At 48.2% G+C, this 70,460-nt stretch overlaps 1 protein-coding gene across 6 annotated transcripts; it reads left to right on the forward strand.

Annotated features, from left to right (window-relative positions):
- Nucleotides 1-17,872: 17,872 nt before the first annotated feature.
- On the forward strand, nt 17,873-52,231 carry DISP3 (dispatched RND transporter family member 3). 6 transcript variants are annotated; one of them, XM_065038014.1, is made up of 21 exons: nt 17,873-18,111; nt 31,578-32,514; nt 33,642-33,861; nt 35,438-35,574; nt 35,994-36,128; nt 36,351-36,511; nt 36,852-36,991; nt 37,712-37,905; nt 38,893-39,054; nt 39,465-39,626; nt 40,063-40,185; nt 40,790-40,926; nt 41,601-41,782; nt 42,235-42,365; nt 42,473-42,648; nt 43,600-43,726; nt 44,400-44,545; nt 44,911-45,070; nt 45,314-45,427; nt 46,192-46,358; nt 47,055-52,231. In XM_065038014.1, exons 2-21 carry the CDS (start codon nt 31,587-31,589, stop codon nt 47,415-47,417), a joined length of 4,065 nt encoding a protein of 1,354 aa, XP_064894086.1. In that variant the 5' UTR covers nt 17,873-18,111; nt 31,578-31,586; the 3' UTR covers nt 47,418-52,231. The 6 variants fall into 6 exon arrangements, with proteins under 6 accessions (XP_064894086.1, XP_064894089.1, XP_064894090.1 ...); XM_065038017.1 differs by having other exon boundaries at nt 42,476-42,648; XM_065038018.1 differs by having other exon boundaries at nt 37,760-37,905.
- Nucleotides 52,232-70,460: the final 18,229 nt, after the last annotated feature.

A 70,460-nucleotide genomic window follows, 5' to 3' on the forward strand; every position in this document is an offset into this window, starting at 1 on the left:
GGAGGCTGGTGCTGAGTGTCCAGTCCCCTCTAGCTTACTGATACAAACACCCGTGTAATCACTTTGAAAGCAGAGTTGCGTAGGAAAAATGCCAGGACAGCCAAACAGATGAAGGCCAGTTTAGGGCAGTGTCTGCTGGCTGACAGTGCCTTGAGCTTGGAATTAAAGCCCAGCATGACATTTGGTTATGCAGAATGCACATGTGCAGGACAAACACCCTCTCTGTCATGACCAGCTGTTGAAAAGTCATAGCACTGTTTTTCATCAGTGGCAGAGATCCGTCCAGCTGCAGTGTGTGTAATTCCACCCCGCCTGGCCGTGCTTTCCTGTTCTCCCCATTGCATTCCTGGCTCTGGCAGTGAGGGTCTGGCACAGGTGAGCTGCTGCTTTATTCCCCAGGGTGAAGAATGGTGCTGGGTATTTACAGGCATCTTTTCAATAGGAACAGGAGGCTGTTCAGGGCACTGCTGAATTTCCAGATAGGGAAGTTGGTGGTGATCACAGCAAATCAATCTCTTGAGCATGAAATATCACTATAAACAAGGAATACATTTCTCGTCCAGTCACTCTTTTTTTCTGGGACAAACAGGCAGATCAGAAGTTCTAGGAAAATGAAAAACATCTTGCAGAGCTTAGATCGATGTTCTCGTTTATGGGGAAGAGCACAGTGCGGATTGTGTGCAGGTGTAAAGGGCTGACAGCTGCTATCAAATGCTTTCCAAATCCTATTAAAAATGTTGCACTGAAGCATTTGTGGGGAAGGCTCTGTGAGAAGAGGGATGAGGGAGCCAGAGAAAGGGAGGAATGCAGGTTTCATTGAGCAAGTTTTTTTATTATCACTCCTGAGAGCAGTGTGTGATATGTAGGAAGATGTGGTAGATTGGTGTGCTAGTGAATATTAAGTGGGAAAAAACACTTTTGTAGGAACTGCTTTTAAGACAGGATTTCGATCACCGTGAGCATGGAGAGCACAGGCTTTGCAGAGTGCTGGTAACTAGTTAAATATGCAGGGGAAGGAAAGTTGATCAGTCAGGACAATAATCTGTAAACTGGGCAAACTCACTTTAAGAGTGCCATGGGAAAATCATTTAGAAGACCCCTCAGAATGATTAGGCACCATCCCTCTTCTTCACTCCTAAATCTGTCGGTTTGTCTCTTTTTCAATCTGAATCTCCTTTTCCCATACATGTAATAGGGAATATAAGCAGAGAGCCTTTGGAGACTAAGTGTATCAGCCATTAACACCAGATATAAGCATTCTGGCTGGAAGGACTGACAGCACTTGGTGGACAAATAAGTAAGTAGGTAGTGGTGGACAGACAAACAGAAAGGCAAACAAATCGCTGTGTGCTGTACAGTTTGCTTTTATAGCTTATCTAAGACTCCCTGTTGCGCGTCGCTTTCTGAATTTCTGCTCTCATCAGGAAATGAGCTTGTGGTTTGGGGCGCAGCCGTGGGCACACCGACATTGAAAGCTTGAGTGAAAACAGGTATTTGCCTCTTTGTGCTTGGCTGGAAATTCCTTCCAAACTTGGTGACCCTCTCAAGTTAAATGGAGAATTGCAGCGATTGTTGCCATCAACTGATAGCAACATAGCACACCTCAGGTGGAAAAATAAGGGCTAAGGTCTGTTTCTAGGCCTTGAAGCAAGATCGAAGTATATGGGATGGAAGAGAAAGGTATAGTTCCTGCAAATAATTTTGCAGGCCCTGACTAGCACATATCCACAGTCTAGAACATGTTCCTAATCGTCCCTTATCTGAGCAGTTGCAGCCCCAAATTGAATCGCCTAGTTAGGTCATTTCTGCATCTCCTAATCATATGTGACATTAAACACTTATTCAATGAAACTCTTTTCTCCAGCACTAATTATTAAGCATGAAAAGTTGATATTGAGCGAGGCCATTGAGCCAAGACAATTCAATAACTAGCAGGGAGGAGAGATTATTTCAATAAAATAAGTTCGCTTGAGCCAGATGGAGTTCCCAGGATGCACTGGGACAATATGACACATGAAATTGTCCTCTGGCTTGTGTTGACAACTATGCTATTAAAAAGCTATCAACGAACTGGAGTGAGGAGTTGCAAGAAAGGACACAATGAGGGGGAAATTGAGGGCATTTTAGACAAAACGTGGGTAAGTGGTGAATATAAAATGCAGCAAGGCATGGCTGGGAGACTCCAAATTCCTCAGCAATCCTTGGTGATAGAGACCAAAGAAAACTGCTATATTTCTACAGGATTAACAGGCAGCTGTTGTGTGACCTGCCCCTGCACAGTGGGACAGGCTTGTCCACCCAATGAATTTCTAGCTAAAAGAGCGCTGCATCCCACCCCCCAGTTTCAGAAGGAAATGCTTTGTGTTTGTGCTGGGAACAACCTCCAAGTAAATCAGTCCTCCCTTTAGATGTAGAGGCTGTTCTGGAGCTGTAGCTGGAAGACCAGTGCCAATATCTACCATTTGAGACCCTCACACCGGTCCTGCTGGGTCTGTAGAGAGACACCCGGGGTTGTTCATGCACTAACAGACATGTTCATAAAAACAGAAAGTGCATTTGGAAACCAAACTCCTGCTACTTTCTCGTCCTCCTTTTCTCTCCTCTCTTAGATTTGCTTCTTTCCCTTTCATTTTCTTCATATCTTTCTTGTTCATTATGCTTTGCCTTGTCCCGTTTTTCCCCCTCTCCATTACCAACCTGACCCCGAGAGGTCCGGTTTATAACCAGGAGTGCTCAGAGCCAGCACCTCCGTGTCCTTACTTTTTTCTCCATACTTCATGGGACCTGTGCCTTGTGTTCTCTGTCTGGGGATGCTGCTAACGGCCTCTTCAGAGAAGGAAATGCCATCCTATAACAAGTCGGGTGGTATATGACATCCAATTATCCAAACAGAATATAATGTAATTTCACCCATGGGCAGCGCTGAAAGAATTGAATTTCCTTGGAGTGTGATGTATGAAGCCGCTTCTGCTATCTCTGTTTGCTGAGCCTCTTGCTTCATTCCTAGCTCCCCGGCAAATCTCTAAAGCTCAGAAGACGCTGGAGCACAGTATGTTTCACAGCTGAGGAACCAAGATAAACCAGAGACATAGCAGCTTGTTGTTTAAATCCCAGGGCAAACAGAGGCAAATTAATGGGTCTATCTATATCCCTCCCTTTCACGCTCCTGTTTGTCTTTTCCTTTCTTGTTTTCTCTCCTCTTTCCCTTTTCCTTTGTTCTCTTCCTTCTTTGTTTCTTGTTATGATAAACATGATTCAGGCCACAGTGGCATTCAGCCTGAGAGGCTTTACTTTACATTGGGGGAATGGCTTAGGACAAGATAGGACAGTTCAGGGGATTTAGCAACTTCTATTTAACCCGCTTTTCCCAGGGATGAGGTGCTGGTCAGGAATGAGAATGGAGCTGTGCTGAGAAGGGAAGGGCCAGCAAAGGTGCTGGGACTTTTCCAGTCTTACATCTCACAGATTTTTGATAATACCCTTAAATAACTTCATACCTACCTCCAGAGAGGAAATCTATAGCATTCCTGCCCGACCCTAGTTTGGGACTGAAGTTCAAAGATATGGAGGCATCTATAGAAAGAGGAGCACATCTTGCAAAATGTACAAAGCACCGTGACTAGGAAGGAGTGGCTCAGCCCTTTGGATGCTTAGTGGGGTCTTGCAGCATGAGTGTCTGCATCAGCAGGTGCCAACAGCCCACAGTCACTCTGGCCTCGTGTTTTAGCTCTGGCTGGTGGATGCAGGAGCCTGTTGTGCAACCTCTGAGCACTTGCCCCATGTTCCTGCCTGCACTCAGCATCACATTGCTGCTCCCAGCAGCACCCAGCGCTGCCCGGCACAGGCAGGAAACATGAAAGGAAAAGTTGTGTTAATCCTCCTGGGCTGGACTGTGGTGCAGCCTTTAATTGTAGGATCACACACAATCTCCTGCATCATGCAACACATCAAACAGCACGCTCCGCCAGCTCCAGCTGTGTTCTCCTGAGCTGCTGCCTTCATGTTTGTTTAGAAGAGCTGACTGTGAACTTGTTTAAAAGCACGTCCAATGGAGAATGACAGCAAATGGTGCTGAGAGCAACTGTGCGGATCCCAAAGGCCTGAACGTAAGGGAAACCCCTTTTCTATGGGAACAGCATGGGCAGGATTGAGGAGAGCCAGGCCTGCCAGCCCTTTTTGTCTTTCTCCTCTCCTATCCTCCTCTGCCTTTCTCCTTGCTATTTAAGGTAAATACCAACCAGTTGCTGGAGGCATCTTCGGCTCTCTGAAGTGGTGGTGCCTATTTGATCTGCCATTTGAAAGGATGCTGTAGTGGTTTGGCACCTGTATGTCTTTGTTGCTTCCTTGCTGTGTCTTTGTCAGGAGTATAATTTAGGACTAATTAGTTCTCAGCTCTCAGGCCTCACAAAGGAGCATCAGCACCTGGTGGACTCTATTTGCTAAAGCCTTTATGAAATGGGAACACATCGCTCTTTCATCTTATTGTACAAATAATTAGAATATCTTAAGCCAAAGTCCCCTGGGATGCAGTTTGTGCTTAGAACTCTTATCTTCAGTGACCAGCTACTTTGGCATCCAGAGTACAGAAGAGCTGGAGGGGGCAAGACCTCTTGTCTGTCGATACCCTCAGCTTTTCCTCTGTATCCCCATGGGTTCCAACCCTTTCTAAGAAGCTGTATTCAGAATTGTGCCCCTCCTGGAGAGCAGCTGAAATGAAGGGTGACATACAGGCTTGGAAGAGCTGGGATGCTCAGTGCCACTATCTTTGGCTCTGCGGTGCCTCAGCAGCTTTGAAGCCAGTGGAGATCACAAGAAAGGTAACAGCACCTCAGTCAAGTGGTTTTGTGTGTTGCAAGGTTGAGTCTCATTTACATCCATAAAGATCAAGATCTCCGAGGTCTTTTATTTTTCATGTCTGTGACACTTTGTTACAGACAGACCTGAAATGCTTCACATCCTTGGGATTTCAACCTTCTGCAGTCCATCAGCTGTCAGTAATGTGATCCCCTCACACATATTCAATTGCTACCTTGGGTGATAATTTCCCTGCTTTTAATGTATTTGTACATTGAGCTTGAGTTACAGTTGCTGTGGGAACTATAACTCTGAGTTTTATGATTCAGAAAGAAGAAAGGGAGTATATTTATATACTTTCTTTATTTTGCTTATGATGCAACGGAAGAAGAAAGAGAAACAAACTTCTAAAGAGAAAGCATAACATCAGATACTGATCTATTTATTTTCCCTTTTGCGAAGTTCCCCTAACAGGCGGAATCCTTGCAATAAAAAGTGAAAAATGATGAACTAGGAAGCAGACAAAGAAAGCAGCAATAGGTGTGAGGTTAAATTAAGTTGTTGAGAGATAAAATGTTTGCATTTACCAGTCACAGATTGCAACACGCTGGGAACCTTTGTATAAAACCAGCCAGTAACTTGGGGCACAGGGATGGGCAGAGTCCAGGACTTACTGTGGGCAATTTGAATAATTCTGCTGTTGTTGTTCAGGGGAGTATGTAGGGAAACAAAGCAGGCACTGAAAAGCACATGGGGGAGACTTAAAATCTGTTTATGGTGTCTTTCCCACTATGCTGAGAAGCACATGAGCTTGTGAATTTAAGGCAGAAAGGTTTGTTCCTCACACACTCAGAGGAACTAGAAATGTTTGTAGGAGGCTCGAGCAGAACTCTGCATTACACTCTCTTTTTCCACCTTGCAGAATGAGGAGTCTGGTTTTGATCTTCTACTGGTGTTGAGTCAGAAGGAGTTTTCTTCAAGTTAATGGCCTTAGATGGCATAAACGAGGAGTAATGGGGGAGAAGCAGGTTGTGCAGTGTACTACACGGCGTTTCACTTCCCAGCAACAGCCAACACTGCGTCCTAGTCACAAGCTAATCCGATGTAGGATGCTAAAGTACATTCTGTATATACCAGTACCTTTCTAACATGGCTGCTTCTGAGGAAGCCACAAAGTTAGCTTTTTTTCAATTTATCTCTAATTGAAAAAAATAGGAGCCCTTTCCCTCTCGCAGCCCACAGCCGCTCTTTCCCCGGTCACACTGCCTACTCTGGTTTAATTTGTTATTGATTTTTACTGAGGTTGTGCCCATAACGGAAGTGAAGCGGCCCAAATCACAAATCACTTTTGAAAATTGCGACCAGCCTCTGACCAGCCTGCAAAGAGGATCATTAAAAATGACTGAAAAAGGAAAATCAATCAAGCACCTTCAGAAAGTGTTTGGGTGCACAAAAACAAAAAGCAAACATTAGCGATACTAAAATCAGATTCTTTCAAAAGCTTCAGTTGGTCTCCTCTGTAACAGAAATAGCTTTGTTTCCTAAACACAGAGCAAGGATTTATCTCCAGAGCAGACAGTGATGGCTGAGGTGGAGTCACTCTAGTGTGTCAGAAAAATAACGTGTGTTTCTAACATTGTTTTGCACTCCGAAGCTCACAGAAGTCTGAATGGCCTTCAGAACGATAAATCTAGAGAGCAAGTTATGGATTTAACATTTTGGCTCCTGGATAGCTGCTATGAGAGGGATATTAAATGAGCATTCTGGTGGATCAATGGCTTCTCAAGACACATGTGTCCCTGCTGGCTTAGGCTCTGACCCCGCTGGGGTCACTGGCAGCCCCATGCACTCGCTCCAGGACCAGCTCCAGCCCCTCTTGGGTCAAGTATCGTTTGGGTGATGGATTCCCAGGGCTGCTATTTTCCAGGGAGCACAGCACGTGGGTATTTACAGCTGTAACCTCAGAGCAGCCTCGGGAAGCAGTGAAGCGTTAGCACAGCCGTGGGAATCAGACACACGCAGGCACTAAGTGACTTACCTGGTACAGCCCAATGTCTCACTCAGCACTTACTGTCAAAGTCCTCAGTGGGTATAAACTGCTCTAAATCCATCAGATTCGCTGGCAACAGACTGACTGCACTGATATACACCATAAGAGCTGGTATTTTGGAAACAGTGGTCTCAGATGGGGTCAAAGCCAATGATGTATGATGACAGAGCAGTTGCTCCAGGGACAGAAGTCCAGCAAGATCTCTCCATCTCCTCTTGTAAGGCATGAGCAAGGTTTGGCCAGGCCATTTCTGTTCCTGCCTGTTGAAATGCTAGTTCTGCACTTCCCTTAAATCAGTTAAGGCCACAACTAATATTTGATTTCAATGAAACGTGAAAGGAAAGGAATCTACTTCTCCTCCGTGGCTCAGGGTGGGCTGGCTGCGAGTTGGAGTAAAGGAGATGGGGAGAGACCTGGGGAAGCAACTCTCACATTTTGTGGATGAAGTGGCATGAATATGTATGAGACTGTAATTGGCTCCCACACATAACCAAGGTGCCTGAAGGCCCAGGCATCCTGGCTAATTGTTGTAGACAATTAATAACTTAGATTCTGCTAATTCCATATCGTGCTGTGCAACTCATTACAGGGGCAGCGAATGAGATTCTCTGCAAAAGCTGGTTGGAGACTGGGAGCGTTTGGGGATCCAGGCTCAGGGGCGGAGAAGGTCACAACTGGCCTGGCACCATCCTTGGCTCAAACACCAATGAAGAATCATCATAAATCACAACCAGCAGGAGACAGTGACGCTCGGTCTGTCAGCCTTTGGCTGAGTTCTGGAGTCGCAGGGAGGGAGAGCTGCTCCCTGGAAAAAGGAGCTGGATAATGAGTGTAACAAAGCACGGAGCAGATCAAACTACATCCCTGTCCTGTGACCTGGCTTACACACAGACCCTTCTTGTGATGATCTGTATCCCATAAGTCACAAATGTAAGTACACTCCATCATGTCCCATACATAGGGATATACTGCAAACTGAATGACTCGTGGTGGTTTGCGACATCTGAAGCCCACTTGAGGCTTTCATGATAAGCTGCCACTAAAACCAAATCTCCTTGAGAGGAAACACTAGTAATTGTAGGAGGGGGATGTGGCAGCTTCCCAGTTTGCTCTCTGTTGTAGGGCCTGGAATAGATGCTGGCAGTGTACAGGGCATAAGCAAAATCTCCCTGTGCGCCCTGGGGAATGCTGGTATCGCTCTCAAGCCAGACTGTTTTATAAGTAGTCTGAGCAGTGATGGACCCTGGTTTTCAGAGCCTAATAAAGCTCTCTTTCGCTGGGCTTAATGCACTTGTCACAGCAGCATTCATCAAAAGCAAACACCTGAGAGAGTGCGGCTCCCTGGTGCTTGAGCGCCCAGGAAATGGATGGTGCTCCAAGCCGAGGCTTTGCAGGCAGCATGGAGCACATTATGTCTGGAAACAACTGAATTTTTTATGGCGTTCAAACAAGCTCCTCCATTAGCCACCTCTCCCTTGCCCTTTCTCCAGCATTCGTGTACTTGGGCTTGCTGGGGTTTTAGCTGCAGAACTTCAGTGACTTTCTGTCTCCTGTTCCTATTTTCACTTTCTTCTTTTTCTTTCCATTAAAATTTTCCCTTGAGTTTCATGCTAGACATAAGAAAGTTCCTCCTCTGCAACTTTGCTATCCATGTTGCAAAAATTCTGTAGCAGCAATTATAGGTACCAGCCCCATGCTGTAGTTTCCCTCTTCTGTTGTACCATTTTTAATCCCCTTGCCTCTTTCCTTCACTCTTTTTCTCTTTTGTGTATTCTCCTTCCTGTACCCTCATATTTCCCTGCTTTTTCACTTCCCTTCCTGCCCTTTTGGACAGCCTGACCACAGCAGAAGAGATTCTACAAGACCACAGTCTTGTCTCTGGGGGCTGAAAGGGGCTCAGCATCCCATGGATTGATGCCTGAGCTTGGATTACAAAGGGGAGCCCAGGAGGGATCCTGGATGTCTTGGATCATGTGAGCTACATTGGGTGGTTATAGAGATCTAAATAACTCCAATTCTAAAATATAACTGCAGGGAAAAATGGGAAATAATCATAAATGAATGAATGTAACTGCTGATGGGCACTGGTGGAACTTTAATCTCTGGTCCTTATTAAAGTAAACATGTCCACGCCACCCACCAGCTCTGGCCATTCTCAGTGCTTTGCCATCTGTTGCAGGATGGCTGGATGGACAAAATTTCCATAATTTGCAGCATGTCCTCATGCAAAGCACAGTAAGAAACTGCTGATAGTTTCTGGTCTTCTGGCTCTGAGGAGACAAAGCTGGGCTTTCGCTGTAGGGAGGACATCCAGACTGCTTCACGTGTAACCCTTTCTCTTTTGAGTCTCAGAATCTGCAGAACTTTTCTAGAATTTTATGAAACTCTCCTCATTTTTCCTCAGGGACAATGAATTTCCAAAACATCCCATGAACTGCAGCTTCAACAAAATAATTCTCTGCCAGCACCTGAGGCAAGTCTGGGAAGCAAAATAAACAAGTAAAATCCAAGCCACACACACTGCTAGAGCTAAATGCAAATAAATCACAGAACTATTCAGTTCTAAATCTCTCTCTTCACCTTCCTGTCTTTCATGCTGCCTGTTTCTTGACTAAGAATATTTTATCAATCTGCCAATCTGGGTTTATGTACAGTTTAGATTTTTCCTATGGCTATGTTTTGTCTGTCTGTCTGCCCGTTTATACTTCTCACTTCACCTTTATACTAATAACTCTGTGTTAGTAAACAGGGGCATACCAGGAAAAGCAACTGCAAAAGCTATGTCTCCAGCCCCACCTCCCAAAGGACACTCCTCTTTTTGAAAGACCAGGGGCTCTTTCGCAGCAATGGTTCTGGTTCTCAGCTATAGCCTGCTCTGGAGGCCACACTGACTTCCACACTGGAGGCAGCACAGCTGGATCTGTCCCTGCTGCAGTCACACAAACCCAGTGACACTGGTACAAAGGGCTCTAGTGAATGATCTGGAGCCACCACAACAGGCAGAACTGGCCTGTTGGAACCTGAAGCCGTCCTCTTTGGCAAAATTAACCCACATCTCCTGTCTGTTGGGGTGCAGTGCTCAGACACACATGTGGACCCTTTTCTTGCTCTCTCAGAACCACACCAGTCGTTGGCTTCCTCACCCATGGGGTGGAACAGCCGTTCTTCCCCACCAGCAGTTCAAGCAGGCTGTTGCTCAGATGGAAATGTCTGCACAAAGCCAAATACAAAGCTTCACTGAGAATAGGTTTAGATTGTGCTTCCTGTTTGCTCGGGGTATGAAAACAGCACAAGCTTTTATTCTGTTTCATCATTTAAGGCAGGATGCTTTTCTTGGCTGGAAAAGGTGGAAGGACCCAGACATGAAAGGGACACTTAGCTGCTTAGCTTCCCGATATATAAGTAGCTGTTACTGAGGTAACTCTCTGTGTGCTATTTTATAGGGAGGACAAAAGATTTATTTGCCAAGTAGATACCATATAGAACTCCCTACTAGTGGGTATTTGAATGACAGGGGATGACTCATATGCTCCACTGCTAGGAACTGCCCAGCCTTTCTGGGATTGATTTAGAGCAGCTATGAATTTGCTCTGTGTTTCCCCCCCCCAGTCTTTTTTTTTTTCCACAGTGGTAACATTAACAGGAAAAATACCTGATATATGATAAATGTGTGGAATTGGAATGACATCTTCTCTTGCATGAATCATTAGGCCAGAATGTGCCCTGCATTTGTTACGTGCACACCGCAACCTTTCCCACATACTGTTCACAACGATTCACACCAGGAGGGGAAGGAATCCGTTTGTTTGCTGGGAATTTCTGACCTAGAACCTTCCTAGGAATTTGCTGGTTTGTTGGAATTTTTTGCTTTCTGGTAATGTATCTTCTGCAAGCTTTCCTGGTTCTCCGGTAGTTGAAGGGATTGGTAGCACTTGCTGGTGTTCCCAAAGCAGTAGTAGGTACGCACCTTGTTCCAGTGTGTGAATGGGTTCATTTGATTTCTTGTCCTCCTCCTCTTCTTTCTGATTCTTACTCTGTTCTGGCTTCCTGGAGCAGACATTTCTCCCACCTGATTCTCAGAAGCACTTTTATACTGCCACTGTCAATGTGCAAAACCTTCTGATTGTCCCCGCTGCATAGCTGGTGGGGAACGAGTTAGAAAGGATGCTTTGCTTAAGCATATTTTATTTTTATTACTTTGAAAAGGAGTATGTGAAACCCCAAATATTTCAGCTTAAACTAACATGTTTTGGTTCCAGACAGTGCCTCTTAAAGATTTGTGTTTCCAGTGAAGAGCTGAAATTTTCTGCTGGTACAGTAGAGTATTTTTTGAGAAGCTCTTTATTCCTGTTTATGTATTTGGAAACAAATGGCCAGCTGTAAAGAGCTTTGAGCACTCACAAATTCTGTTACAGGTAATGGGAGCTTCAGGTCTGATGCTTAGGGGTTTAAATATGGATTTTAAAACCTACCCTTTGGCACCTGGATTTGAACATCTTGGCCTTTTATTACTGGAATGCCCTGATTTTTCCCCTGTGTGACTGCTTCTCCTTGCGGTGTATTCCTGCTTTGGGATGTTTCCTTCATCAGAGCGATAATGTCTGAAATGCATGAGGACACAGGACGCTCCGAGTGATTTCCGTCTGTGACACAGAGCAGCTGAGGGGACCCGAGGCCTCTGCTACATGAAGGTCAGGCAGCTGCTGGGGCATTGCTGGCAGGGAAAATGCAGCTGAAGAGCTCAATTAACAGCTCTTCCTCCATGATGTCGGGGGGGCTCAGGGGACTGGTAATGGAATATGGCACTCTCTGCCTCTGCTTTACCAGTTAATATTCTCCCTGGTGAGTAATAAGTGAAGGCTAGTGCCAGCTGACTGTGGTGTTTGGCCTCTGATGTGACCTTGTGGAGTGAACTTAGCTGTAAATGCCAGATTCAGCAGCCTTCCTTCAGTGCTGCACATGGGAGGGAGCGTGGCTGGATGCGGAGGGAGGAGGGACACGCAGGTGGAGAGGGCAGCTTTGAAGGGGCCAGTTTAGAAACCACCAATTTACCCTTCTGAGTTCACTAACACTGTGGTCTGAGTGAGGTGGAAGCAGACGAAAAGGACAAATAAACAGCACCCCAAAGCCTTTGTGCCAGCAGGGTGGGCAGATGCAGCAATAGGCTGGAGGAAAGCCAAGGCAGAGAGAACCGGAGTGACTTATTCAAGATCCCAGAGTGGATGCTGGGGGTCCAGGAATAGAGGAATAGAGGGATCCTCTGGGCTGCGATGGCCTCAGACCATCCACCCTTTATAGGTGGTTATTATTTATATCATTAATAACTTGAAGAAAATCTATCTATAGTAAAAGCTCACTTATTATGTTCCACCTTCTATGTTCAACTAACTCCTACTATGGTCTGTGTGCTAGAATCTATTTAGGGACAGCTCTTTAACTAGACGGCAGGTAAAATAGAATTAGATGCTCCACAGGTGGACATGAAAAAGAAGAGTTGAACAATCGCAGAAAAGTTTCTACAGACTCTGAGGCTCAAGGAGGGAACCAGCTCTATGAAAAAACACAAGGGAGACACTGGGTCAAAGATGACTATGGAATAGGAATAGGAATAGGAATAGGAATAGGAATAGGAATAGGAATAGGAATAGGAATAGGAATAGGAATAGGAAAGGCTGAGCAGCCTCTGCTAGAGGAAGACCGTTGAGAGCAGGGTAACCATCCCAGTTCATCGGTCCCTGCAGGGAGGCAGCTGCTGCATTTGTTCTGCTGACGTCCACCTCAGAGTGGCCTGTAATGTATAACCTCACCAGGAGAACACTGAAATAGAGGAAAGGATGTCCTGTTCAAGGTCACATAGTGAGGCAGTGGCAAAGGTGGCTGGGGACAAGCCTCAGGGCTCCTCGGGTCCCTGGACTGCATCCACTGTGCATTCACTGGCACCAAGCAGCTCTGCAAATCCCACATTCATTACAATACAATAAAGCTACAAAGCTTTGCTACATGAGTCCTTTTTTTTTTCTTTACAATGTCTCAAAAACCCAAGACTGATTTGCATTTTAAAACCACCAGTTACCGCTCAGAAAAAATGCTATTCCATAGTTACTGGAGCTCAGGAGTAAAGATTCTCTCAGTTGTTCTCTTCCAGTTCTTTTGCCTGAAATATATTTTTGTCCAAATTGCACCATACTTATTGCTAATGTTTATGTCATGAATATTCATGACACCCTGGGGCTTCATGACTCGGGTGCAAAGGTGAGCACAGGAGGCATGGCAGCCCTGATGCTCCTATGCCCCACCCAGAGCAGGCAGAGCTATCGGGGCGAGCAGGCTTGTTTGGGTAGGATGTGAGCTGTGGGATACTAATGCCGCCTGGAAGCCTTTGGGGAACGCTGGTGAAACTCCATTAAACAGCACACTGAGGCCTTTTGAACAAACAACTTCCATAAAACCATTAGCTTCACTTAATTGCAAGGAAAAGGCCCCACACGCAGCAGGGGTTTAAAATACGCTCTCTCTTTTTCATCTGTTTCTTTTTTTCATGCAATCTGCAGATACAGCTCCCTTTCCCAGAGAGCTTCAGGACTGCAGAGATTCCTGCCCTCAGAAGCGTAGGATTGTACCTGTCAGCAGTGGCAATTTAGGCTTCCACATGCAAATTTATGCTGTTGGTTGAATGCAAAAAAGCTTCCTACCCATCCCGTGCTGCCCCGTGCCCCTGTGCCAGGGCAGAGGCAGCTGCCCGCAGGCAGCATCTGCCCACAGATGGGGCTCCAGGGTCACGCATCCCTTCCGCGGAGGTGGCCAGCGGCTTCCAGCCTCACTGCTGTTCAAATGGTGCCATCTGGCTCTCGTGAAATATATGAGAAATGTAATCCAATAAAAGAAGGGGCTGGCTGGCTGCGTGCCTTCACCTCCACGCTCTTTGGGGACGGGATTGTTTCTGCATCTGGGAAATGTTTAACATAATTTTTAAGTGCTAGTGGTGCCTGAGTAAGAAATAATAAGCTGGTGGTTTGAACTCAGGCCTGAGTCAGTGGTAGCTGGAAGCTGTTTTGCTTGATCAGGTCAGGGCTGAGGTTTATAAATACACACCACATAGAAACAGCTTGTGATGTGGCTTTGTTAGTTTTGTGGACAGATAGGAAATACCCCTTTCCTTGATGTGCTGTCTAGCAGGATGTCTGGCTTAGGAAAGACAAGGAGGTAAGGTCTGAGTTCTCTGACAGGAAAACAGTAGGAAACAAAAAGTACAACTTCAAAAAGGCTGAGAGGGATGTTTCTAAACAGAGTATTTTGTCAGCACTCCCCATTCTCATGAAAATAAGCTTTATCTGCAGCTCAATATCCTTTAGGGATTGCCCTTTCTTCCGGGTTTCTCCATTATTTTCTCTCCACATGATTAAGCTTACTGGTGTATTCCAACAGCCTTGCTTTGAGCCCTGGCTCACAGCAAACATTGGAGAAAGCTGCTCAAATAGGAAGGGTCTGAACTCACAGAGCCTGCTTCTGTTCTCAGCTGTGTCACCATAAAGCCCAGCGACTCCGAAGCAGTTACTCTGCAGTGACATTTGTGTGGCTGAGATCATGTTCACTCCTTTTTCATGCATCCACAATCTTGTGCTCACTCACGCAGTGTCACCCTTCCATCCAGACACTTCTAACAGCCAAGCACACACATTCATTTACACAAACTCCAGCAGCCCCTTATGTTCTCCAGGGACGCGCTGGCAGACTCTGCCTGCACTCATGCGTACATGCTCACATGTATGCATTTCACCTTCCCGAGCCCGGCTCCCAAGCCGGCGATGGTGCTTAATAAAAGTTCAGTGCTCAGTGGTTACTCAGCCCTCTCCGCTGTACGGCTTGCTGGCTGGTACAAACTTGAAAGCCTTGCAGGCAATCAGGCAGTAATAGACCTTGTGGAAGCTGAATGTCCCCCAGCTAAAATTTACAAGTCTTAAGAGAGCCTGCCTGGAATTATTTAACGCTTTAGTAATGAGCACCTGAACAGGAAAGATTGCTTGGGTAGTTTTATTCTGCATAGATGAGCAGTCAGAATTTCAAAGAGGGGCCATAAATATAAGCAAGCGGAATGGCCGATGGTACCCGATTTTGGCATGGGAGGCAGCCGTGCTGAGACTGTGAGAAGGTTAGAGAGCATGAATAAAGGGGAAGATGTTTTCCTTCAGCTTCCCAACTCCAAAAGCCATCTTTTAGCCCGGAATGGCTTCAGGTGCAGCAGCAACCCTTTTGCTGCCTGTTTGTGACTGTGCCTCTGTGTGTGTGGCCAGGCATTTGTGAATAGGCAGCTCACTAATGAAGACTGCAGTACTGTGCTAATGTCTCTTGGTGTCACGCGTGTGTTTGTGTACCGGTGTGGTTAATGAGGACAACAGCAGTGTGCAGCACATCAGGCTGTGTGCTGTTTGTCTGTGTACGTGTGGGGTTAATAAAAGCCACAAATAACGCTAGTCTGCAGTAAAGCGCTGAAACCTTTCTGTACAGGTACATGCAAGTGATGCAGGTACAGCTTGACGTAGTTTGTGCTTAGCTGCATGGATATTGCTGCTCATGTAGACAGTTCTAACCTGCACCTGAGTAGAACTTGTTCAGTGTTGCTGGTTCAAACTAGTAATCAACTATTTATTCATTTTGGCAACACACATGCTGTGTTGTTGAACACTTCTGTGGGGCCTGAGGGAAGGCGATGACAGCAGTCAGAGGCTGATGCTCTCTGAGCACAGAGGGGCACAGAAGGAAATGTTAAGCCAGGTATGAAGATTTCCACTGTGCACCATCCTGCCCCATTCATCCCCAAACATTTGAAATGTTTTATTTCCTTCCAATGCAGAATGAAAAGAGACTGAAATCACAGAAGTTGCCACAGAGCAGGACCATCAACCGCCCAGTCACCCCTTTTCATCCAGGTGACCATCCCATTATGAGGCTTTTTGCGTGCTGTGCAGACCCCTGTGTGTTCATGAAGTGATATTTAACAAACCAGTGTGGCAGTCTGAGTGTCTCTGTATTGACAGGGAAAGGCACATTCTTCATGGGTATACTGTAGGTGCTAACACAGCAAGAGAAACTTCTAGTTCAACTGAGGGCTAGCGTAGCTCTGGGGAGTGTGTGTGGCAAAGGAAGGTGCCATGTGTGCTAATGCTGTCAGAAAAACATGCACAAGTTTTAAAATCTAAAGCTGTCAAGTTGATGGACTTCTGCATGTACTTCACAGTTCATCCGTGAGCAGGTGCATCAGCATCATTTTGTGTCTGTTTGCCCATATGTGCATCGCAGGACTCAGTGCACGGCATGCACGTACACAGAGGGGAGCTGGGGGCTGATAATGGACTCACACGTGTGTGCCTGTCTGTGAGCTGTTGGAAACGCTGCTGAGAACCACGATATTGTCTGAGTGCTCGTACGCAGCACTGACTGATCACTCCCTGCAGTTTGCTGGGCTCTGCTGTGTGATGGATTGAGCGCTGTCCTTCACATCAGTGTGGGCTCCGCTTACATCACTGGCAAAGTCAGAAAATGCCATTTTTCTCTTTACTGTACACTTGCAGTTTTCAACAAAATTGCTGACCCCTCATCATCACCTTCTCTTCAGAAACCTCCATCACTGGCAGAAATGCACAAAGCTGGTGGAATGCAATTTTACTTCAGCAGCCTCATTAAATTTGCATTCCTTGGAGCCCCACAAGGAAGGTGATGGTCTGGCTTTGTCTGCCCGGCTTCCTGTTCACTTTGGGTGATGCATCAGACAGAACGCAATGCCTCTGACACAGCTGCCTGCTTGGAGACAGACTCCGGTGATGGGCCTGTTTTACTGTGCTGCTCTCTACTTGTTGTTGACTTGACAAATCTGTCTAAAAACTGGGGTGGGGGATATTTTTCCTAGGCAGCACCAACACACGAATAAACAAGAATACTGAGAAAAACATGCTTAGGTCACCTCTAAAATGCAGCCTGATTAACAGCCATTCTCATCAGGTAGTTGTTCAGCAATTTACCGTCATAATCCCGCTCATGCAGGAGTCCATATTGCAGTAACAGGTCACCCCAGTAAACAGGCTAAGGATGGGGGAAAAGTTTTCTCCCTGCCTCCAAAAGCAGAGTGAGTCACAGAAGAGCACACAATAAATAAATGCAAGACTGCTGTAACCAGCAGTCGTTGGAGACCTTCTGTCAACACTAGGCAAAGCCCCTGTGCTCAGGGATGTCTTTATCATAAACAGGACTCCTTCCACTCTCAAAAAGCCAAGGCAAGGGTCCGTGGTCAGGTTAGGTGACCAGTTGTGCAGAATGCCCAGCTGCATAGGAACCCAGCATGAAAATAAAGAATATTTTCTCTACCACCGTAGTAAACAGCCTTGCCACCTCCCATTTAATGACTCCTACTTAATTGAGGGATAGTTGGTGCATAGCTCTACCACTGAATGCATGTAGGTATCTTCTATAAGGAGCATTTATCTAGTGGTGAGAGTACCAGCAAGGAAACCAGATGAGTCCTTCCCAGAGCCCTGGCTCTTAAGCCGCGGTGGACCTGCAGCAGCGGCCGGTTGCTGCAAAAGTTTCTGGCAGTTTCTGCTCCAAGATCCGCTTGGTCCCGGGGTGGCTGTGGCCCCTGCCCTGGGAGGGCCGGATTCCCACCCACCCCTACTCCGGAGCTCGTTCCACAGGGCAATCTCGTTGGGGTCCAAGTGCACCCTGAGCTCCCGTTACCTGCCCTCTCCGGCACAGGGGAAGGACAGGCACCGCGGACCGCTCCCAAACGCCTCCTTGCTGCTCCCGTACGCCCGGTAGAAGCAGCGCCTCCTTCCCCGGGGCCGGGCCGCCTTCCCAGCGCCGCCGCACCGGGGGCCGGCGCGGGCGGGGGCCGCGCACGGGGCAGGGTTTATAGCGCGGCCGCAGCGCCGCCCGCAGCCCGGCGGCAGCGGGCAGCGGCCGCGCCCGGGTGCGGAGCTCCGCACCGGCGCAGCGGCGGAGCCGGCGGCCGCTCACACTCCCACCCACCCACCCGTCCGTCCGTCCGTCCCCGGGGGCCGGCGGGCCGAGCTAGTAGTCGGCCGCCGAGCACGGGTGAGCGGCATTAAAAGGCGGAGGCGGCGGCTCGGCGGGCTGGCACCGGGCTGCGGGGAGGGGGACCGGCCGGTGCTGGGCGGGGGAACGCGGCGCTGCAGGGCGAGTATCGGAACCGCGGTACCCGGCTTTGCCCCGGCATCGCTGCGAGCTCACGGCTGCTGCCACCCGGTCGAGCGGAGGTGAGTGCTGCGCTCCGGGAGCGGGTGTGGGGCTGCAGGGCACAGCCATGTCCTGGGGTACCGGCCCCCGGGCGCTCGGCTCTGCCTGGAAGGTGCCCTGGGAGGGTAGGTCGGGCTCCCGGGTCCTGCTGTGCCAGGCAGCGGGTAGAGCAGAGCACAGCTCGAAATCGCCCCCTTTCTCCCCGCTTCTCAGTTTACTTTTTTTTTTAAAGCCCTCCAGCTCTTCCACTCTCCCAGCTCTCCCCCTTTTGTTTTTTTTTTTTGCTGCGAATCCAACAGATAGATCTCTCAGTTGTGTGTTTAGCCAACTCTCCCTGGAAGCTCTGGAGAGTTCATGAATATGCACGGAGGAGAGCGTTTCCCGGGGAGGCTGCCGCTATAATAAGCTGATTGAGCTGTGCCTGCAGCAGGGCTGTTCTCCTGAGGGAAAAGTTGGGCGCCAGAACTGAGGAGCTTTGTGTCCCCGGCTTCACGGAGGGTTGGCCTTCCTCCCTGAGGAGGAGGAGAGCCAGTGGAGGCCTTCTCCATGCTCAGGGATGACAGCAGGTCCAGCCAGGCAGGATCCTCATCTCTGAAAACAGCTGATATCAGATGCTTGTCTGGAAGATGTAAAGAGAATCAAGCACCTGGCATATTAACCATCCTGGTTTATACTGGCTTGTGTAGAAAATGACTTTTCCTGGCTAAAAAACCCAGGTAGCTTAGTAAGGGTATTACATTGCTTAGCAACAGTCCTAATTGCAGCCCAGTCCTGGGCCCTTAATGTTTGAGGTGGTCTCCAGAGATGTGCCAGCAAAACAGCCTGTATCCCGGAGAAAACGAACTCTTTAATGTTCTTTCCTGTTTGCTGATGTGACAACCAAACCAAAAGAGTGGGGCTGGTTGCCACTGCCCAGGTATTTGAAAGTCCTTGAGAAGGGTGGGAGCTGAGCGTAACTGAAAATCTCTGGGACAGGCGGAGTAAGGTGGAAGTGGTAGGTTCCTCGGGCATGTATAGGACCTTGCATTTGTCTTGCTGCTGCATCCTGTGTCGCTTGCACTTTGTGCGCAGGCACAGCAGAGTCCTGGTTAGCAACCAGAGCTTATGCAATTATTAGGATGGTATTTTGACAGCTGTGCTGAGACTGTTAGGGTTTAATGCAGTATGCAAGTAAATAAGTTCCTTTAAAACCAGGCTGATGCATACCCTGTTCTGCAGCTGCAAGGCATGGCTCAAGTTAAGTGGGATGAAGACTTGTGTATTGGAAGAGAAGTACTTTTACAATTCAAATGACAGAATAAAGGCACATACTTTTTGCTCACAAAGCTGTGTGCTGATACACGTAAAATCTGCCACCCTTAAAGCTCAATTTTTTAAAAGCAGTTTTCACATGAAAATGTGGGTGAGCTTTTGAAACTAGCTTTCTATTCTCACCAGTAAAACTTTGACCAGGGACAATATTTTTCCCCTCTTCCTCCCCAACAACCTTGTGAGGTGTTGGTAAAGATATTATCCACAGCATCAGCTTCTCTTGATTGCTCTTTTAGGCTGTGTGTCTAGATGGAAACCTAGCAACACAATAACTGTATTGAAGGGGGGTGTTTCAATAGCTACACTTCTTGTATCACACTGGGTGCATCTTCAGAGGTTAGACTCATCAAGCCAGGCTCCTCACCCCTTTGGAGCCTTGTCGTTTGATTCCCTAAGCTTGGATAAAACAGACCTGAGCTAGTGAGAGAGACAACAAGGACTGAATGGAAATGCTTAATATGATAAAAGATCCATTCCTCCTTTCTTCCTGCTGCCCCTGTGAACACCTACTGTATTCCCATGAGGAAAATATTCCACTACAGAGGGAGAATGTATGTCTAATAGAAAAATTATTCAAGGGGAAACTGCTATCAGCATTTGTGACCCTTTCACCAAGACATACATGGGGAAAAGCTAAGAAACAAATGGCCCAGAGCAATATGTGACAGTGTAATATGTGAGAAGTAGCATCAGCATCTTCCCAATCACCCACTGTGGTGAAGATTGTGATTCAGTTTCTGCAATGTACAGGGCCAATAAAAACTCTACCTGACATCACCGATACTCTCTAGATTTACCTCACTGGCTATATTCTGGTGTTCTTAGCTGTAGTTGTGCATGCTGTGTGGAGAAAGGCACTTACAGGGAGTCAGGGTGGCACAGAAATGAGGCATTTCACACTGGTTAAATCTCAGTGTTCAGGTATTTGGGGAGAATGCCTTTGCTAGATGCTAAAAATTATCTCAGTACCAACTATGTCCTTGGCCACGCCGCTCAAGATCTTGTACTTTTTCAACATTAATCAATTAAACATCACAAATGCCTTTGTCAGGCCAATAGAAACAGTGTGTAAGTTACAGGAGAACTTTGGCCACATTTGTATCTGTCATTTCTGAACTGTCAAGGACAAGTGTTTTTAACAAGCTGTGTTGTGCAGGAGTTTCAGGGGGTAGCTGTGGTGTATGTAACTATATAGCTTGGGAGTGATAGGTTGTGTGTATTTCAGCATGACCCTGGGGAGGGTATAAATACGGTGTTAACATTTTGCATCCGAAAAACCACAGCACATCCGAAATCCTCTTGTGATGCCAGCGCGCTGAGATAAGTGCTGCTCATACCAAGACTTGCCTGTTGGGTACAAGTACTTAATAAAGAAGCTTGACTGAAACTGGAGAGGGATAAGGGTTCATATACTGACAGCACAAAGAAAATCTGGTTAAGCTGCAATTTTTATTTCTGAAGTTTAAACAGGTCCTACTGATTCCCAGGGTCTCTGGGTGATGCTACCGTGGTCTCTGCATGCGAACATGCAGTAAATCCTGGCAAGACTCTCTTTAGCACGAAGCATTTAGCATACATTTGGTTTAATCCTCTAATCTTATCAAGCACTGACATGAGAACTGAACAGATTAATTCATTCTAAAAATCAAACCCTGTTGTATTTCTCAATGTAGTGTATGAGATTTATCCTTTCACTTACCGGATTGGTTTATTTTTTTATCTAGTTGTTTAAAAGTATCTGGCTGTAGATTTGGGTTCGGTGGTGACAGGTACTTTGTAATTGCCTCTCCCGTGATGCGAGTTTGTCTGTTGTTGAAGTTGCCTCAGGAGATTTCAGGATCAGAGCCAGTGAAGTGGGCTGGGAGACCTGGTCACTGGAGTGGCAAGGTTGGCAGAGGAAGGAGTTGCTGGTAAGTGTGTTGTTACCTCCATGATGACAAGCAGACAAGCAGTCCTGCTGATTTTTTATTATTATTATTTTAAAATCATTGTTGTTCCTTTTGTGCCAGGTAAGAGGAGTGGAGCATGATCTTTGCCTTCTTCTTTTCCACACACTTCCCTATTTCTCTCTCTATAGATAAAACAGCCCGCAGGAGGTGTGTGTGCAAGCTGCCGTTCGGCTCTGTGAATGTGTGGCCAGGGGCAGGAGAATGTGTTTCCAGATGTCGTGATGAAGTTGAACAATGAAATATTAGTTTCTAGCACTCCCTTATATCTCCCCTGTGATACCGCAGAACAGGCTGTCTCTTTAAATGATTGATTTCACACAGATTTACTTGAGTTCATTCATCTTGATGCAGCTTTACCAGGGTGAATTTTCTCTGAGCTGTAGCCTTACTGGTGTCTTTTCCAAGGGCTGGATCCTGCCTCCTTTCCTCTTGCAGGAGAGTCCTTATTTCGTGAATAGCTCTGCTGCATTCAGTGAGACTGTTTAAAGAGTAAGGTGCTGTGGTGCCTGTGACTCAGGATAGTGCAAGTCAATTTAAAGGACAAATTAAGCACAGTGTGAGTATGGATTGCAGTGTCTGGCCCTTAATGAATAATTCAGAGATATGGAGGAGACAATGTAAGAGTTAAGTGCTTGATCCAGCTCAAGGTGAAGTCAGCAAGAGACTCTCCATTGACCCCAGTCCAGAATATGTTTCAGCATGGGTTTAACTGGGAGTTTGTAAGTTATCTCATTGATGCTTCAGGCGTGAGCTCCAACAACTGTCTGAACTAACACCTAGTAGAATATTATCTGTGACCCTCTTGCCTGTCATACTGTCATTAACTGACCTCTGTGGCATGTGAGAGAAGTTTTCTGAGGTCTGAATGCTGCTACTGAGTAATGCTTTTACAGTATTGAAAACCAGAAGGTATTAATAACTGGAGTGCTGCACCATTAATGGGAGAAAATACAGACACACAAAAAATTGGCAAAACAAAGGCTTTCAAATTTCAAAGGTTTAATTTTGGCTGCTTGGAACTGTGGTTGATGCTGTCCTTTTGCAAGAACAAGGCACTTGCCTGTCACATGGATTTCAGCAGAACTGGGCGCTCAGCCCTGCACAGCTCAGGAGGCCACTTGTGTTTGTTCCTGCGGGTGACTGAGTGTAACGACGAACTCCCCAGCACTGGAACTGCCCCTGGAACACCCATTGTGGTGGGGATGGCAGAGCAGCTGTCTCCTGATGGGAAGCAGAGGATGCTCTGCAACAGCAGCTCATGTTTTATGCTGTGGGAATCCTGTCCTTGCAGCTGCTCCAGAGGGATTTGCTTTCCCATAAAGGCACAGTTCAGCACTCGTCATAAGCAGTGCTGATTTTTTTTATGATGGCAACATCACTGACTTGGAGGAGCAGGGCATCTCCTCTTTCATGTTCCAGTGAAACCCGTGCCCTTGCTCTCGGCCAGTGGATCCTGGCGGTGCATCGGGCTCTGCTCCTCGGTGGGGAGGCAAGTGTGCCCATTGCAGAGCAGGGCACCGCAGGGACAGGCTGTCTCCTGCGCTGGAATTAGGGCTCCACAGATGCCTGACCCTTTTTTCCTGTTTTTAGTTCTCTGCTTGCTGGGAGAAGAGGTTTGGGGAACAAGGCTGGGATACTTTTCCTGCCATCTGCCTTAAGGCAGCAGGCTTGAAAGCTGGCACAGTTAATTCCTGATCTTTGCCAAGCTCTGTTAATAGAGAACGACTCCTCCTGAATAGAAGGCAGTTCATGTCACATAAATAGTGGAGAAGGGGGAGAGGCCAATGTGTTTGCAGGGGGTGAAAGGCATACTGGCAGTCGTCTGATTCTTAAACTGCTGCTGGTCTTGACTCTCTGCTGCTTTATGGGGAGAGTCAGAGGTGACAGTCATTTATTTTCTGCCTGGACTTCAGGTGCGGATGCTATTGGTCCTGGGGTCTGGTTCTGCAGCTGCGATCTCACTCTGTAAATGCAGCATGTCAGTGCAGTCACTTTGGATTTGTTAGTGGGAGTGTGAGCTCAGGATCTACCTGCTAAGATGACTACATGGACGAGCTTCTAGGGGCTCCAGGGCATCCTGTCTGGTGCTGCCACAGATTTTCTTCCCATGTTGCTTTTGCATAGCAGAAATTTCTTTGACTTGAACACAGAGTAGGTTCTAGGAGGTCTCTGGTTTTACTCTGAGCTCGCTTGGCTGTCTGATGTTAGAATCATAGAATAGTTCGGGTTGAAAGGAACCTTAAAAGGTCACCTAATCCAACCACATCATCCACATGTGGTGATGTATATTTAATAAATAATAATAATGCCCTGCATCAAACTGGCACTTTGATTTCCAGAATCATTTGGCTCAGTACATTGTTTCTTTCACAGTCTGTCTCCAGAAATGTATCATAGGAGCCCTGTTTCCCCCTGCATTCCTATGTTCTTAAAGGATCTGTGTGTTTGAAAACCAGTAGCAGAGAAGGAAATGTGTGTGTTAGCATCACAGGTCTCTGCTAGGTGTTATTCTTTATGATACTGAGCATGGGAGGAGCTGGGGCATCTGGTAATCAAAGCAGAGTTGGGAAGAGTTGTGTCCTGTTGTCGTTCTGCCACGAATCTTGTGATTTTTGATCAGATCTGGAAGGCAAAGATGCCTCAGTTTTTGGGCATCCAGTTTGTGTCACTGTTAATGGGATTGTAGGTACTATTGCTGCTCCACAATGGCAATTAAAACCAGGGTCCGCTTAATACTAGTTGTAACTTTCCTGGTCTGTACTTAGCTTCTGTTAAAGTTAGCAAAATTCATGGCTGAATTCCAGCAGAGTTGGAGTTAGGCTGTGGAGCCTTGCTTAATTCACTTGTAAACTTGTGTGTAATCTGACCTATTTCCCAAGAGGAATAAGGGAATTGGATCTGATAGGTGTTCATAACAGGTTTATGGAGCCTCTGATAGAAGCTGATATGATGCACAAATGCAAAGTGCTCTTTGCTCCTAGGGGGATGTGCTATCTGTTGACTTGTTTCTTGGCTTTGTTTTACACCCAGGAGCTGAGAATGAATTGCTTTTGAGCGCCATATTAAGGTCTGTGGAGACAATTTGGGGAAAAAAACCCAAACCAACACCTAATCCTTTCTCTTGCTTGGGGTACTGCTGAACATGCAGCACACTTGATTCTAAGAATAAAATAATTTGTCTTTTTGTTCTTCCTTTTAACAAGGCAAATGAATTCCTGAAGAAGATGAGGCTGCAAACTTGGATTTAAACTAGAGCCCAACAGAGCATTTTAAATGAGTCTGAGGAAAAACCCACAGCAACCCTGGCTCCTGCTTGTAAATCAAACCTGGTCAAAATCCTCCGTCTTCACATTTCCTCTGCTCCTCCTTTCCCTCCACCTCCCCCCTCGCACACCCTCCCACTTGCTCTCCAGCTAACAACTCATGCGCCAAGTTTAATCTCCAAGCCAATTTTTGTGGCTGAGTTGAAATGGAAAGGTGGACAGGCCCACAAGAGCATGAAAGTGACTCAATAAAACAGCGGGCTCCATTTAAACTGAGAGCCATGAGTCTGGACAATAGAGACAACAGCTTGTTTTGAAAACTAAATCTATTTTGCTGGAAAGCTTGGGCTGGTTCTTGAACGATGCAGAAAGCTGCTTCTTCTGGTGCTTCCTGCCAACAGTTGCGATTTCCAGACTCCGGAGCCAGGCTTTGCAAGCTGTGGTTCTTCAGTGCCTTGGGCTCGCCCCAGTGTCAAATCTATAGGCATGCTTTTAAATGGAGTGTCTCAGAATCCAATGTATGTGCCCCGAGCCATGTTTTTCTGCATCCAAACTCAAGTTTGCTTTCAAAGCCAGTCCTTCTCTTTCTCCCAGTCCGAACTCTTACATCTCAGCTCTGTCACTGCACACGGGCTCTTTGAGACAGGTAGCAACTGAGCTGTGGGCTTCGGTGTTCTATGGTCCCTTTAGTTTTCATCACTGATGTCAATACTTGTGCACAGAGCATGGCAGAACTGCTGCAGCATCATAGGGAGCTATAAAACACCAGCCTGTAACAACCGGAAACAAGATAAATCAGCAGGTAAGTGTTTTATCCACTGTGGCATTGCTTAAGTTGAAGAAAAGAAGCTTCATTCCTTTAAATCTGCTGCATGGAACCGATTTTGTGGTACAAGTTAGCTCACACTGACTGCAGGTTTCGTAGCACAGGTTTCTGTGTAAGTGGTACAGGAAAGCATTTGACCTTATTTAGATTCCAGTAACAGAGAGCTGTACTGTAAGTAGCAGAGGCAGATTAAGTTAAGACTGTGATGACATTTCCTTTACAGACCGCTTGCTGTTTCTTGTATTTATCTTGTATTTCTGATGCGTTGTGGGGCAGAGCATTCCTTCTGCATCCAAATCTTCACACACATGCGGCCAAATTCATTCCTGCACATATACCTCCTGCCTACATTCCCATATACTCAGTTATGTTGCAGATCCTGGTAGCGTTTGCATTTTATTCCCTCCCTTGCACAGGGACTAACCAGGAACCAGTTCTTAGTGGCTCTTGTCTGTATTAGAAAGCATCCTGGACTCTCCCTGAGATTAGTGTGTCATTAAAGCCTGTTTGCTTATTCTGAGACCCTACCCCCTCCTCTGCTAACAGTCTGCAGGACTCTGCTTATTGAGCTGTGGTAACATTTAATGTGAGTTTCTGCATGGTTGGTGCAGCTGGCAGTGAGCTTTAAGTCCTTGTACTGGCAGGGGATCTGCTGACGTGCTGTTTAGGCACTGAGGCGTCTTGTCTCCACATCCTTCCCTTCCCCTCAGGAAGTTTTCCTTCTGTTCTGAAAACCCTTCTGTTCGCCCAGGTCCCACTCTGGAGCAGTCAGCTGTGGCTCTAGCAGCTCTCCAGCCTCTGGGTTTCAGACCTCTGCTTCCAGGTGTCCCACTGGTGCTGGTGCTAATTAATTTAATTCCAGAAGCACCAGGTTTTCATGGGCGGAGAGCAGCTGGCTGCATGAGTTTCGGGGAGAGAGGAGTGTGGGAGCTAAGAAACACATACCTGCTCGGATCCCACTTCACAGGCTGCTGGGAGCCTTATGGGGAGACTCGCCTTTCAGAGATGGTGTTTGGGTTAGTCCCAGCACAATCTGCACACAAGCAGCTATTGCTGGGCAGCTGTGGATGGAGGAGAGAGCACAGCCAGCCCTTGTCTTCAAACTGCCTCCTGCAGCACAGAGCAGGTGTGGGGAGCAGGGTCAGAGCTGGTGTCAGTGCCCGTGGTGATGTGAACTGAGCAGCCTCAGCATGGGATGGAATAATAACTGACTGGCAGAGGCTGACAGCAGGACTTGGCTTTCCTTTTCAGGGTGACAATGGTGTGGGAAGCCTGAGTTTATCTGTAACAGAGCAGAACACAAGCTTTGGGGATGGCAGTTTATTCTAGGGGCTTGGGAATTGGTGAATCTTCTCTGTGGTCTGAGATTCCTTCCTGGGGTGAGTGATGCTTCTTGGGATAATGATACAAGGCCCTGGTTTGTGGCAGACATCTGTATTTAATGATCTGGAACAGCTTTGCTAGGAACATAGGTGCTTGGGGGTAGATGCTGGAATGTGGGAATCCACACACCTTTAACAAGGTTATCTCGGGCCCCTGGTAGGTGGGACACAGGGTGCTTCTGGAGTCCGTGTCACAGCACCCAAAGGCACACAGCTGATCCAGAAGCCAACCCTTTACTTAGCAACAGCAAGCAGCTGGAGCTCAGACAAAATCTAAGTCATTTTTGTAGTGGTTAGGTAAGTCATTTCTGAAGCATATCAGAGCTGCCGCTTGCTTGGCATCTGTGAGCAGAAACCTGTAAGTGCCACATGCCTGAGTGACAGCAGGGCCTTATCATTAACACACGCGAGTAACTCAAGTGGTGAACATGGTACAAGGCTGCAAGGCATGTTTTGTGAGATTATAACCCAGAAGCTGTCTTCTAACACTTGCAATCATTAGCTACAATAACTGGGAGCAAATTATTTTATCAGGAAACAAATTTTCTCTGCAATGACATGAATGTTAGTGAGGTTCTTGTGTAAGCTTACCTCTGCAGCAAGCCCGGGATGGCAGGGCACCCAACATGCATGGTTTGAGGCCAACAGATCCCGGTGACCTTTCCCTTTGAAAAGTGCCAGTTTCCATCCTTTGAAGCAACCATTTGGGGGCAATTTATTGTGTCATTTGGGATTTTTTTTTTTATTTAAAAACCTGTCACTGGTGATCCTTGTGCTCTCTGGCACTTTGAGGTGTCCCAGGTACTGGCATGGACATCGCTAGTTAGCACAGATGGTGTGAAATTCGCTCTTATTGTGGAGGTTGCGTGTCCTTCGCCAGCATAGAGGTTACATTGCACAATGATGGTTACACTTGATGTTACAGCTCAAATTGTGCTCGCAGAACAAAGTGGAGTTTGTAGTTTGTTGCACACAACCCCTATTTGTGCTGTTGTGTGCACCCTAAAAAAAGGAGGTGTCTTGTGTGTCTTAAACTAGGCACCCAAAAAGTGTCTATTTTTTCCTTCTGATCTCCTGGGCTCCTGCATCTGTGAGATGCAGACTGCACCACCCCCTCCTTCCCAGAGATGCTGGGAGAAGAGTCAGTTCGGTCCTGTTTGCTCAGCCCTCAGACTGTCGTGACAGGCAGCGTGAAGAGCTCATGAGGAAATTAATAATTCTGCCTCTGAGCCAGGCTTGAGCAGCGTGCAGGAAATGAGGCGTGAGACCACACGCTGAACAATGAGGAGAGAACAAGGTAGCGAATAGCTGCTGGGTTTGGGAGCAACATCCATTGCATGCACTGGTGGAGGCCAGAGTCCTTGCCTTTGGACACTGGGCTTGGAAGAAAAATTGCACTGCAAAGCATTTACGGAAGGGGGACAAATTAAGGATGCTGTGTCAGCCCTGAATTTGGCATTTCCTGACTGGTGAGTGCTTGACTTTGCAGCTAATCTTTCTACCCTGCTTTTGGCATGCAATTATATCTAATCAGTGCTTGTCAGACACCTGGAATAGCAGGCAGGAGATCCTTGATATTGTAGGCTGAGAGGGCTCCAACCAGCCTTTGTCCATTCTGAAAGCAGGTTGATAGATCATAGAATCATTTAGGTTGGAAAAGACCTTTAAGGTCATAGAGTCTGACCGGTTCCTCCCATTTCCAGCTGCTCTTATCTTAGCCAGGGTGTAAAAGTGCCTGGAAGGGGAAAGAAGGGTAGGACACTCAGCAGTGAAAGAGGAGACCTCAGTTAGGAATGAGTGTGTGTGCATGTACTTGATTTCAGAAAGCCTGGGAGATCAGCATATACAGCCCTATCGTCTTGCCTTGTGTGGGAAAGTGGAACTGCAGACAATAGAGTTTAAATATATATTTTAAAAATCATTTTGTTGAAGTGTTTTTCCCAGTGAATATGTATTTACATCGTTGTGCTGTACTTCCAACAGCACTGTGCTGCTGGAGCATTTTGATGCCATTCTGATCTGCAAAGTGCCTGAGGTCTGACAATGATTTTGTGCGTCTTACCAAAGGATTTAAAGCAAGTGGGAAGGGAAATGCAAAGGGCTCAGAAAACAGATTAAAGCCTTGTTTCTGCATTGTGCTGTGCAGCTTGAAAAGTAGACCTGCTTCATTAATAATGGCGTAGCCAGCCCAGCCAGCAGTTTAAATCAGTGCCTTTAAGCAGCATGTGCATCTCTGGGCTTATAGCCCACTGAAGCTGGTTCTGGGTTGTGTCCTCAGGCACAGGTTCTGGTCAATGGCTGAATTAAGGGCAGATTTTCAGAAGTAAGTCTGAGGTGCCCTGGAACTGCTTTTTTTTTTTTTGTTCCAGGAGTGCAATGCCTCTGAAAGTTAGAACTCTAATTAGCAGCCCAGAAATGATATTGAATTCCTCCTTACTATTTCATTTTTCCCACTTATGAAAGGCTGTCTGCACTGGCAAATGGCAACACACAGCTTACTCCATCCACCCCGTTACAGCTGTGTTGATAAAGGGCGAGCAGGGACCTGAGAAAGCCCTTCTGGGTTGTTGTTTGAAACGATAACTTCTAGACTAGTCTCAGGGATTCAAGTGCAGAGCAAAACGCTGGTCCTGAGTCTCAGTGTCACCGTGGAGCCCTGTTTTGGAGTGGGCACACATTAATGATGCCCTGCAGATGTTTTACATGGCCAGAGCTGAGTACAGCTTTCTTCAGCATAACAGGGCCTGGGAGACACTGTCCGTCCCAGCTATCGACTGTGCATCGTTACCAAGAGGTGGCTTTTGGCAGGAGCTGAATGCTCTTAGGGTGATTTTGCAAGCACAAAGCCCATTTATCTCTCTCTTAGAGGAACTTTATATAGCTAACAAAGGGGCCTAAAGCTGCCTTAGGTAGAAACTCCAGGAGTTTTCAGGAATACAAATAGGACCACAAAACTGCTAGCTCTGCTCTGAAAGCTTTGCCCATGGGAGAAACGAATGTGAAGTTTAATTATTTTGTCGATAGGAATCTCCCATATTACAGAAATTGTCTTTCCCTCCCCTTCTAGCCTTGTGCTTTCTTTCCTTTTTTCTTTCTAGCTTGCCGATGCACAAGGCTTCCTTTTTACTGTAAGGAGGAACAACTGAGTAATTGAAATGGAACGCTAGTGAGGATTTTTTAATCTGAAAGTCAGCATTAATTAGTCAGGTCGTGTGTAATTAGCTTCCTCATCTGTCAGTGCCTCTCCGCAACTTGTCAATGACTTTCTTCTATCCTACATTTCACTGAAAAATAACTGTCACGTGGGAGCTGCATGGGTGTTTGTCCTGGCTGGGTGCAAGTGGGTGACAATCCCTGCAGGGCTGTTGGGGTCTGAGCTGGATCCCACCTGCTGCAGTCAAGGGAAAAGCTCTTGCTGATTCTAAGGTCACCCACGTTTGCTTTTGTCCCTTGTCTTCTGCTGTGTGCCACGCTCACAGGAGGAAGCCTGTTTGCTTTGAAATGGGCAAAGGGAAGCCCAAGGAATCTGAATGCCAACCCCAACCAGCTAAATCAGTGAATCTTCTCTGAAGAAACAGATCCAGGGCTCTTATCCTCTGCTCCTTGCAACCTGGAGCAGGCTAAGCTTGCACAAAAGGGAGGCAGAGCTTTGGTTAGGGCTGCAGGATTAGGTCCACTGTGTACATCCTGGAACTGAAAAAGTAACTGGGCTGTGTTTCAATGCTGGGAGTCCCTGGGCAGTATGGGAAGTGGTGGAGGGGAAACAGGTAGAATTCAAGCAGGAAAAATGCATTTCACTCCCCTTCTGGCTGATTTCAGGGTTTATCTCCCCCACTGATTCAGTTTGCTGTGTTTTGGGTTGGATAAGCTTTCATCCTGACCCAGGCAGGATCTGACGAAGGCAGTAAAACCAGACGAGTCCCCAGGGCAATACTAAGTGAGCCGTGTCTGGCTTTGCAGCTGGATCATGTGGTAAACTCTCTTTTGAAGGGAGTTCAGAGCCGTGGTGGAACTAGGGCAGGATGCACGCATGTGCTGTCACCGGCAGCCACGGCACAGCCTCAGCGCCGCCCTCCCTGCCCTTGCGCCTGGACCAAATCTTGATCCTTCCCTGACTCGGCTCTCACATGAGGGCATATAATCCTGGGGATTTTCCAGCGTTTGCTATGCTGGGGTTTACACCAGCGTCAGAATTTGTACCAGTCTTTAGCTAGAGGGTAGCATGCCTTGGCCTTCAGACATTGTGGGTGCCCTTCTGTTATGAGTTTTGCAGTCACCATGAGAGCAGATGGGAGAGACAGAGGGAGATGCTGAGGTCTGATCCCTTCCTTGAGTTGAGGATTTAGCTCTTTGTTAAAAAAGATGATGCTATGATCCTTTTACAGCTGGTTTATTACTATCTCAGTCTTTCTCATTTCCCTTTCTTGTCACGTGCAGGCTCTTCTGTTTCAGGATTAGAATCTTCTCCCTCCTTCTCTTCAGTAGCTCAATAAATGGAAAATTATTATGGCTCTTTACCTCTCTTTCTAAAGAGAGAATACAGATGCTTGATCAGGTCTTGCAGTAACTCCATTCTGTTGAAGAGGCCGATGGGTGAAGGCAGCTGGGTGGAGTGGAGGCAACTGCACGTACACACCAGCTTGCCCAGATGGGTGAGGGAGGTTTGCACCTACGTTTGTGCAGCACCAAACTGCGCGGCTAACGTGGGCTGAAGCTTTAGCTCAGCTGACTGCTTTTCTCTGCTCCTTTGTGCAGGCGCTGGACATGGACACAGAGGATGACCCCTTGTTACAGGATGCCTGGCTAGATGAGGAAGATGAAGAGGTAACCTTCAGCTCCCGGAAGAGACGGGAGGGTGCTCTGTTGTGTGGGAAAAGCCCATGCAGAGTCAGGGCCCTGCGTGTCACACTGCCCGTGTCTGGTTTCTGGAATATTGTTGGCTGGGTATTTACCAACCCGTACTGTGCTGGCTTCATCCTTTTCCTGGGCTGTGCCATCCCTGCAGTGCTTGCCGTTGTCATGTTCCTCCACTACCCAGCCCTGGACATTGACATCTCCTACAATGCTTTCGAGATCCGCAACCATGAGTCCTCTCAGCGCTTTGATGCACTTGCCTTGGCCCTCAAGTCTCAGTTTGGGTCATGGGGAAGGAACCGCCGGGACCTGGCTGACTTCACCTCTGAAACCCTGCAGAGACTCATCTTTGAGCAGCTCCAGCAGCTTCACCTCAATGCTTCCCATCTCGGGGTCAATGCACGGGTCAAGCGCAGCACCCCAGAGGGCAGGATGAGCTCCCCCAAGCCCCATGCCCACCTGAACCCTGGAAACCGAACTTCCCGAACTGGGAGGGGTGCCCCACGCTGGGACTACTCCAGCACTTACGTCAGCGCCAACACACAGACACATGCCCACTGGCGCATTGAGCTCATTTTTCTGGCTCGGGGGGACTCTGAAAACAACATCTTCACCACTGAGCGCCTGGTTACCATCCATGAGGTCGAGCGCAAGATCATGGACCACCCTCGCTTCCGGGAGTTCTGCTGGAAACCCCATGAGGTGTTGAAGGACCTGCCCCTGGGCTCCTACTCCTACTGCTCCCCTCCCAGCTCCCTCATGACGTACTTCTTCCCCACTGAGAGAGGAGGAAAGATTTACTATGATGGCATGGGACAAGACCTTGCTGACATCCAAGGTGAGCCGAGGGCTGTGGGGTGGCATGTTTAAGGTGTGCACCTCCTGCCAGTTCAGGCAGTTGCTGATGTGCAGCTGAGAGAAGTGACTGCCTTGTGCAGAGAAGCAGCAGCTGCCATGTGGTGCCTTGAGGAATTGTCTTTTCTGCACTAGGGCCACTCTTCTACCCTTTCAGCAAAGCCCCTGCAACCCCAGTCATGGGTCACACAGGTCCCAACAGGCGAGTGAAAGGGACAAATGTGAAAGAGACCTACAGATACCTTTTACTGACCCTTGTCCCCTGGGAAGAGCTGTGGTTAACCAGAGGAATGTCAGGTCTTGGACAGACGATAGGGGTGAGCTTCCCTGCACTGTGGAGCAGATGAAAAGAGGTCTGTGGGCTGCTCTGGAGCTTGAAAGGCAGCTTGTGAGTCACCAGCTGGAAAGGCTTCTATAAGGAGAGGAGGAGGAAGGCCCTGCCTCCTCCTCACAGCTCTGTGCTATATGCCCCTCTAGTAGAGCAGAGGCTCTGGATGGTGAAAAAGAGGTGAATCATGAGGAGTCTGTGGGTGTGATGTGGCTGTGGGATGAAGCCTCCATCTGTCTCCCAGGCACAGGCTGCAGATGAGAGCCGTCCAGGAGCTGTACAGGGAGCAGGCAAAGAATTAACTCCACCTGCTCCAGCGTGAGTAACTGTTCTGCTACCAAAACAGGAAAGAGTATAGCTTCTGGGTCTTTCTGGTGTGAACTCAAGGGAGTGTGGGCATTGTTTAGCTCTCATACTTCCCAGTGTGATGGAGCAAATATTGGCCCAATGTATGAGAACTAACTGCATCCAGCAGCGGAGGTATTGATGGAGATGTGTGTGTTGCTGCTTGGGGGACCTGCCGTCAGATCACAGTCGAGTGGAAGATGATCCCTGATGGGGAACTGTATATAGGCAACATTGAATTTAGACTCAAAAAGCAGAAAGTGGAACATGAGTCTTTGCAGTCCAGCTTTCCTCAGCCCTCCTTGCTCTTTGCAAGGCAGCAGCACTCACATCACTCTGATGAAAGACAGGATTGCTCACAGTTTCCCTTTGCCAGACTAGACGCTGTGCCTTGCTTTAGCAGGACCAAACAAAAGTGGTGCTGCTTTCTCCCGCAGGGTCCCTGGAGCTGGCCATGACCCACCCCGAATTCTACTGGTATGTGGATGAGGGCTTGTCAGCCGAGAACATGAAAAGCTCCCTGCTGCGGAGTGAAATCCTCTTTGGGGCACCACTGCCAAACTACTACTCGGTGGAGGACCGCTGGGAGGAGCAGCGCCGCAAGTTCCAGAACTTTGTCATCACCTACGTGGCCATGCTGGCCAAGCAATCCACAAGGTGAGGGTCTGTGCAGATATGGCAGGTGCCCAGTTGGGAGTGGGCGAGAGCAGGGAAAGGCAGAACCTGGAGAGGATGGTTTCTGTTTACTAAAGGAGTGGATGGAACAGGCCCTTCAGGGTGTAAAAGCTCAGTCTTAAGGTTTACGCAGGGCAGACATAGCCTTGCAGCATTCAGTCTCACCTGCAAGGCACAGAAGGCTTGGTGCACCCAGCTCAGTCTCAAACAGCAGCCATGCTGTAGTGCTCCAAACGAAGGAGAAAAAGCATCTCCTTTGAGGCTGGGCTCAGGCACAGCGCTGTGAATGAGGGTGGGGAGCAGATGGCAGAAAACCACTCCTGTGCTTCCCTTTAATGCCACTTCCTACTGCAGCAACATGCCAGAGACATCAATAGAGACAATGAAAGGCAGCCAGAGATTGAATCCAGTGCCTGCCTTTCCACTCAGCCCCTGTCTGGCATTGGATCTATTTGTTCCCATCTCACAAGTCCAATTCCAGTGGCTTCAACAGAGCTGCTTTTCTGCCTTCCTAATCTCAGTTTGGCCCTAGTGGGTCTTTTGCAGGGGGTGAAATGGTCCTTCCTCAAGGCATCAGCCTGTCGATCTGATTCTGCTTTTTGCTCACGCCAGTGTAATTCCTTCCAGATGTGTTTTCTCTTTGTACAAAGCAGGACAAGTTTGAGGAAGGGCAGGCTTTTTTCCCCACCGGGTCTGTATGACTTGGGATGGACAAAGCTTTGCTCAGTGCTTGTGAGAGAGAAATGGTAAAATACTGCCAGAAGGGCTAAAAGAGTAGCCCAGCACCCAGAGCACTGAGGGAAGGCAGCAAGTCCCCGTTCCAGTGAACCTTCTCAGTCTCCCGCTCTCTGCTGCTCTGACTCTCAGTAGGTCCCAGACTTAAGGGATATGGATCTTCAAAAGCAGAGGGAAATGTCAGCCTGGACAGCGAGCAGCCCCAGAGTATTCCGGCAGAGTGGGCTGCAGGCAGGGGAAGCCAAAAGGGAACTGGGGCCAAGGCCTGATTCTGAAGCTCTGCTTCCTGAAAGCCTCCTGTGGTGCATGTTACTGTGCTCCTGGTTAAATTATCTCAGATTACTTCCACTTGGAGCCTGCTTCCAGAAGCAGAAGCTGGTAAATCATGTGGTTTCTGATAAGCTCTCACTCTGCCTGCATCTGCTAGTTATTACCTTTGTGCTTAATATAATAAGCAATGATTAGGATTCCAGATGGAATTGGCTTTGGAGGCTTTGGGAGCTGTTTGCTGACAGCAAGAAGTCTATTAGTGCCAGAGACCCACCATGCATTGGAGGAATTTTAAAAATATTAGACCTGCTTTTATTTTTCTCCCTTCTTGTGTGAACTTCCCGTCCAGCAGCAACCTTGTTCAACCTGTTCTCACCACTCTGAGCCGTTTCCTCAGAGAACTGTCAAGTTTATTGGAGCAGTGACCTCCTCTGGCTCTGGGCGAGACATTGTGCTTTGTTAAATCTCCTGTTTTATTAAATCCCCTGGCTCTGCTCCCTTTACACTCAACTCTGCCTACTCCTCTTCCTTCCTTCGTATCTTCCCACCCTAGCAAAGTCCAGGTGCTGTACGGAGGGACAGATTTGTTTGACTATGAAGTGAGGCGGACCTTCAACAATGACATGTTGCTGGCCTTCATCAGCAGTAGCTGCATAGCCATCTTGGTCTACATCCTTACCTCCTGCTCAGGTAGGCTGCAGTCACGGCTGCTCTGCTCTCACGAAAAAGTCAAACATGCTGTGACTCCCGTGTCTGTGCAAGCCCCGGCGAGGCTCTCGTGTCCTGACACCAGCCCGGCTCTGGCACAGCAGCATGCAGGTGGTCATGCAAGTCTGATTTTCCATAGCAGAGATCAGTGGGCAGGATGGGGGGAAGGTCACAGGAGAGCAGGAATAAAGTGCAAATTCCCATCTTACTAGTGCTGGTGTAGAGCTGATGTAATTTCTTGGGTGGGTCTCATGGGAAGAAGCCTACAAGTGGTAGTCTTGCAGCCCTAAACTATTTTCTGTCACCAACTCACTCCTGGGCACCAGTATCATGGCAGGGCAGGTGTGAGGTGTCTCCTCTCCCAGCAGTACTATTTTTGATGTGTTCCTTTCCTCCTATAGTGTTCCTGTCATTCTTTGGCATTGCCAGTATTGGCCTGAGCTGCCTGGTGGCTCTGTTCCTGTACCACGTCGTATTTGGGATCCAGTATCTGGGTATACTCAATGGTGTGGCTGCCTTTGTCATTGTGGGGATTGGTAAGCATGTTCATACTCCAAACCTGCCTGTGCTACCTTGCCGCACCTCCTGCCTGCAGGAGACAGAAGGGCAATGGTGGCAAATGCACATTGAATTTTCAAACCTTTTCCCTCCATTACCTGTAAGTGAAATATTTGCAGGTCAGATATTGAGGGGAAATCAGATTTTTAACATGTGTCCCTACTGTGAGCAAAGTATCAATCTCCCTCCTCTTTTCCCAGGGGTTGATGATGTCTTCGTTTTCATCAATACCTACCGCCAAGCCACCCACCTCAAGGACCTGCGGCTGCGCATGATCCATACTATCCAGACAGCGGGGAAGGCCACCTTCTTCACTTCTCTGACCACGGCTGCAGCCTATGCTGCCAACATCTTCTCTCAGGTACACTGCAGCTGTGGAATTTGGGGATTTCTGCTTCTGCCAGAGGCCCTAATAGAGAGGGAAGCTGCCAGTACCATCTTTCTGCACTGCTGGAATTGCTTGCCCTAGAGGTCTGTTCCTTACCTGCTCTAAGGCAGTGGATACTCTCTCTGTGTCTCCAAAGACAATATTTCCTGTGCCGCTGGTGAGCTCAGCTCGGTACCTACCAGCTTTGCTCTCTACCATGACTGAGGTCAGCATGTGCTGTTCTCTGGTTCCTTCAGACGTCTTTTTCTGGCCTGATGTCTCTCCAGGTCTCCTGCCCCAGTTGATCCCAACTCCATGTTCTCTCTTCATGTAGATCCCAGCTGTGCATGACTTTGGGCTCTTTATGTCGCTGATTGTGTCGTGCTGCTGGGTAGCTGTGCTCTTCACCATGCCAGCTGCTCTTGGAATATGGACTTTGTATGTGTCCCCGCTAGAGAGCTCCTGCCAAACCAGGTGAGCACTGGAGCCTCCTTTTCTGGGTGGGAAGTTGTTGTGAATCTCCTGGCCAAAGCAGTGTGAAAATTCCCGCCCTGTCCTCTCGGTTATCCTCATCACCCTCAGGCAGCTTCATTTCACCATTCTCTGTTAGTGTCTAACAGAAGGGAAATTTAGCTTCTGCCATTCCAGATTGGAGCAAAATGGAAGGGCCAGGTCCCAATCTTCCTCTCCTGGTCTATGCACAGGTGTCTCCCAGGAGCCAGACCCTGCGGTGCCAGTCATACCTCTTCATTGAGTCCCATGGAGTTTTGGAGCCATTTGTGTCCTCAGAGCACTTACTGTACAGCTAAATTCTCACACTGTGGAGACAGGGCCCACAAGGCAGACAAAGCAACATCGCTTCTGCCTGTGAGCACAAGCGGTGCATGCAGATTTGTATTTGAAAGTCAGCACACTTCCCTATCCCCTGCTCTTCAGCAGTGCAGATGACCTGGCCTGATTGAATTCATTAGCAGGGAGATGAACTGCTGAAACCTCCGTTCCTCAGCACCCAGTGTTGATGGCTCTGTGTGTCCAGCCCATGCAGTTACTGCTTTGCCGTAGTAGCTCAGTCCCTGACTGAGCACTTAGCAGTGAAAATCGCTTGTGGCACTGCCTGTTGTCTTTCCAAGTAACTGGAGCGGACTGTTGCTGCTCCCCTTGTCACCGAAAGAGCCCTCCGGTAACTCTTTGCAGGATATGTGGCTTCAAACTCAAGCCTTTGTCTCCTTTGCACCAATCCAGCTGTAGTCAGAAGTGCACCAAGAAGAGTGCCTTGCACCTGGCTGAAGATCTATTCGTTGCCTCCGAGGCCACCTCCAGAGCAGGCAGAGAGACACTTCCCTATCTCGATGATGACATCCCACTGCTCAGTGTGGAGGAGGAGCCTGGTATGTGCCTTCAGGGGAACCACACTGCTCTGTTCTTCCTGTCCCTGCTACTGATCTGTGCCTCGGCTTCCCTACTTTTAAGCTGGTGGTGGTGCTGTCACAGGAGGCTGTAGTAGTATGAACTCGGTAATGGTTGTAAGTCGCTTTGAGATCTTCGGCAGGTGTCAATACATGCATTTGCTGATCCTCTTGGGTCTAATGTGGATGATACTTTCTGGCTGGAATTGCTAGTTGTGACATGGTGTAGCCATGAAGTCTCTTGGCTCTGAGCTTCCTGTGCCAGGCAGACAGTGAAGCTTTGGCACTTTGTTGCAAGAGCTGTCTCAGTATGTCAGAGCCACATGAAATGGTAATGTATGGAAATAACCCCTTCCCTGGAGCAGAGTAAACTGCAGGATGCTTTTCTCCAGGGACCCCTGGCCATCAGGTAACTTGTGAGGAAACAAAGCAGCTTGTTTCAGTTGGTGACCAAGTGCGGTTTGTGGGTCAGCTGTACAGTGTACCAGGCACGCTTTGACCCTATTCGTCACCTGTTGAGAGGAGGGCAGTCCCCAGGCATCCCTGAGCTGGAGTAAAGAGGTCAGGTAGGAGCCAGGCTGCAGTCAGGAAGAGGTCAGCTGTGTGAAGTTAGCTACAAGACATACTTAGTGGGACAGGGATAAATTTTACTTGGCCCAAGAAGCATGCAGTGTCCCTGTGACCATATGGACAATGTCAGTGGGATCTGGCAGAGAAAGAATAGCCTGAAGCGCAGGCTTTGGACTGAACTGTGGATTTAGAAGTGTAGCTTTCATGTGGCAGTGACTTGAGAAAGATGCTTCCTGTGACATCCTGGGCAAGTCACTGCCCCTGCCTGGGTCTTACTCCATCTCCTTAGCTTGAGTGACTTGTACAGAACCTTCAAAGTTTTGTAAAGGAGAGTGGAAAGCTGCAAGAGACTCATGACACTGAGCACTGAGGCTGCCTTTGATTTTTCTCTTTTTCTAGTCTCCCTGGAAATAGGGGATGTCCCATTGGTATCTGTGATGCCAGAAAATCTGCAGCTTCCTGCTGAGAAGAGCAACCAGGGTCACTTGATAACTCATCTGCAGGAGCTGCTGGAACACTGGGTGCTGTGGTCTGCAGTGAAGAGCAGATGGGTGATTGTGGGTAAGGAACGAGGGGATATTCCATCTGCATGGATTTTAGAGGGTTTGGCAGTATCTTCATCAGTCCCCAAGCCTTGATTATTAGTCACAAGAGACTGAGAAAGGGACATAATGCATGGCTTCTAAGTCAGTGGGAGAGTGTCACCGGAACAGTCAGTCCCTAAGGGAACTGCATGGGGAACTCAGACTTTTCCATCCCCCTTGTTTCACTCAGATCTGAAATGGCAAGTCCTGGTGAAGTTATCCAGGCATGGGGTTCATTACAAGAAATCCCAGCTGCCAGCGTGCTTTAGAGATTGTTCCTTTTTCCTGTTGAAAATACTGTCTTTCTGCCACACCCCTGCTGTCTGATGATGTCCTAAGTGCAAGAGGTACATATTTCCCACACACTTACCTGGCTTCTCCTTGCAGGGCTCTTTCTCCTGGTTTTGCTCCTGTCCATATTCTTTGCCAGCCGCCTTCATCCAGCTAGCCGTGCTCCAGTCTTGTTCCGGCCAGACACCAACATCCAGGTGCTGCTAGACCTGAAATACAACCTGAGTGCTGAAGGCATCTCCTGCATTACCTGCTCAGGTGAGAATGCTGCTCCCCAGACTGTGGTGGGCACAGCCTGGTCTAAGCCCTGGGCTGGAGAAGCTGAAATGTGAGGCAGAGACCTACATTGTTCAGATACCTCACTGGACACTGGATGGACCTTGTTGAAGGGAGACACATGCTGGGAGTGGGATGGTTGAGCTGCCTGTAGAAGTGCAGTGTTCTGAAAAGTATTTCCTGCTTTAGCCAGGAGCTGCCTGGGTGTTTTGGCTGGAGCAATTCCTTTACAGTCCATGAAGACTGCCTATTTTAACTTGTAACTGCTGGTCACATGCTGGTGACCAGCTGAGGGTCTGTGGCTCTGTTCCCTGCTTAGGGTTTGGTGTTCAATAGCAGAGTCTGTGCTGTGTGCAGGGCTGGTAGGTGTCTGGTCATGCCATCCACTCTTTCCTTCCTGACTAACCTTGTGGGACAGGTTTGTTTCAGGAAAAGCCCCACAGTTTGCAGAACAACATCCGAACCGCCTTGGAAAAAAAGAAGAGGGGCTCAGGGTCACCTTGGGGAAGCAAAGGGAGCACAAGTGATACAGGGCAACAAGGTAAGTGGGGTGTGATGATTCTGACCACATTTGGATGCAGGGCCCAAGGGTCCACACAGATAAAAACTAAATCATATAATCTGAATAGGTGATGGCGAATAATTATCTTCAGACCCTGCCCTGTTGAGCCCTGGCTTGTTGCTGGATGTAAGAGGCATCATTACAATCCCCCTTGCCCTGGATGCCTGCTGTTCTCTAGGACATGGTCCTACAACCCAGGTGGCAGTACAGGCTAGTTAAAAATCCCTCTGGCCTGAGTACAGGGCTGGGAGCTCAGAGCTTTGGCATCCCAGTTCTGTGTTGCAACCTTGCTGGCAGGCCGTGAGGAGGGTAAATTTAGCCTGTTCTGCAGGGGATTTTGAGGATAAAAGAGTTACTGGGCCAGACCCTGAGGTGACATGAATCAGTAAGCCATCAGGAATTACTGCAACTCAGGGTATATTTGTGAAAACCTTTGAAAGGTTGTACTGTGCTGCTAGAAGGCAGAGGCTAAGCCTACTGCCCCGGAGGACACAGCAGACCAGAACCCTTTGCTGCTGCCCATGCCTGTAGGATTTGCTGGTTGAAAAGTACCACTAGCCCTCATGCTCTCTGTTTCCTTCAGATCTCCAGGGGACTGTGTATATCTCCAAGTCCAGAAGCAAGGGCAGGCCAGCCATCTACAGATTCTCGCTCAATGCCAGTGTCCCTGCCCCTTGGCAGATGGTGTCACCAGGAGACGGGGAGGTGCCTTCATTCCAGGTGAGTCAGTCCAGAGATGCTGGACCTCTCTATCAAGAGTGCAGCACTCAACAGGTGAGCACAAGAGCCTCCTCCTGTTTCTCCATGGGGTCCTAGGTAATTCCTAGGGTGGAATTTGCAGGGCATTGCAGCAAGGTAGCTAAAACAGAGGACATTGTATCTGGCATCATTATATAGATTATGCCTTGCAATATTTGCCTGTTGCTGTTGCAATGTGACTGTCAGCAATGGGAGCAGAAGTGTGGGTGCCTGTGGGGATCAGATGAGGTCTGGTGTCACCGGCTGAGCTCGTTCTAGTAGAAACTGCTACTGAGACAGCTGGATTCCCATTGCTTCCTTCTGCCCATGCACAGACACAGGCGAGCAGGCAACACTGCTTATGCACAGGCCATGTTGGACACACACACACACCCCCAGGACGACTCATTTTTAGGTGTCCCTCACCCTGGGGACAGAGCAGCCACCATTCAGCTGAGGCCACAGAGAACGGGGTGGTGACGGGCCCTATCGTGCCCTGGGAAGGCAGCAGGCTGGGGCTGGCTGGGTTCATGTCTGCAGTGCTCATCTGTGTGGCTGTGCCAGTGCTCGGGGAGGAGGGGAGTGTGTGATGCTAATGTGCAACAGGCTGCAACCCTGTGGAGTTAAGTGTCTGTTTTCATTAATCCATTGCTTAGGTGTATAGAGTGCCTTTCGGTAACTTCACCAGGAAGCTGACAGCTTGTGTGTCCACAGTAGGGCTGCTTAAGCAGATGAGCCCCAGGAAGTGGATGATGACCACCTTGTCCTGTGACACCAAGAGAGGCTGGAAGTTCGACTTCAGTTTCTACGTGGCCGCCAAGGAGCAGCAGCGAACACGGTAACCTTCCAAAACCCAGTCGGGGCCAGGCAGCGAAACCAGCACAGCCAAGTGCCTGATACGGGATGCCCAATATCCAGTGCCAGTCCTGCCCTTATTTGATGTCCATGGCCCTAAGTCTTGCTTTGCTGCAAATGTGCCCCATCTTTGCAAAGTTATTTTGCAGGCCTATAGCATCATTAATGTGCCAAAGGCTTGGCAGGTGCAAGACTGTGGCTGGGGGCTTCTTTGGGTGGCAAAAAGGCATTGCTGATCTTGGTCTTGCCCTTACCCACCAGAAGTCCTGGGCTGAACATGCAGCATGGAATATGCAACGGCTAGGGATCCAGGTCTGGAGTTGCTCACCTCTTCCTTTCCTTCTGTCCCTGAGAGCGTCTGTTTCCACATAATGCTTTGGACACATCACCTTAACTATCTCTGGTCCCCCATAACAAACTTTCTTTGTTGCACAGGAAACTGTATTTTGCTCAGTCACACAAGCCCCCTTACCATGGCCGAGTGTGTGCAGCACCTCCTGGCTGTCTTCTCAGCTCTAGCCCAGACGGACCCACCAAAGGCATCCTTTACGTTCCCAGCGAGAAAGGTGAGCTGATGGGAACCGGTTCAGCCATGTCTGGCTGTCTGGGCCAGAGAGTCAGACCTTTTCTTGCCACCTTCTGATGTAACCAGCCTTTCTTCTGTATTTCACAGCAGCACCCAAAGCAAAGCTGTCAGCCACTTCTGGATTTAATCCTTGCATGAACACAGGCTGCGGAAAGCCAGCGGTGCGGCCGCTGGTCGACACAGGAGCCATGGTGTTTGTAGTGTTTGGTATCAGAGGTGTTAACCGCACAAGGCGCCCGGACAACCACGTCATCGCAGACATGGTACACACATTCTGGCATGCTGGACAGGCGTGCTCGGGGCTGATGAATGAAGGATGGTCTCCCTGGATGGTGTTTAGCTAATCCCTGCAGCCCAGGCAGCATGTTCCAGCAGTCTAGACAGATGGAACAGGAGAGATGGTAGCATTATGATGAGCCAAAAGCACATTTCTATTTTAGCAAATTCACAAATAAGAGAGATCAGGAAGCCCTTACTGAAATCACTTCAGACTTTTCAGAAAATCCCTTTCTGAGTGCAATATCCAGCCTTCTAATTTTGAGTCTAAATCTGGCTTTCCTGAGGATTTTAGAAGCAAACTCAGCTTGAGCTCAGTATGAAAATTGCACTACAAATTCAATATCTGAGGTTCTGATATTTTTCTATAGTTGTTAATTTTGTTATGAGATACTAACATGAAAAAATACATATCAGTTACTCCAGGGAAAGGTTACTAAATGTGGCTTTTCCAGAAAAAGCTTATCTCCCAGATCTGATACCTTTCCACATTCACAGCCTTTCCCCAGCGGAATTATGCTTGGCTCTGGTCTCTCAGCAGATGCTCCTCAGGTTTTTGCTGTTCTTCCTGCCTTCTGATTTGGGGGCACTGTGCAGAATCAGCCGCTGCCTGTTTCCTCTGGCTGGGGCAGCATGAAATGCAAGTAGTGGAGTGGGCAGAAAGCTGGAGCTGCATGCTGGGCACTGTGGGGATTGTGAGCTGCTCCTTAGGCAGACCCTGATGGTTTGGGGCATGGCATGGTGGCTGTTCATTTATCAGTGCTGCTTTGTTAAGGGGGGCTGTATTATCTTTTCTTTTTTCCACCATGTAACCTGTGGTCTGTACAAGCTACTCCCAGGCTGTGTAGCCAGGAGAGGGCTTGGCTTCTGCCTTCTTGTTCCCGTTGCTGTGTGTGCCTCACGTGTGGTGCTCTTATTGTTGTGTCTCCTTGTGAAAGGGCAGCGTTATCTACGATGACAGCTTTGACCTCTTCAAAGAGATTGGCAACCTGTGCCGGCTCTGCAAAGCCATCGCGAGCAATGCCGAGCTGGTGAAGCCAGGAGGGGCTCAGTGCCTGCCCTCTGGTAGGTAGGACCAACACCACCCACAGTCCTTGTGGAGAGCCCAGGTCCCTGGGTGGAGGCTGGTTCTCACCCTCTGACTGAGGAGCACGGCTGCTAAGGGCTTGTGAACTTTCAGATCCCAGCTTGGTGAAGCAGGAAAAGAGGTAGCAGTCAATGACCAGACTGCTCTACTTGCAGCAGTGTTTGTTTGGGCTGGGTTCCTCAACAGCAAACCAGAAAGGACGGCTGCTTCTTGCCAACTCCTTTTTTTCCCCAAGGCAGCTTTACTTTTCTAGAACATGCTCCTGGTGATACTTTCTCGGAGATGAGAGAGAGAAATGGTCTCTAAAGACACTGGGCCTATTCTTCAGGATTTAATCCTGTGAAGATAAGAACAGAATTTAATCTGTTCTTTCCAGTCATGAGTATTGCTTTTGATACACTTAAAATCCTTTGGATAAATAAATATCTTCTTAGTAGCTGCTGAATAACCACCCCTGTGGCTTCACATACCTAACCAGTGACTGTTTCTTCCCAATTCAGAGGTCACAGGGCTGTAGAGCTGAATCTAGGAAGTGTAGATTGGCTTCAGGCCAAAAAGTTGTTTGTTTTTTAATTTGTTTCCTCTCCCTTGTTGCAAAGTGCTTCCTTTCTTTGTCTTGTCCTCCATCCCTTGCTCTTTCTTTCCTTCCAGGTTACAGCATCTCCTCCTTTCTGCAGATGTTGCACCCCGAGTGCAAGAACATCCCTGAGCCAAACCTGCTGCCTGGACAGCTGTCTCATGGGGCAGTGGGGGTGAAGGACGGGAAGGTGCAGTGGATCTCCATGGCGTTTGAATCGGTGAGCACATGGCATCACCATCTGTCCTTGTGACAGTTTCTTCTTGTGACTTCTGGGGGTTTGGCTCTGCTCTTTCTGCACTGGCTGCTTTCATTTGCAGCCATAATTTAGTGTTTGCTAGTGTTTATGCCTTGTGGCAGAGAGTGTGTGTGCCCTTGTGTGTGCCCGCACTCACAAGTTGCTAGAAGTGGCTGTTTATGCCCCAACTTGCTCTTACCATGAGAACTCAGGCAAGGAGCTGGTGGCAGGTTTGTCAGTTCTGCCTGGTGCTGCAGCTCCAGCTGGCTTGTTCTGCCTTTTCGCTTGCCATGCGTACCCTGCCCCAAAGAGCAGGACGTGACAATAACATGTTCATCTCCTTACAGACAACCTACAAAGGGAAATCTTCCTTCCAGACATATGCTGACTACCTTAAATGGGAGACATTCCTGCAGCAGCAACTCCAGCTCTTCCCAGAGGACTCTGCCCTCCGGCATGGTTTCCAGACCTGTGAGCACTGGAAGCAGATCTTCATGGAGATTATAGGCAAGTGCCTGTCATGTTTCTCTCCCTGAGGATCCCACGCTCTATGATACATCTTCACGGGACACTCTATCCCACCTGGTGGGCATGTGTTATATCGTCAATCCTTTATATATCACCTGCTTTCCACTTTCATCCTCCCCTTCCCAACTCACCCTGCCTGCCTTGTTGCGAGGGACACCCAGAGCCTTTCTCATCCCAGCTGTCGCATTGCAGGAGTCAAATGAGCTGGCTCTTTTCTTCCAGGAGTGCAAAGTGCCCTGTATGGTCTGGTCCTCTCGCTGGTTATTTGTGTGGCTGCAGTGGCCGTGTTTACCACTCACATCCTCCTCCTGCTGCCAGTGCTGCTCAGCATTTTAGGTAAAAGTGCCACTTCCAATGGGTTAAGCTCTCCCTTTGTCTGAAATTGGTGGGTTGTAGCACTGCTGAGTCTCTGGTGATATGAACTGAATTGCTCTGACTCTGTGTAAAGCCTTTTGGCTTTCCAGAAGCCAGCCCTGATACACCTAGGTGAACAGGAGAAACTCTGAACAAATGCACAGGAACCTCATTGGGAAAGTAGATTTGTATGTCTAATTCCCAGTGTGTTTTATCTACACAATCCTTTCTATTTGTTTAAATAAGGGTTTTAGCTACACAAATGCCATCCCTGCCTGTTATGTATAATAATGTGATTAAGTCCCATGTGTTCTGAATAACAATTGCAGTACTTCACAAGGATCTGCACCACGGCTGCTGTTTCCAAGCTGTGGGAGATTTTTAAAAGCTGAATATTTTAGCGCTTTTGTTAGTATTTGAAGCAAATTTGTAAATAGCTCCTTCACCCTGGCTGGTGATTTGACGACATTGTGGACTAAGTGTGTTGCTAAACTTCTCAGTTTAAAAATCAAATCAATCGTTTTAAAGCCACTTAGTCTCCCACACATGACTCACAAACAAATGTCGCTCTTTCCTTTAAGAAAACCTGTGCATGCACTCAGCCTGTGTGTAACTCCTGCAAGCAATACAAAGGGCCCTATTCAACTAGGTGCTTCACTCCCCAGGAGATCAAACTACCTTATTGAACGATCCCTGTGGCAAGGGAAGGTCCCTAAAATTCACTTAATGTGACTTTCTTCACACAGGGGTGGTCTGCTTGGTGGTGACCATCATGTACTGGTCTGGCTGGGAAATGGGAGCTGTGGAAGCCATTTCCCTCTCCATTCTCGTTGGCTCCTCTGTGGATTACTGTGTGCACTTGGTGGAGGGCTATCTGCTGGCGGGGGAGAACCTGCCACTGCACCAGGCCGAGGTGAGCTCTTTTCCTCTCATAGCCTCGCGTCCATGCCCCTCATGCCTTCTGTGCCACTTGGCTACAATGCAGGACCTAAGGTGTGATGGGCAAGGGAGGATGCAGCTTCCCACCCTCGCAGCACATCCAGGATGTGTCCTGCTTCTCCAGCTGACTGGTTGGAGGCTGGTGTGAGCTTGCATACCTGAGTGCAGTAAATCCAGCTGAGGGTCCAACCCACGTGCTTGTCTCTTGCTCTTGTGTGCAAAGCAGGCCCATTTCATACCCCATTAAGACAGTAGTGTGCTGGAATATCCTTACACTTGTTCTGTAGCCTCTGCAAATTGTTGTGCTGTGCTGGACCTGCAGGTCTTCTCCAGCCTTCTTCCTCTTTGGGAAGAAGGAGACCACAAAAGCTTGGGGATCTCTGATGCCAGGTATAGTGTTGTCATGCAGAGCCTCTGTTATGTCAGTCAGCAATCTGTGGTGGAAATGAGCCACAAAATCCAGCAGATTTTGCCTCTACTGGGTTTTAACCTCATGGCTGTTTGCCCAGTGTGCTCAAAGACTGCATGAACTGTCCATCTGCACTCACACAGCATCTCTCGCCTGGACCGGGATGCTGTGAGCTAAGCCACCCTCTCAAAGGCTAGAACATTAGTGCAGCCCCACGTGCTCGTCCCCATTCTCCCTTAACCCTGCTGTCCCTTCTGCCAGGACCCCCGAGCATGTCGCCAGTGGAGGACGATTGAAGCGGTCCGTCACGTGGGGGTGGCAATCGTCTCGAGCGCCGTCACCACAGTGATCGCCACTGTCCCGCTCTTCTTCTGCATCATTGCCCCTTTTGCCAAGTTTGGGAAGATCGTGGCCCTCAACACAGGAGTGTCCATCCTGTACACATTAACTGTGAGCACAGCCCTGCTGAGCATCATGGGGCCGGGCACGTTCATCCGCAGCAGGACTTCTTGCCTCAAGGCTGTGCTGGGGGTGCTTCTTGCTGGTCTGCTGGGTCTATGCATCTGCCTCGCCCTGCTGAAGAGTGGATTTGAGATTCCCCTGCCTAATGGGAGGGCCCTTTAGACCCTGTGCCAAGAGCCACATGCTCTGTCTTCTTGCTCCCTTTCTTTTTTCTTTTCTTTTTTTTTAAAAGGATATTTTTTGTAAGAAAAAGAAATAGGAAGAGAGTCCCCTTTTTCCAGGATTTTTTCAACTCCAGATGCACTTTATTTTCTAATGGGTTTTGCTCTAAGCTTCTATTTATTATTTTGGGTAGTGATGGATGGATGTCGGACAGTGAGGGCTGCCCAGGGAATACCTCAGCCTGTGAGCAGGAGGGGAGGAGGTCTCCTGGTCTCCTTCTCTCAATTTTTCTGCTTTTATTTTTCTCTTTTTTCTTTTTTTTCTTTTAATGAACAGAGCTTTCTGGAACCGCAAAGCTAAAAGGGGGAGAAGCTGGGAAGGCCATCTGATCCCTTTCAAAATGCTTCCCTTGTCCCTTCTCTCCCCTTGGCCAGGGTCAGCATTGCAACCATGACTCTCGAGGTGATGTCCTACCCCCATGCCAACCCTGTGCCTCATTACCTGAGCCTTGGACAACAGCAGTGAGCTGTTGGCCAGGCCTGGGAAATGGCGTGGTCTGGACCAGCAGTGAACTCGCTGTGCAGTATCTCTTATGGGTGTCATTGTGGGATCTGAACTAGAGATGGTGGGTGGCATGACCAGCAGTGACCTGCTGTCATCGTTTGGGGGGGGGGTGTCAGGACGGCTGGGATCTCTTGGGTCTGTAAACAGCTGTCAAGAATGCAATCAGTGCCCTCAGTGACTTGCTCCCCTCTCCCTCATCACAGCAGTGGGGTCTAGGCACTATTGATACCCAGTCCCACCTTCTGTTCAGAGTGGGATCTCACCAGTTGCTGCCTCTGCTCTTTGTGGCAGAGAAAACAGCCCTGAGGTCCCTGCAGAGAGTTTTGGTCATGGCAGTCAGCTCTTAGCCTGAGGATGAGCTTGTACCTGGTGGCATGCACAGATAAACCGTGGTGCATCCTCTGTGCCACCCTCCGTTGTGCAGACACGAGGGCAGCGGAGCTTCAGCTTGCGGCTGCTGCCTGCTCAGAGCAGATGGTTTATATTAAAGTAAAATGAAATTGCAAACTGGTACCATTAACAAGTACATTTTAAGCATCGCTGATTCTATCATATTTTTAAAATTGAAATAGCTAAGTGTGTGCATTGATATGCAGCACATCTGGTTCTTGGCAAAAAGGGAGGGGTTGGGCCCACTGGGAGATGCATTAAACATTATTTACAGGAATGCCAATAGAGGGAGGTGGCCAGAAAGCAGCCTAGCTCCATTTGTTTGCAGATACCATGTTCCTGGTGGCTTTGTTTTCTCTGTCTGGACTTAACCCCCTTTCTAAGATGGCAATTCCAGGGAGCCTGTCCCGATTGCCAGCCAAGTTCTGGGGACTGTGCTGGTGAGACAGAGCAGCAGCTGCTTCTGCCTGGCTCAGTGTATCCCTGCCAGTCTTACACCTTCACAGCGTGTCATTCCTGTGAAACTGGATCAAATGTTTGTTCCCTAAAGTAGGTTACCCAAGGTGTCAGCTGGAGAGAGGAGTGACATGACAGGACTCTTGCTGATGCCAGAGGAAATCCAGAGCAATTCTGCCTCAGGCAGTGAGGCTGACGAAAGCATGAGCAAAACAGACTTGGTTTCCTCCTCACCATCCCACAGTGCAGCTGAGTTACCCATTTCTGCAAAGTGTTAAATGTTCCTTGGCACCTACCTCTGATCTGCACCAGTTCCTTCATAATGAACCCTGTGCCCATGAATAAATGGCCCTGGAAAGGATTTTTCACTATCCTGAAGCTGTGCTGTTTTGGTGGCTGCTGTGCACAGTTCAACCCCAACATTGGCCTGTAAGCCAGGCTTTTTCCTATGTCTGCTCTCTGAATTTAATTACTAGTGGTGCCCTGAGCTCTCCTAAGTGCAGCGAGCACAGAGAGCAGTGTTCTGGGACCACTGTGGGTGCTGCAGGGGACAGCAGTGTGGCCTTAGTGCTGCTGCCGAGGATGCTCTGACTGGCAGCTTGGCCTGAATTTAGCTAATGCTTCAAATTCCTTGGGGTGATTGAAGCTGATGGATATTTCCAGGTCACTAGCCGAAAGAATGAAGTGCCAAGTGCACCCTTAGAGGAAGTTCCTCCTTCTACGAGCGTGAAAAAAGCTTGAAAGGTCTTTAAGACAAGGCATAGATGTGCTTTGAATTCTGCAACGTTTAAAGCTATTTAAGCCTCTGTGTTTGTGCTCGCTATAAAGAGGCTGTGTGAGGCTCCCACTTCCAGAGTGACACACCATGCTGGGACCATTCATTCAGCCTCTCTAGGAAGACAAAGATTAATTGCAAAGTAGTAGAAATCCTTTTATGTCTCTTGGGGCAGATCTGGCAGCGTTTGATCTGGCAGTGGCTGATCTACAGATGAAAATAACGGAGTTCTTGGCACCTGACAGGATCTGTCCTGTTTCCTGGAGCAAGCAGGGGAAAGGACAAGCGATCGTTTTCCCTTCTCTCTCCAGGCAGCCCTGGCTCGCTCGGTGCAGAAGGGCTGGCTGGCGCTAGAAGGAGCAGAGCATCACCTTCCTCTTTTTTGTCCAAGGTGGTACTGGGAGAGCAATGGCCAGAGTGATTCAGAAAGGAAAATGAGAGACTGAGATAAGTGCAGAGCTGTAGCAGGTGAGTCCCAAAGGCACACTGCGAGATTGTGCTCCTCCGGCAAGGAGAGGAGGAGGAGGAACTTAATCCAGATTGTAGTAGGATGGTGGAAGAGCCAGGAGATGATCCTGGGTGATGCTTTCACTGCAAGGACCCACCGGATGTTGGTAAGCTGAAAAGTCAATTAAACATAGTAATGACGCTTAAGATCTAACTAGTCATTTGCCTCATCGCTATTTCACTCTGCACAGCTCTGTGGTCGGGGTGGCCAGTGCTTTTTGCACATGCTGTGGAGTGGAAGAAGCTTAGAGGCAAGCACCAGCCTTCCCCAAAATTCTTACAGCACCGTGATCTCCCCAAGCATCTGCAGAGACAATAAATCAGTAGCAGATGTGTACATCCATCTCCATGTAGGCGGCATCCTCCTCGGGATTAGAAAATATTCATAAAATTATAGAGGTAAGAAAATGGATGGGTTTATCTGAGCAAATGCGAAGGTGTGGCTGACAGCCCTGCAGGGAATTAGCGCTCCGAGGCAGATGCTCATAGCAATAAAAAGCAAGGCCCTCACCTGTCTGGCACTGTTCCGTGAGCAGATGCTCACTCTAAATTAATTCCTCCCCCATCTCTGCCTATTTTCTTTCTTTGATGACTCCTCTGTTTCCCAGACCATCTCTTGGGCACTGTTGTCTTGCCGAGCAAGGTTCAGCCTTTTCCGTGGTAGCTGCTTCTGCCTGAGGTGCTCGCAGAGACTGGATAAAGTGGCTGGAGGTTGTCTCAGGGTGAATTGCTCAGGCAGAGGAGCTAGGGAGTTAAAATGCTTCAGATGAAGCTGTCCATTTTGAAGGTTTTAAACAGTAGAATGCAGCAGACCCACCTTACTTGGAAGAGAATGCTCCAATTTTGCATTTCCAAACAATCTTGTTGCAGTTAAAAAGAAATGTACACGGGTGCTCAGTTACAGCACACTGCAATGGAATATTTCAAACTGCCCACTAGTAAATCCTGTTTTGAGGATGTTTTGAAAAGCTGATGTTAATGTTTCAGTTTCCTACAAAACAGAGCCAGTCCTGTCCTGACCAGAAGGACGCTGCTCCCCAGAGCTGCTGTCACTGCTCCTTCGGCTGAGCTTCCCCATGAGTTTAGGGCTCCCCATGGCTGTGGATGCTCAGGTAGAGTCTCTGCTCACAACAGCCCTGTCAAATTCATCTGAGCTGATGTGATTTGCAGAGATCAGTGTCAGAGAAAGGAACAGAGCCGGGTGTTCTCGCTCTGTCCTTGTGTCCTGGTGCCTCCTGAGGTGCTGGGTTCACGTGGGGTCTGTACAGGCAACTGGGGCATCAGGTTTGGCCACCAACCTTGGCAATTTCAAAGGCTGTGGATGCTGAAAGGGGATCAGTGGCTGAGCTGGGCTGTGTTCCTTGATCCCTGCTGGATCTGAAACTATGCCAGAGCAAAGCCAGCCTGGGAAATATCTCTGAGCAGAAGGACGTGTAGCATGCCCACAGGGTTACTGGGACCACTGATAGTCTGGATGCAATGGTCTCCAGCGACCCCTGGCTTTGTCTCTGCTGGAGCAAACTTGGATGTTACTTTATGTCATGGCATCTGATTCTTTAAGCTTGTCCTGCACTGAATTTTCCTACCAGAGCAGCCTGCCCTCCTGGAAGGTTATAAAAGGCTTTTTATTTAGCCCTGTGACATGTATAAATCCTCCCACGCTCTCCACCAAGGAAGCTGTGCTAACTGATTTGCAGCCAGGCAGGACAAACTCACAGTCTCTTGGTTATTTCTTCCAAAATCACTCCTCACCCCAGAGAACACACAAGCCATAGTTCACGGTTTTCCAAAGGCTGAGCCCTGGTAGAGGGCGATGGCCAGAACCAGAGGCAGAGCTGCAAGCAAATGAGCAGAGAAGCTTATGGGGGGAAGCCGAAGAGAACAAATGGGAGGGAGGGTGGTTCAAAAGCCAAGGGAAGGTGTGAGCACTCGAAGACAGAGGGAGGGCACTGCTGTTTCACCACGTCCTGTGCAGACCTTAGAGTGTCGGTTCTCAGAGTGATGTAGCACAATTCCTGATGTAATGTACGCGTGTTTCTTTTGTAAGTTGACTCCTATCCTCACTATTTTCAGTGTTCTTGATTTTTGGAGACTGTTGTAAATAAAAATTTTGACATTCGCACCTTTGGATCCTTCACTGTATCACTGTTGCATCTAAATGTTAGCGCTGGATGGAGCGTGCTGCCATGGGTGCTTCCAACCCACACTATTCTATGATGTGTTGTGTCAGTAAGTCATGCAGTGGGGATGAGGCCACAGCACTGGTTCCCAACGCACACAGGGTTGCTCCTGCTGCTGAAATCAGGCCTCTTGAAGCCAACATCCCACATCCAGAAAAGCTGACAGTCTGCAAAAGCCAGCTCAGGATCCCACACAGGTCTGCAAGAGGGCTGGCTCGAGCAGGAGCTTTACCCAGGTGTTGTGGAGGCCTTTTACTCCTCCACTCCATACTGTGCTACTTGCAGTATAAGAAGATTGCACCACAAGAAGGAGACTCACCTGCCTCCTTCTGCAGCACCGCGGTTTCTCACAACACACATTCCTGGCATGAACTTCTGGTCAACGTTTTGCCCCTGTGACCTGCACTGCAGCAGCAAAGTGCCGCTCTGCACCTCCCAGGGCCACATTGAACTGGTTTCTATAGCTCTTCAGAAAGTGGCTGCTGGGCTGAGGAAGGGTTTGGGGCAGGGGAAAGGGCTCAGAGGATGGATTACATGGGGTAATAGTGCCTCATTGTTCATTTCAAGCTGGCAGAGGTGGGAAGGAATTGTGTTTCTCTCTGTCTGTGCAGAGCTGCTGGCTCAGCCCGTGCTAACACTGACAGTCCACACTGCCTGCAATCTGGCATCTCTTCTTCCAGGAGAGCGAGTCTGGAGAGAAGTCTTCATTATGCACATCAGATTCCCCTTGGTCCGCTGTCAAGCTGCAGCACAGCGAGGTCTCCGTTGCTTCCCCGGTGGCTTTAGAGGTGCCTGTGTGCCCTGGGGTGCTGCAGCAGGTGCACCCTGTGCCCCTTTCCCACAGGCTCCTTCCCACCCTGAAATCAAACCCCAAGCCCCGATTCTGTGGCTTTGAAAGGGGAAAAACTCCCTGAAAAACAGCATCAGAGCCTCCCTCTGCACTCATGCAGGACACTGTCACTGTCCCTTTGTCCCTGGTTACCTGCTCATCCTCAGGAGACATTTGGGGAGCCGGAGGGGGCTCGTTAGGACCCTGAATTTTGGGGGGCAGCTGCTAAAGTGGCTGAAGCTCCCGGTGGGGATGCACGAGGGTGCAGGACAGGACACAGTTCTGGTGAGTGGGTCCTGGGGCGGGTATGGCTTCCCAGGGCCGCTCTGTGCGGGGCTGCGGGGCGGCCTCGGCTCTGGGTGCTGCTCCGGGGTGACTGACGAGGGGGATTCAGCCCCTGGCTCCTCCACCTCGGAGCATCACTGGTCCCACTCCATCCTTAACGCCATCCCCCGTCTGCAAGTGACTTAGCACTTGGGAAACTAGACCAGCTTTTTATTTTCCCTGTGAGTGCTGTTGAGCTAGTTCTGGATGGTGCACAGTGTTCCCATTGTATGCTCTTTGGGGGAAAACTGATCCCGGGGACAGTTTCTCGGGGTGGTAGGCTGATTTCCTTTGTTTCTTTTTCTTTTTTTAAGCCCTTACAGTGCTCCTGAGGGTTCCAGTTTGTCAGTGACATGGGTGTGAACGAGCAGCAGGCATGTCCCCTGCCTCTGGTATTTATGTAGCTCTTACAGGAGCTGCTATAGGGGACCCAAAGGGTAAACCCAGGCTGTTGTGAATGACAGTGATGATAAATCGCAGTATCTTGCCAGTTCTTTGTCTGTACGTCTTTAAGCTTTATTTTTCCTGATGTAAAAATGGAAGTGGCAACTGTGTCTGATGTGTGAGGCTGTGACCTCGGTGAATTTCGCTGCTGGGTGCTGCCAGAAGGCCATTGCACATCTCCCAAGGCAGAGTCTCTGCCCTTGCCGAGCTGTCTGCTGTGCCGGCACCCTCTTGCTGCTCACTGGGAACACAGGACAGTTGCTGTTTCCTTGGGGCCTGGCTTACGCTGGCCACAGTGAGGCTTATGTGGGGAGAGAAAGCATGCTCTGACCTGCCCCGGTGTGTGTTTAGGCATCGGGTGTGCTGACAGATCATCTCTGACCCCGCAGTATGCGGCTATCATCTCCTGCCTGCTGCCAGAGGCTGAGTTTTGCTGGGCCTTTGCTGCTTTGGAGCTTTAGGGCTGAGCAGTCTGTGCGGCTGGTAATAAACCTGAGATAAGAGCATGGCTCTAACACTGCAGAGCACAGAGGGCACGGGGTCAGAGACACCCAACTAAGCATTAATTCTGTTCTCTGCAGGTTTTTATCGTGTGCTACTGGAGAAATCCACCAGTGCTCTCCAGAAAGCCTCCTCTCTGATCTGCTGAGGCCATTTCTAATAAAGCTAACTACAGAAAAGCAGATTCGGCTCCTTCCTGACACATGGAGACAGATAAGCGCTTCCTCCAGCACTGCTGCTCTGACCCCATTCCTGCAAGCTGAGAAAGCCACCCTACCCCACCGGCTCTGATAGCAAACCCTCCCTGCACACCTAGCAAGTGGCTTTTGGGGACACTGTGATTGTAGCTGTGCCGAGGCAGCTCCCTGCAGGGTTAACTGGGTGTTGGGGTGTGTGGGACAGAGCCGGGACTATTGGCAGACAGAGCCGCGCTCCCCGGGCTGTTTGGAGGGGTTTGCAGTGTTTGGCAGCACTGGCCCAGAGCCGCTCGTGGCCTGGGGAGGGCTGGTGGTGACCAGCCGCTAACCTCGCGTGTGCTCGGCAGCCTGCAATTCCATTTATTAGCACTTAAAATTTGCTGTCTCTGCTCCAAATGGAGTGTTTACAGCATTGACACGAACAGCTGTCCCAGTCAGCTAGATCATAACAAATGGGAGCTCTGGCTGGAGTGTTTTTATGCTGCAAGGGGGCAATACATCTTATTATTAAACAATGAAGCTCGTGATTGATGGTGACGAGTCGCTTTGCTGTCTTGCCTGAAGATCACACTGAAAAATAAATATAAAACTGAAGGTGTTCCCAGAGATCTAAGCAAGGCCTCACATTGTACCTGGGAAGGGACAGTGGTGACGTTCTCTGCTGCCTTAATTGCAAGATGCTTTGCACCAGGGACGTTGATTATGCTGCCTTCTCTCCAGGAGACATGAGCTGGGAGGGATGTGGCAGTTGGGGGAGGAAATTTAGGAAGAGAGAGGAGGAGGTGCTGGTCAAAAACATGGGATACAGCAAGAGCTGAAGTCTTCCCTGAGAACGCTGCAGAGCTCTTGTCCTCTGCAATGTTGCCTGTCATCTGATTACAAGGCAGAATGGATCAAACAGTGTCATTTTGGTGCAGCCTGAAGCAGAGCTGTGTTATTGGAGGAGCTTATGGGGTGGGGGGTTGTTGGGGACAAGGTCCTCCAGAGGCTGTGGAGGAAAATGGTGGTTACTGGGAGGGCAAAGCCCTCCTGGGGGCCAGGCACGTCATCCCGCTGCTTCAAGTGACTTGCGTGGAGGACTGTAAGCCACAGCTCTCTGAGCAGAGAGCTGGAACAAATGATATGCTCGTTTAATGCCAGAACAAAACTGGAAGAATCATATTCAACAGAAAGGAGCCGAGCTATTCTGAGCAGCTGCGGCAACAAAGCTCAGCCCTGTGCAGGTACGTTACCTACAGCTCTGTCACTGCAGAGATATTGATGGGCTCTTGGCCCGAGAGCTGCAGAGCTGAGCTGGAGATGGTGCGTGACTCACCGAGCTCCTGCACACACCTTCACCCACGCACCCTTCCCCTCCTGCTGTTCCTGAGAGCAGAGCACAGGACTGTGGGATTTTCTTATCTGTTCTCCCCCACCCTAAGAGAGTTTTATTTCAAGTGGGAGCTGTGAAATGATCAGAACAGGTCGTGTGGTGATTTCACACCAGAATAAATATATTCGGAGCTCAAGTGGGGCAAGCAGAGCAGCCCCGTGGGAAGCTGTGTGTGCGTTTGGGCTGTATGGGTGGCGATGCAGGGTGCAGCTGCAGCACAACGGGGCTGACAGCCGTGAGGGCTGGCACGGGCTGTGTGAGTGACATGGGTACTGTTGGGAAACCAATTAAAGCTTATTTAAAATATTAGCATATCAGCAGGCAGGGATTCTTCCGACTGGATTGGTTTCACTAGGAGATCGGGGAATAGGGCCAGCGTTCATCTGGCAGCTTTTCCTTCTGCACGTTTGCGTTTATCGCCTGACCTGCCGAGGCATTGCTGGGATCTACTGGTAGGAGCAGCAGGGGGCTGCGGTGGTGAATGGCAGTGGAGGGATGAGCTCTTCATTGGGAGCCATGAGAGCAAACAAAAAAGCAGCTCTGTTTTGGTGTTTGTGGAGTAGATGGAGGAGGAAACTTTTAAAAATCCCAGTCCTCTTTTTCCCAACAAGTTCTCCACAGTATATATTTATATTTAGTTTCTATTTAGCAAAGAGTAGGGGAGGGCTGTCTGGGAAGGGGGTTTGCTGAGAGGGGGTGGGTTTGTAATCCAGATGGATTCAAAGACAGACTTAAATAGAACATTGATGGAAGAGGGAAGGTTTGAGACTGCAGCTTTCTATTTTGGCATAAAATGAACTTCCTGTGCATGCTGGCTGCTGCTCGAGGGCACGGGTGGTGGGTCCCTGCACGGAGGAACCTTCTTTATGTGCCCAGAAGCGCTCCCAAGAGCCTTCATGCTGTTTGGAGGGATTGTTGGATCGAGTCCTAAGGTCAGGAAGAGGAAAGGAGGAGCGGAGCTGGTTTGTGTGCACGCCGTGGTGGAACGAGCAGCATTGCCGCCATTTCGGGGCTCGCTGCCTTTCTCCAGACACAGCTGAGAGCAGCCCGGCCTGCTGATCTGCAAGTTGCTGCGGGACACTTGATCTGGGAAAGATCTTGTAGCTTTGCCTTTCTCCCCAGGTGGGAATTGCAGGTTCTCCCTGCTGCCTGGCCGGTTCTGCTGAGCTCCCGTCACCTCGCTCCTGTGCTGTCTTTTCCTTTAAAATTGTACTGAAATTAGAGAATCCGGTGCTGAAAGGTTTTGCTGGATGTCAGACTGCAGCTGAAACCATTGCACTTCCTTTTTAATTCTTATCAAGGTCATCACGCTCTTTGAGATTTTTTATTTCTGCCTGTTCAGTAAAGGTGAGTGCTGGGACCGAGAAACTCATCCGCAATACATCTGTGCCCAGGGACTGCTGGGGAGCAGGCTGCTCTCTCCTCAGGTGTGTTTGCTCTTTAGCTCAATCAAACACAGATTTCCTCACACTTGTATTTTTGTCGGTAGATATCAATGTTTGAAAATTACAGTCATGTTGCCTGGTTACCCTGGGATGGAGAAACTGCATGGACTTGGTTTCTGTGGGTGGCTGCGGGTGAGTGTGCAAGCAATTCCCAAGCAGCTGCAGGGGTAGGGGGGAAATTCAGGACCCAGGGATCAAGAATACAGATCCAACCAGAGTGAGAAACCGAAATAGGAGTTAGTTGACCAGATACTTAATTTTTGTGGACATGAGTACATGATATGACCAGAAAATAATCTGAAGAAGGACTCTGCGTTCCCATGCTAGAAGGAGATGTACTGGAGTTGTTAGGAAAAGTCAGTCTCTGATACTTCCGAATACATAAAATATCACAGCCTGGTCCCTGAACGCAGACACTGACAATGATTTCCTGCTAATGCTTTGGCCAGTGAGTCTGTCGCTCAAATATTTGCCGAGAGGTGACGTTCTTGGCTCAGTCCGTCCCTGGCCGAGTCCTCACCAAGGAGGCACAGGGATGACGGGAGAGGTGACCCGGGCCAGTTTGGTTTCTGCACTCAGAGGAATTTTGCCCCTGAAAATGCAAATGTGGTTGGAACTGATTTTGTTCAAGAACGTGAACAGACACTCAAAGGACCTTTTTCACTCTCCCCATGACTTCTCCTTCTCTAATTGCTAGCATGAATGCATAAACCCTTACACTGAAGTGTTCACAAGAGTGGGTTTACTCATTTTACTCTTTTTCTTGGCATAAAATGCATCTTATTAGGCGGGTTTTAATGTTTGCTCACCAAGAGACATGGATTATGAAGCTTTAGCAATAACTTGCATCTGGAAAAGCCAATTAATAAAGCAAAAATCCTGATGTAATTTTCTCATAAATTAACAATTTATAGATAATTTACAGTGCTCATGTCATTAGGCAAATGGACTTTAAATTGATTTCAAATTAGTAGGTTAATGATTTCCCACAGGTATCATTTCAATGGACAGTGTATGCATGATGTTTTTTCAGTAAAGGGGTAGGTGTGCAAACTTGTGCCTCTGTAATTGAGGCAATAATTGGAGTGGTGGTCACATTCAAGTGCAGTATTGATCTGCAAAAATGTGCTGACTGTGTCCATGGCTGTGGCAAAGAGGGGCTGGGAAAGGACTCTGGGAAAGACTGCTGTCTTTGCATATTTCTTATATAATAACTTTCTTTTGGTACCTATTAATTCCAAGTGGTACATTGATGTAGCTGATTGATTTGGTATTGTTAAATAACCTTGCAGTTCGCAGTACTAGGAAAAAATATTCAGCAGAGTTCTAGTTATAGTTGTAAGGAAACAATACACCCCCAAATTGATTAAAAGCATGGTGATGATTGCCTGGCACCGGAGACCAACCCGAGGCGGGCGGTGAGATGTCCCTGGCCCAGGCGCCATTCTGCAGCCTTGTCACCACTGCTGTCAGCTTCATCTTTGCGACATTGCCCTTCTTTTTCTGTCACTTCATCCCACCTGCAAAGGTTGTAAATACTTTAGGGGATGGCCTTATGCATGAGGCATGAGGAACGCTAATGAATTCCTCCTCTAGGAGATGAGTTGTTGTCCCCAACCTGCAGCGCAGGGAGAGATGCCGGCCCGGGTTGCAGAGGGAAGGGGTTCCCGTCCCGTTCGTGTGCTGCTTTCTGCAAGCCCCATTTCGCAGTGTGAGGCTATTGAGGCAGGACACTGCTGAACAGAATTATGGTCTAAATTGGCAGCACCCTGAGCAATGCCCTGGGCGTTGTTAATCGTCGCCACGGATGGGGAGACTGAGTGCCGTGGAGGATTAGGTTCTGAGCACGATGGACAGTAACTCATGAATTAAACGACTGTAGAAATGGATTTTGTTGGCAGCGCATATTTGCGGAGTGCAGTTTCCCTGTGGCTGGCTGTTTACACAAACTCTATTGCTTCCAAGCTTTGTATTGCAAAATTAAATTCCTCCTGCATTAAAAATTTATGTTGGATGAAAAGATCAGTATATTGAAACTTGGTGAAAATACCCACCTCCATGCACATACACAGCTCATTTAGATGTACTTTTCCTCTGAATGCTAGCTGATGATCCAAATCATGTGAGATAAGGTTTATAATTACCTTCTATCAGTGCTCTTTAGGAAGTGGAAAGGTGCCCTTAAACAGGGGGTGATCCCTATAAAGATGAAATTTATACCAACTGAGAAGTTGTTATTGCATCCTTTAGCATTGCCTGTGCTGCAGAGGTGTTGAAAAGAACCTACAGAGATGGATTTATGGGAAAGCGTCTTCTCACAATATGTTATTTTGGATTCAAGGACACAGAAATTCTGTCATTTACTGCGCAGATCTACTTGTGTCAGTACACAATTCAGCTCGTAATTATAGCCTTTCATCTTATTAGCATATGTAAGAGTTTATATAAGTTTTATCCAAACATTTTTTAATTCATTAGGTGTTCTCCTTGTATCTGCTGTGCCCTGGGGCTAAGAAACACTCTGCTCTTGGTTTTTATGTAAATTAGACCTTAAAGACACACACAAATCTGTAGATGTGCTTCTCCCATTCAAAAATGATGCCTTAAGATGCATACAATAAAGGGAATAAGGATTTAAAGCCCCATCTTGGTGGAATACACCTTATTTTGTATATATTTTGCAGGAAACATATAGCAGCACATCTTCAGAGGAGTTTGGGGAGAGAAGGTGGAATGAGGGGTGGGAAATGAAGGGGAAGCGGGGTGATGGTGATGGGGAGGTGAGCAGCACCTTGAGGTAGAGACCAAAGCGGTGCAGGGATGGGAGAGGAGAAGGCTGGGAAGAGCTCAGGGTGAGGTCCTTGGCATCACGGCCAGCGTGCTCTTCCTGGTGTAGCCACCATGCGTGCTGTGCGTCTTGCATGGGCCAGGAGGGATGCGGGACTCGGCACAGGCATCGTGCTGCTGCCGCTGGGGAAGCAAGATGAGCAAGGAGCAACGATGCTGCCTTCATGGTGTGGAAGGAGCCCTGGTCCTCCTTGCAGAAAGGCTCGTTGGTGCTGGCTGCCCGTAGTGGTGCTCGCTGATTCATTGGTTCAGATGGGGCTTGGCCTCTTCTGGATGGAATTCTTTTTTTTTTTCCCGTTAAACTGCATGCTATTTATTTCTGCCTTCTTGGCTTTGGCTACGTGAGTCTGGAGGAGCCGTGACCTGAAGGGACCATCTGTTTGTGGGAGTGCTGGCAGGCAGGAGGGCTGGCGGGGGCTTCAGCTCCCGTATGCTGCTGTTCACCATGCCGCCTTGCTCACTTGGTACTTTGAATGGGGGAGGGAAAAGAAAAAGCAACCACACAACCCAAAACAAACAAGCAAATAATATAAAGAATACAAAAAAACCCCACAAAGTCACTGGGGCTCCCAGTTTAGGAACCCAAATGGGAGTTTGATGCTTTTGCTGCTGGCAGCCAGCGAATGAAAGCCCCTGCCCCATAGTGCTATCTGTAAATATCTGTCGCTCCCCATGCTTAGTGAGAGTGGGAGATACAACCTCTGATTAATGCCTCCAGGGAGTTTCTGCAATATTGTTTTGCAAGAAATTGTCATTTAACATGAAGGTAAATACCTTGCAGCTATGAATTAAAGAAGCCCTTTTTCCTTTCCTTTTGAAAACCACCTCTCGGCTTTGCAAGCTCTCCAGCTAACATTAAAACTGCCTCTTCCATCTGCCAGCGCCCCAGCCGACCTGCTGGTGCCTGGAGCTGGCCTGCAGTCGCCTGCACTGGGTCAGGCCATGGGCAGAGTGGATCGCTGCTGGGAGACCTGGCAGAGAGAAGGAAAAATGCCAAGGAAACTTGGTGCTTCTGCCCTTTTTACCTCTTGCAGGAGGCTGCTGGTTCCTTGGCACAGGCTAGTGCTGAGTGGTTGGATATGTAAATGAGTTCAGTTTCATTAGGGATCTTGGCTGTGTGAAAACGCCATTGACTCCATCAAAGCTCGTCTCTTTTAATACCTGCGTTTCCCCTGGAGACATCTACGTTTCTAAGCTAATAATTTCTTATCAGACCCTGGTGACTTTTACTTGCGAAAGGAGCTTGGTGGGGGAGACACCACTCCTAATATTTTTCCTTCATTTCTAAATGATGTGAAGTCTTTTAATTACTATAGCCTCTCTGAAATATTTAGCTTTCACCTTCGCTTGGTCCTTGGTGCCTTGTCTAGTTCTTGCTGACGTAACCCCGGCTGACTAATGCAGTAGTCAAAACCCACAACAAAATCCTTCCCACCACTGTGTTGGAGATTAAACAAAATGTTTTTGGGGTGGTCACTGCATCATTTCAGGCAATAATGGTACCATGTGAAGGTGCTGGAAGTTTTCTCCTATGAAGAACAGCAGTCTCTCCTTTTCCCAGCAACTCCCTAAAAAGCCAAAAGCATGCCTTGTTCTGACTCCTTCCTAGCAATGCAAACAATTACCGTTGCCTGAAAGCCACGGCAAAGCTTTAACAGCATTGCAAATTACGCTCATAAATTCAGAGCGCAACTAATTGTTGTTTTATGGAGTAGATGTTCTTTAGGAGAAAAAAAAACAATCTGTAAACACTGTGATGCCCTGCTGAGCAGAGGGCTATTTATCTCGAGTGAGAAATAGCCTTCCAGAGCGATCCATGCGCAACGTGGATCACAGACTTCTCAAGGGCACTCCCATTCCCTTGGTGTGGTTCTGGGCAAGTGGGGTCTGCAAGAGGCTGTTTAACGTGGGGTTTCATCTGCTGCTGGAGGAATATGCTTTGTGACTACAGTGTTATTTATCACCTGTGCTGAAAACCCCTCTGGACTGGCTGAGATCAGAGCTCCCCTGTGCCGCCCACTGCCCTTGTGAAGGGGAAGGATGCAGTTGGTTTGAAGGATTACACCCAAAGTGGATGCGACTGGCTGGGGACAGAGGTATAAACCTCATTGTGCAGGGGAAGGGAGAAGCCGGGCCAACCCTGCTTTGTTAATTTGCCAAGGTGGTGTTGTGTGGTATTTGTCACCGTAAGGAGGTGCCGTTAGAAGGTTTTTGCCCTTCATCTGTCTTGAGCCTGTCCTGAGGATGGATGGGCGAGCTGGGAATGAGCTGCTCCAAGTCTTGGCCCAGAACCGTGACCTGGAGTGGCCTCGTCCTGCACCCAGGGAAGTCAACTCCCCACGTGCTCGGGGGCGTCCAGGATCACGCTGCTGGAACGACCCACGTTAGGCTTCAGCTCCTCTCCCTTGCAGGTCAGGCGGAACCTGCTGCTTGTCATGGTGACAATCCCACCTTCAGAGGCTGCTTCCCCGTTCCCGCTGGTACCTCTCCACATGCAAACAGAAGCCCTTTAGAAGGTCGCTTTGCTTCCCCAAGTGCTGCCATTCTTCTGAGCCTTTCTCTCTTTATTCCTAATTGGATCCTCTGTAGTCAATTGTCTCCATCTGTGGAAATGTTATGAGGGTTGAGGTTTCAGCACTTTTTTTTTCTCATGATAATTTATTGTACTTTAATTCCATTTTCAGTGTGCAGTGACTTGGCAGGGTATGTGATTTGCAGGGAGGAAGAGAGTGGGAGGCTTTATAAATAAATTACCTGTTTCTGTTCCGTCTCCCTTCATGACCAGGGACTGATCTTCATTACTCCAGGGCAAACCTGGGAAGCTTTCCACCAAAATTTAGCGAGGCACCAGCACAGCGCTGGTGTAGCAGAGATAAGAATCTGACTGCATGCAAGTTGTCAAGGCTGTAGCTTTCAGAGCTCTAAATAGACAGTGTATGTGTGTTTTAATAACTGTAACCTTCACAGCAGGCGCAGTTTCTGCTGAAGGTGCAGAATGTAAACTTGCATTATAATAGCTGGAAAGGTTGTTTGGTAGATCGTGATATCCTGTTTGGACTGGGCTTTGCTTTGCTCCAGGAGGCTCTAGCAAGGCTTTGAAAGGGAATGATGTCCTAATTGAGAAGTTAGCAAATAACAGCTCTCAAAGGGTCCTTGTCTAGTAAGGTAAGAGACACCTAAAAACATACTTTCAGTGGTTAGAAGCACATAAGAGAATGTCCTTGTGGGTTGAATGGGACCCTTTAATTATAGGGAATAACAATGCTTTGAGCTTTGCAAGTGCTCTGTACAATCAAAATGCTTTTGGCCCTTCCTTGCAGTGCTGAGGTGAAGCAGGTAGCAAAACGGAAGCTTGTTCTGTGGCTTTCCCCAGTAATGACAATCACTCAGAATGACTCAAAAGGGAGAAAATCTTCTTCCCTCCCCTCCAAGCCCAGATGTAATTTAAAGAAGTCCATTTTTATTCCTGGTCTGAATGAAAACATTGGGTGTTTCTGCCAGGAGACTCAGCTGTATCTATGTGTGGTCTCTCTTGCTGCCCTACCGGAGCCCCTTGGACTTGCAGCGCTGTACCTCTGCACCTGAGACCCCAGCTGTAACCTATTCACTTATCCTGGCAAAAGCCTTCAAATAGAGCACAAGGCTTTCTAGGCATCATGTTGGTGAATGTGAGCAGCACCAGCAAGCTGTTCAGATTCAGGTATGTCAAAAGTGGGGAATAGAATTTAATGGGAAACACGGAGATATGTATTTTAAGTGATTTTGTTCCAAATGGGAGCTGAATAATTTTTTTGTGTGTTTTTGAAACTTGGGTTTTCTAGGACTGAATCTTAAAAAATAAATCCCTTTCACCCTGAAAATAATCACCTGAAGCTTCCGTTTAATCAAAACATTTATCTCCAGTAGATTGAGTGGGAGCTGTTCCAAACTGATGCAATTTAAGCTTATTTCTAAGTTGAAATACATTTGATCACTCAGCAGAGCATTTGAAGAGTTATTCACTTTTAACGTGCAATTCAGCCCTGTTGCCCTCATCTAGCACAAATGCAAGTCTATCATTGTAAAAACAAATGCAGAGCTGTGACCTTAGTAATTGTGCAACCAGCATTTCCACTGGTGTTCATCTCAATGCCACGTTTCTTCCAAAACATACCCTTGGGCACATGATTCAGGTGCTTTCTGAGCTGGAGCCCGGTGTATAAACCCTTCGTGAAGTTTGTGTATGGGAACAAAAGGCTCTTATTCAGCTGTCGCTGCGTGGAAGTGTTACAGTGGTGTGTGGGGAGGAGGAATGTGCTCTGTGCGGTCACAAAATTGAATTAATTCTGTATATTGAGGTAGCAAGTGTCATTTTCTTTACACAAAAGAAGAAAGCTCAAGAAATAAGAGGTTTAAATCATCAATACAAAAGAAATATGCTGCCGGTTGTACCACTGTAAACAAATGAAGCTGCATGTCTGTCTAAACAACCGATAGCTCGCAGGCAAGTAAATAAAAACCACTCAGGCTGTGACATTTCTTCAAGGGGACCTTAATGTTTTGATTTACCTTCACTAAGGAGCAGAACACGGTTGTATTAACGGAGCTGCCCCCGCCCTGAACTTTGCTGGCTCCAGCGTGTTTGTGTGAGCACAGAACATGGGTCCCTGGGGAAGGACTTGGCTGGGCAAGCGGCTGCTGTGTGTCCCTGCAGAGCTGGCTCTGCAGCCAGCACACGCGGTCCTGGGAGCCGGAGTGCTGCGATCCATGTGCTGCCTGGCTCTGTCCTTCCCAGCACGCTGGTCACCCTGTGGAAAAAGCTTTTGGCCGAGTGTGTGGGAGTGCAGACTCAAACAGGATTGTCAGGGCAGGGATCAGCAAGTGCGGGGAGGTGAAACACCAAGTGCCTCCTTGACATTTCCTTGTCTCCCTTCCTCAGCCACCAAAACTTCTGCGAACAGCAGGAAGCACAGGAGCGATTTACCCTTTGGCGTTTAAATTGCAGGCAATATTTCCAATTAAATTTCCCTTTTTTTTTTTTACTAGATGTTAGTTCAGATGCATTAGCCTCTTTATTTTATTAGGGTTATTATCTGTTGTTGAGGCTGCTAGCGATGCAGAATTTGCTGACATTTTAGCAGAAAGGCTTCTGAAAGCATTGCCTGCTCTTAACCTTAGGGAACGCGTAGGACTTTGTTCTTGGGCGTTTGCCAAGGCTATGGCTGTCTTACAAGCTCTGCATCTCTGGTGGGATCTGCAACCCCAGTGAATCCAGCATGTGCTAGAAATCCCAGGGTATCTTTATCTACTCCTTGGCTGTGGTTTGTAGGTTCTGCACAGATGGTGGGGTTTCTGGGAAGGATGCACAGGGAAACCCCAGACTTGCCCCTGGAATTGCCTTCCAGAAAAGTATAGAGCTGAGCCCAAATGTCTCCTGATGGTAATGCTTTTCATCTGTTTCATTCTGCTGGCCAGATAAAGGTTTTCTTTTTCTCATCATGATGACAGATGTTCTTTGTCGGGGCTCTTAATCTCTGAGGCTGTGCAAATAAACTTACAAACCTGCAAAGAGAGGAGGAGGAGGAGGAGGATGGGACTAGTCAGGCAGGGAGAAGGAGGCTGAAGAAAGAGCAGTGGGAGGGAAGCAGAGAGGGAGAGAGTTTAGGAGAGAGTTATGTTACATTGTTCATTTGTGTCACTTGTCCTATTTTCTTGAGCTGTTGTGAATTAGAACAAACTGGGTCAGCAGAAACCTGCTGGTCTCCCAGTAGAAGCATCAGGGGATGATGTACAGGGTTTTATCCATATGAGGTTTTTATTGTTTTATTTTCCGGTGCACTGTGGCTGGATTTAGCTTGGAATGGCTTTACTGAGGGACCAGCAAGGCAACAGTTGTAGCATTACCCAGAGTGAGCAGAAGATGCGCAGGGATCAGCTGCGTGGCTGTTTCAGGCTTTGTCAAGTATGTTGTGGGGATTTTGCTTTGTACAGAGCTGTGTACTTAAATCCTCTTCAGTTTCTTTGACTGGTGCTGCTCGTGTAAGTCACTTTTCTGCTGGAGAGCTCTGGTGCTGGTGTGACGGGAGAGAGGAATGCCCCTTGCTTCGCAGGGTGCTCAGGGCTACAGCTGCCTTTGCTGGTTATTCTGAAGGCACTCGGGTTGCAGAAGGAAGAGATCTTGCAACCACTTAACCTGGTGTCACTAGTGGTGTGTCTGTGGTCCCATGGGACAAGATAGATTGCTTGGACGTATATGTAAACTCCACCTAAATGGTTGTTTTCCAGGGCAGGATCAGGCACCTGCTGGTATTTAAGGCAAATGGGGCATGCATGCCCCCAGAACTGATGCTTGCTGTAACAAAACTCAGTATTTCTCCTGACAGTCCTTTGCCTCTACATCGCATCTTCCAAGTTCAAGTCCCAGAGCCTTTACAAGCCTTAATTACCTGCCTTTCTCATCACATTTCTGTGGAGTAATATAAGTCCCCAGTTTATAGAGTGGAGCTTTGAGGCACAGAGTGGCTAAGGTCAAGAGGAGGGATGCATGGAGAATGGTAAATAGAGGCCAGCAAAGTATTTTGACACTGAAATTCCTTCTGATTCTGAAGGAGAACTGGAAATACTGAATTATCTGTGTCTTTACAAACTTCCCTAGCAATGTATGCACAAATCTCCTTACTGATACAAGGTGAAGAGTTGTCTCTATTACTGCTCCCAGGTGATGCCCTTAGCAGGGCATGGGGCTGTGGGACTCTAGACAGGAGAGGTTTGGGGCTTAAGATGTGCAGCAGGAGTGAAATGCAATTTATGAGGCATAGATTTAAATGAATTGGTTCATTTATAAGATCAACTTCTCCAGGCTACTTAGCTTTTTGATGTCTCACCAGTATTTAATTGTCTTAACTTGGTCTTAATAGAATTATTAGGTTTTATATCTGTGTAGATCTTGATTTATTTCCCAGCTCTCAATCTATTGGCCTGTGGCAACACTTCTGCTTAGCTTTGATTTGCAGGGTGGGGAAAGTTATTAGACCAGCAAGTTTGTTCTGCATTAGCAAAGGGAACAGTTCTTAACCAAATCATCTCGGTTTTGTGCTGCAGACTTTATTGCAATGGCAATACTTGCCACACTGGATGTTGTCTTAATGGAGTTAATTATTGTCCTTTCCCAGCTTGGAATGGCCTCTGGCCCTCAATATTGCATATCTGAGTCTTGCTAACTCTAAACACAGCCTGTTTGGCTGCCCTGCGACTCAAGGTGATGCAGGTCCAGGCAGGCTGTACAAAGTCAGGGAGAACTTAATTTCACAGCAGGTATCTGCACAAATAATTACAAAGACTGAAGATTCACAGCCTGGTCTAAGTTGCACCACATCTCCCTTCCCCAATGGGACAGTAGAGCCTATCTTGGCCTGCCTGACCTCTGACAGCTTCACATGGCATGAGCCGTCTGTCTGTCTGCATAACCTGAGGGGTTGATGCTACTAAGTGTGAGCAGGGAGGAGAAAGCCTTTTCCAAGCAGAGCTGCGAAATGAAGATTCGAGTCAAAGTTGGTGACTGGAGGGTGAAGTGAGGTAAGAAGATAAATATTTGAAGTTTCAATATTTGTGGTTTTCTGAAATGTTTAAGTATGTTTTGAAACAAAGTCTTTGTGTTTGTTCTGTTTGATACAAAGTAGGATTTTCTGGACTCGAGCCAAGATGAAATGTCACTTTTCACATCTTGTCAATGACTAAGTTAAAGGAAATAAAGAAATGAACTCCCTGAATCAACTGCTTCCCCAGGCTGCCAAGTTTTTGGGTGGGAAGGGAAAGATTGTCCCTGAATCCTCAGGGATCGTGCTTTTTGGAGAAGAGGCTGCCCGGCAGCAGACTGGGGCCAGCAACTTGGGGCACCAGTGGATCTAGCTCTTAATAACAGAAGGGGTCAGTGACAGCGCTGGCTGTAGCTGATAAGCAAAAGAACAAGCTGAGAACTGCAGGTCAAGAAACAGCAGCTGTCATTATCCTAGAAGCCCTGATAACATAATCCGTTAATAATACCAACAGAACACCAGCTGCTGAGGGCAGGGAGGGGGAAGCTGGGGAACGTGGCCCTGCGTTTGGTGTGGAGTGACATGGGAGGCCACAGCTACCAGCTGTGTGGGGCTGGGGAGCCTCTTGCTACTGAAGACCTTTCCTAAGGGCCTGGGGGGTAACAGGGCTTTGCAGAGGAGGTTCGTGTCCTCGGGGCTGTGCGGCTCCTCAGCAGTGAGGAGTTTGTGCAGAGCCTTGAAAACAGTGCAAAAAGTGTAGCTTCCCTCTTACTGGATATGTTGTCCCTCTGCCCCCCATTTAAGAAAATATTGCCCTCCAAATTCAATCCTGTAACCCATTATTCATGAGGTCATTACACAGTTTAATTTAATCACCAAATGTCAGCAGAATCCCATTTATTCTGCCAGCTCGCTAGAGATTTACCTATTTATTTTACATTTCAAATGAATTGCTCATTATTCTGTCATTCTGGGATTTTATTCTGTAATTTATTTTGTGGGCCCTGACAAGTTGAAAATGAGCCCTGGTTCTCTCCTGTCTTGCATGTTAATTGTCAGGCCCACGGTTCAACTGTTCACTTGCAGGACCGAGGGACCTGACCCAGTATTCGGGAAGGGAACCGGGCTCTGTAATCCCACAGCTGCTGTTGCTGATTCAACTGCGACAAAAAGAAAATACCTTTTCTCTTCCCTTGCTCCTTCACCTCTTGAGTCAATGTCAAAGGACAAATTACCTTGTGCAACTTGCTACTTAAATTTATCGTGGCAGTTCAGCGGTGTATGGTGTCCCTTATGGTGTGTGGCCGTGGGTGTGCATGTGCGGTTGGAGTCTTCAGAGCAAGGGCTGTAAAATGAAATTGTTGGAAAGAATACACTGTTTGGGTTATAAATCAGCCTTCTGTTTTAATGAGGTTAGGAGGAAATGCTCCTCGGTGAGGGTCTGTCCTTAGGTTGCCTATTTCTAGCTCTTTTCTTTCTCTTGCTCTTGTTTCCGTCCTGTGTCGGCGCTGGAGCGGACAGAGCAGTGCTCTGCTCCAGCTATCACAGCAAGGTCCCGGGCTCCTGTGGTGCCTGGATTAGGTCTCACTGGCTGCTGTAGCGCTCACGGATCAGCTCCTTGCAAACAGGTTGTTGCGCTTGTACCTTTGCCTGGCTACCGAGATCGTTGTGTGCAATCTGAGCCCCATCCAGCCTCTTTCTCTTTCCTTTTGCCGAACACACAATATTATGGAAAACCAATTTTCTGTCTGGGTTTAGTTCTTTATCTGCCAATTGAGCACTCTGCACTATTTCTCAGCTGCTCTGTGAGATACCCATGGGCACTGCACATTGCCCTTGTATTATCAAGCTGAAGAGCAGCTCTTCTGTGCTGGAGAGAAGACTTGTTAAGGAAGTTCACAAAAGGCCAAAGAGCCACTAGAAAGAGCAAGAGGAGGAATCCAGAGGATACAGAAGGGTGTTTCAATCTTCAGGCTCGTTTCTTGGTGGAATATAAGCTGAGTATGCTCTCAACTCAATGAGAACAAACAGCAAAAAATCCACTGGGTTTGTCTCAGACGCTTTCCCTGATTCTGACACAAATCCAAAACACCTCATTGATTTTCTGCTTTGCCCAGCCTGAGATCAGCAGTATGAGATTGCTCCTATTTGCTGGGCTGAGTTGTTGCCTGCTGCTCCCAGTGAAGCTCCCTGGCAGGTGTGAGAGCTGGACGGGGTAGACCTGTTTGGCTTTTTTTCTGAGATGTTATTCCGACAGGGCTCAACAGAGCCTGACAGAGTATTTTCCCACCCTTCCCAGCTCATGTTTTAGAAGTTGCTGTTTCACAGGATGGGGAAAAAGCTTTCTTGGATCTGCCTCACTATCTTGGTCAGGTAAGCTTGACCTGGCCAGGCCAGTACTCACGTAGTCCTGCTAAAAAGTCCTGGATGCTGTTAGTAGCTCTGACAGTGACCGTGGTCAAACTGTGCTCCCTTGCCTGCCTGTCTGCTCTGCTCAGTCCATTTCATCTGATTTACTAACATCAGCAAAGCAGCTTATAGATGTTATGGAGTGCTACTCCATGAGGGGCAGGTGGCCCTGTTTTTGTGAATAATGGCTCGGAAAGTGTAATTTTCAAACCAGATGTCAGGCATGTTTATTTCTGGATACTTAAGTACTCTTGACTTGGCCCTAACTGAATTGGTGTCCTAGCATTTT

This window comes from Columba livia, chromosome 21 (genome assembly GCF_036013475.1).
Source record: "Columba livia isolate bColLiv1 breed racing homer chromosome 21, bColLiv1.pat.W.v2, whole genome shotgun sequence".
Classification (NCBI taxonomy): domain Eukaryota; kingdom Metazoa; phylum Chordata; class Aves; order Columbiformes; family Columbidae; genus Columba; species Columba livia.

Bases quoted from the DNA above. Each gene is read 5' to 3' on its own strand.
- DISP3 (XM_065038014.1), top strand. From the start codon at position 31,587: ATGGACACAGAGGATGACCCCTTGTTACAGGATGCCTGGCTAGATGAG. The intron at 32,515-33,641 runs GTGAGCCGAGGG...TTTCTCCCGCAG, and splicing joins AGACCTTGCTGACATCCAAG to GGTCCCTGGAGCTGGCCATG. The intron at 45,428-46,191 runs GTAAAAGTGCCA...TTCTTCACACAG, and splicing joins AGTGCTGCTCAGCATTTTAG to GGGTGGTCTGCTTGGTGGTG.